General features: G+C 43.0%; 5 protein-coding genes across 5 annotated transcripts; 4 read left to right on the forward strand and 1 right to left on the reverse strand.

Annotated features, from left to right (window-relative positions):
* Positions 1-4,913: 4,913 nt before the first annotated feature.
* Positions 4,914-19,450, forward strand: LOC145467427 (uncharacterized). The gene is made up of 3 exons (XM_081450984.1): positions 4,914-5,312; positions 5,925-6,296; positions 16,277-19,450. Exons 1-3 carry the CDS (start codon positions 5,196-5,198, stop codon positions 16,628-16,630), a joined length of 843 nt encoding a protein of 280 aa, XP_081307110.1. The 5' UTR covers positions 4,914-5,195; the 3' UTR covers positions 16,631-19,450.
* Positions 19,451-40,496: 21,046 nt separating this feature from the next.
* Positions 40,497-45,240, forward strand: LOC145467613 (uncharacterized). The gene is made up of 3 exons (XM_081451190.1): positions 40,497-41,045; positions 42,057-42,425; positions 43,766-45,240. The coding sequence occupies exons 1-3, from the start codon at positions 40,929-40,931 to the stop codon at positions 44,117-44,119; spliced, it is 840 nt and encodes a 279-aa protein (XP_081307316.1). The 5' UTR covers positions 40,497-40,928; the 3' UTR covers positions 44,120-45,240.
* Positions 45,241-45,367: 127 nt separating this feature from the next.
* On the forward strand, positions 45,368-50,764 carry LOC145468045 (L-threonine dehydratase catabolic TdcB-like). Its single transcript, XM_081451704.1, has 6 exons — positions 45,368-45,982; positions 46,579-46,649; positions 46,741-46,786; positions 48,537-48,722; positions 50,181-50,236; positions 50,486-50,764. The coding sequence occupies exons 1-6, from the start codon at positions 45,905-45,907 to the stop codon at positions 50,700-50,702; spliced, it is 654 nt and encodes a 217-aa protein (XP_081307830.1). The 5' UTR covers positions 45,368-45,904; the 3' UTR covers positions 50,703-50,764.
* Positions 50,765-53,997: 3,233 nt separating this feature from the next.
* Positions 53,998-57,755, reverse strand: LOC145467449 (uncharacterized). Its single transcript, XM_081451003.1, has 2 exons — positions 57,612-57,755; positions 53,998-57,047 (listed from the first exon to the last, which is right to left on the reverse strand). The coding sequence occupies exons 1-2, from the start codon at positions 57,750-57,752 to the stop codon at positions 56,604-56,606; spliced, it is 585 nt and encodes a 194-aa protein (XP_081307129.1). The 5' UTR covers positions 57,753-57,755; the 3' UTR covers positions 53,998-56,603.
* Positions 57,756-58,025: 270 nt separating this feature from the next.
* Positions 58,026-62,142, forward strand: LOC145467363 (cell division cycle protein 20 homolog). Its single transcript, XM_081450913.1, has 7 exons — positions 58,026-58,467; positions 58,724-58,855; positions 59,804-60,000; positions 60,248-60,342; positions 60,741-60,975; positions 61,256-61,381; positions 61,852-62,142. The coding sequence occupies exons 1-7, from the start codon at positions 58,032-58,034 to the stop codon at positions 62,140-62,142; spliced, it is 1,512 nt and encodes a 503-aa protein (XP_081307039.1). The 5' UTR covers positions 58,026-58,031.
* Positions 62,143-62,434: the final 292 nt, after the last annotated feature.

The raw sequence follows: 62,434 nt of genomic DNA on the forward strand, positions 1-62,434 counted from the left end.
CGTTCTCCAAAGACAATGAAAAGTCTCAGCCTCAACCACAGGAGAAAGAAAGACCTTCCATCATTGATTCAGGCGACGAGAATTGAACTTTTATACCTGAAAGCAGACTATTTTCGTTCTGACTTCAAAACCGCTTGCTTCTTTGTCATGCGCGGATGAGTTTTCGTCACATGACATCATTTTGCATACTAAATGAGACGTAAAGGCGTTTCCGGTTCCCCTTTTTTTTTTAACAAACCGGCTACTGGAACAATACACCAAAAGTCTAAAAATTAAGGCGATAAAATTGTGCGATTTCAAAATGGATCTAATAAAGTGGCAATTGAACTGAGTGGAGTGCAATTTTGGTCTGAAATCATACTTGTGATTTCAAATCGAACTCGCGCTACGCGCTCGTTCGATTTTGAAATCACGCGTATGATTTCAGACCAAATTGCACTCCACTCAGTTCAATTACCATTATAAAACGTAAATTCTTAAAACGAGTCAATGAACCGCAAACTATGATAAGTCAATTAAAATGTGTCAACCTTTGAGTTGAGCAGTAACAATTTTCGCGGCAACTGGTCTCATCCGCGGAGTCGTATTTCGCTTCTTTTGTTTACGTCTTGCAATTTCTCACAGAGAAATCTTCGCTTTTGTTGATTGTTTTCGTCTCTTAAGATAGAGTAGGCGCTTCGCATTCCCACATTTAAACGCAAGCGCAAATCGCAGGCGAATGTTTCGTCGATGCCCTGCTCTAGCTTCATCTGGCACAAAAGTTGATTGCCGCGGAATTACCGACGAATTTAATCGCTGATATCTGACAAGGCAGCTTCTCCAAACGCTCCTTTCCCCAGCTTTATAGAGTGTTTTTCCATATTCTACTAAAACAAACAGGCCGATGAATTGCGCGTTTAGTTTTTTTTCGTAAATATGTAAATATCCGCACTCGACTCGGCTCGCCGGGTAGGCCTGTTCAAGGCTATTCCGCTAGCATTCCTCTTTTTTTCCCTTTTCCTTCTTTACCATTTATCTACTGATTCGGTTTAGATGCTACATGTTTCACGGCAGACGATGTAAGATATGAAGATATACTGTAAATGTAAACATTGCATATTTATTCCCGGGAAGCCTTACTGTAGCCTGCTGGGAAGTTTAAAGCTGCGTTTCATTGGTTGGCGGCATGGCAAACCGTGAATTTCTTTTGAGGCCGAAAACTTAGGTTTATTTTTGCGTGAATTACCTCTATTCAAATGAATTAATAGGGCATGTAGATTTATCGGATTTCAACGAAACTTGGCCAAAATGTTCGTCAGATATTAGCGCACCAAAGAGTGCGAGGCTTTTGCGAAAATCAACATATTTTTCCTGTGACGTCCCATTGAGTAACAGCAGTTAGAAAATTTTCTATTGTCCAACTTTAAAAGAGATTTTCTAAGCAACCAATAGAAATATCGAAAAAGCCTCACACTCTTTGTTAGCCCATCAACTCCTGATTGATAATGCCCAGTCAGTTTAGATATCCGCAGTAACACAAAGGCTGGTAATTCAGTTTAGCAAGTACGGTCATTTTTGCGATTTTAGGTTTGTGCGTGCCTATTAAAACAAAAATAGCAAAATATTTGTTATTTTCGGATTCTACAGTTTATTAGCTTTACATTGATATATAGTTTGCCGTGGTTTTCTTTAAAGCAGCGCGTAAAGAAAGCATTTTCCGGAAGCTAAGGCACCCCTCAAGGTCTACAGTAACCTTAACTGAGTTCATCATTTCACCGGAAGAAGTGATGGGCTCCTAGTGTGAGTTAAGCCATTTTTTTCCTTACCGATGCGCGCTCATTTAGACTGGAACCGACTTACATCGTGGGAAAAGCAGTCTAAAAATAGAGCGGTCTGTAAAAATACCGTTACATAGGTTTAGTGTGGGAGTTGCACGCTCCTAGTGATGGGCTCCTGGTTACGTGTTCCACCGAAAATCGTATAGCCTTTGTAGCAAGGGTTTCTGTGAAAACGATTCGGGCACGAGGAGGCGCGCGGAGAACATTATGGGGAGTGGTGTAATGTTCTGACTAAACTAGTTTCCTGAGTTGTTTGGTTGAATAAGTGAGAACAATAAACTTCCGGTTTGCATTTTGGAGAATTTCCAGTAGCGAATAGAACTGCATTTTCTGGAATTTCAGGAAAAGAAGACAACCTTGCGAGGTATACCGAAATTTTCGGAAATTTTTCACTAGGAATTTCAAGAGTTTTCGGTTGAATAGAAAGCGCCCCTAGTTTACCCGAATGAACCGACCATTGAAAAGAAAGATGATCTGCTAATTGACAGACCTTTCTTGAGACGTTCTGTGCTTGCGTAGAGGTATATTGGGAATGCCTTCTTTCGACCATTGCTTGCGAGTACCTGGACTTTCACAGTGCGTGTCGCAAAAGGTGATTTTGCATTGATTATTTTAGTCTTCCATGTTATAATAATTGTGACCCCCTAAAAATTGATCTGAAAGCGAGTCAGTTATCATCCTTGTCATTACAGATATTTAAAGCTAAACGTCGAAGCAAAAGTAATGACGAGGAAGCAACGCGCAAATATCTCTTCATTATTCTTGTTTTTTAACCATGCAAGAGGGAGACCTGGCCTACCCATGTACGCATCATCGTAAACGTTTATTACAAGACGTAAAGCTATGGATCATTATACGAAGTGAAAAACATGTTGTTCACTTACCTCTGAAAACTCAGAGAAACTCGGGTTTCTGAGGCCAGTTTTGTATTTCCCTTGGTAAAATGACCCCCTCCAGCTAACATAAAGCAAAAGGCGATGTATAAAATAAATCAGCATCATTATCATTAATGTTCTCAACGGCTGCATTTACCAAGAAGGCGAATAATGTGTCTCGGATGCATAATGCGTCGAACATTATAAGTGGGTTTAGGTAAATATGGAACGCATTAAACTCCTGTGTTTTTTCACAGACAAAGTTCTTGCCAGAGAGACTGTTGGTCGCTTATTTACAGATTGAGCAGATTCTCAGTTCAGGGAAATGTGTAATATTTGTCTCGTATTTAACTCGAACAACTATACATCTGAGACGCTAAAAGCGTCCGTTTCGTAAAATTGTGAAGTTCGTCTGACGTTTAATGCGTCGGATTTCCCGTATTTACTAGATGGATAATACGTGTGAGACGTATTATTCGTGTTCCTAGGTAAATACGGCCAATACGCCTAATAATTTTTTTAAAATTTGATTTAATGGCTGTAGCCAACGCACCAGCAATAATTCAGGCCGTAAAGAAATTTAATACAATTGCGAACAACTCGAACTCTTAACGTAATTGCACATGAAGTGGTTTCTAGGATAAAGGTAACAAGCACAATACATTAAGAAGGAGCAACTAATTACAACAATGGAAATAACACAGGAAATACGAGACAAACGAAGAAAGAGGACATTACCCGACCATTTGGGAATAAGGCGATCGAAATAGTATAAAGAACGTAACGTTGTTATAGCTTGTGACCTCGAGCGAAATACTTTGCGATTTACATAACCCGCGCGAAGGTAGAACTATTTATGCATAGCTGTGCGGACTGGGACTAGGCGGGGGATTGGTTTCTACAATGGCATTTTTTCACGTGTTCCGTCGAAAATCGTATGGTCTTTGAAGCATTGGTCTCCTTGAAAACGATAGGGGAACGAGACGAAGAAGAAACTTTGTGGGGAGTTTGTAGGGGGCGACAGCGCTCTCTTCCTCCGGCCTCTCTAACCCATTCTTTTCCCCAGGTCCTCTCACTATAAGATTCTACGCGTCACCTTCGTCCTAAGAAAGCAAGCCACTGTTCCGCTGGCTAAAACTCAGACAAAACTAAACAATAAACCCTTACACAGGGAAGTACTTTGTTTGAGTTAAACGGAACGTGTCGTTGGATAGCATGTTCGTGTTTTAGTAAATTTTGGAATGCGTGTGTTCAACGATAGCTGTCACCTTTAACCCTCTCGTTCTATTTTCATCTCAACGTACGTGTTTTGGTATTTTTCCAGTTTTGTTGTTGCTTGAGATGACAGCCCTAAAATAGAACATCTGGCAATGCTTTTACTCCACGCCAGCGGAGCATTTACTAAATTAATTGATTTGTTCATTAAATTCAAGAAAAAGAATCCGTTCTTTACATTTCAATGCTGGAATTTATATCATATGTATGTTCACAAACAAACATAAACATTAGGGTTGAAACATCCATGGTGAATTAACTCGTTACGGTAATATCAAAGCGGTCTGCTGCTAGTTATCTTTCAACAAAGTTCTTTTCACTGCTGAAAACATTGCAAACTTTTTGTGTATTTCTCAGTTCTGTACCTTTTCTTTGAAATTCAGTTTAATACATAAAACGTGGTACTACTGTTTGAAAGCTATTGGAAATCACTGACTTCTGACAGCTATGCAGAAAAGAAATTTTAACCATAGTGAACAATTCAATCTCACCTGGTTTCTTTGAACTGACATTGTATCCCAGGACATCTTTTTTAAATTAGTTCGTATGACCCCTACTTAATATACTCTCTGTTTGACGTTTTGGCTGGTCTCCAATTCTCTCCGAGTCTTCTTAATCCTGTCGATCATATCAGCCAAGCTGGAAATTTAAGAAAATGGTTTACATGTTCGGCTGAATAGTGATACTCTTTTATCAAACAGAGTTGTTTAGCACAAAAAGCCACTGCATAAAAATTCCTGATTCTCAATATCATTTTACACACCCTCCATTTGAAGTACCCCATTCATGCCCAAATAAAGATCTACTACCCGCTTAAAACAATGATAAAACGATGCAACCTCGTTATGTAGAACAAACGGTAAAATCTAAACTTCTCTTCTTTTACTGAAACTCTTGAATTACGGAGTAATCAAAGTCCCTCCGAAAAAGGAGACAGGAGGTAACTCCGCATGCGTGTTGGCAGCAAATGTTAGCTAAAGACAAAGCCTGCTGGCGGTTATGTTATAAGAGGTCTCCTTATGTCTTACCTTGATATAGATTAAAATCTCTTTACCGGGTTATAACCTCTGTTTAGAAAAATAGCGTCTTATCTATGCTGACTGGCATTAGAAAAAGCGTCTTAAAGGCTGAGCACATGCCATCACGAAACCAGTTACGAAACGGGTTCATACCACACAGACGTGAAGTTCTACTGTTATAAAGTGTTGATCGCTTTAAGTCTTCAAGCATGGCACAGTTTGTGTATTTTGCTGCTTTCTTGGTGTTGTGTGGAACAGGGGACTCACTGGAAACCACTACCAGCCCTCAACAACAAAATACTGGCGATACCAAGGACTTATGTGAGGTAGAAAGTTGAATATTAATTGCCTTTTTTAACGAAAATCAATCAGTTGTATATGAGATGTAAAAATATTTTGCATGATTTACAGTGTTTCTTATTTGTGGCAGTTCAGTATCTGATTGAAAAATAAAAGGCATATGTTTCTGGTCCCAAATCGAGGCTGATATACTCAAATAAAAAGTTAGGCGAAGCGATATAAGAATGTTTACTTCCCAAGTCATAGTAAATTCTCGCAAGGAATGTTAATGATGGCCATGTTACTTCCAGTAACAATCGGCTTCACAAACGAAGAAAACATTGTTATGCAAGAATTAGAGGAACATATTTGACCTGATTAAATGTAGATATCAAGAACGTGACTATTGTCTAAAAATTGACAGGATTTTATCTTGTCAAAGCAGACCCGCAATGCCACAAGTCCACTAGCAGACACGCTGACACTAACAGTACTGTAAAAACAAGTAACTGCTATCGCTAAAGCAGTAAGAGACAAAAATGCAGATCGTTTTTCATGCCACAATATCTATCGACATAAGAAACATCTTGTTCTCGTGTTGTTTAAGTTTCACACTGTGTTTCTTAGTCCAGTGAATGCATTTGCTACTTTCTTCTTAGAAATCCATATCTACCCATGGATTTCCGGGTATTCCAGGATCCAATGGTATGCCGGGAATGCCTGGCATTCCGGGGCCACAAGGACCGCAGGGAAGAGATGGAGTTAAAGGACAGACTGGTGACAAGGGATCGCAAGGAATGCTGGGACAAAAGGGAGAGAAAGGAAATGAAGGGCCTCGTGGGAAGAGCGGACCGCCAGGAATGATGGGAATAAAAGGAGCGCGTGGAACTGTGGGCGATCAAGGAAAAAAAGGCGATAAGGGAGAGAAAGGAGAAAGCGTGGCAAGTCCTTCTAGTGCAGTGCCACAAAACAACTGGAAACAATGTGTGTGGAAAAATCTGAATGATGATCGAGATAGCGGTAAGATCAAGGTAAGAGTGAAATGTTCGGATCGCCAATAGTTATGGGCAAAATAACTTTTATCACCTAATGTAAGTTAAAATTCAGATTCAGAATTCGACAACGATTTATATGAGAGAGAATCATGCTGTTATTAACCGAAGTGTTTTTTCAGCTGGTTTCATATCACGGTGACGAAACTGATATTACATCTTTAAAGTGCTACTGGAACGAAATTTTCGTACACTCTTTTTTTAGCCCAATCTATAGTTTCAACCGTGCTTAAAATAGTATTGAACTTTATTTCTGTCAAATCCTACCGGAAAGTGCTTTTTTAGCTGCCGAAATCGACTTTTTGGAGCAAGACTGTGTCCGGGCTCTGGAACCAAGTTTAAGGACCTTGTGACGTCACGGGATGTATTCACGCAGGAAGCGCTATAGATTCTCTCTTGTTTTCACTTGATTTATTCAAGTTTATTCTTCATATTGTCGATACCTACTAGTTTTCTACCTTGTAATTTCTGTCCAGCCTTGACAGGAAATACACATCATAAACGCTGGAGGGCGCCAAAGAGTAGAGTAACCAAAATGAATGCTACAGATTAGAACAGCTCAGTATACTTTTCGAACATCTTGAGTACTCGATTGGAGACTTCGAAGACGAGTGTGGCAACTTTTATATCACGTCCTGAAACCTAAACACGATATATCGTCGTCAGTTTTCGTCCTGGTTCTGAAATTTGGACTGTCACGTATATCTTATGTCTATTGACAAGGTTATTGCATCAAAAACGGTAAGCGCATCAGCCATCCGCACAATCACGAAGTTATTCACGGTCTACAAGCTTTGAGTTGAGTACTTCTTTGTACACAGAGGGCATCATTTTATGATACTAATTAACAATTAGATTATGAGCTCGAGGTTTCTATGAGGTTATAGTTGATGGGGCCCAAGGCCTCATAGAAATCGAGAGCGAATAACCTAATTGTTTTAGTAGAATTCTAACTGAAATTTACTTCAAATAGCGGTTTCCAAGTACTTCTCGAAGTATTATTAAACTTTGCGCCTTTGAAAGATCGCTCGGATTGAATTGTCATTTGGAATTGAAGTTGTGTGCGCGCGCTCATCACTTTTTCAATAATTTCAAGATTTTTAATGTCAAGAAACCGTTAATATCTTTCTTTTAGTCTTCTCAGGAATTAATTTATCCATTTGCATCAAAATATTACTTCAGAACTTTGTTAAAACGAAGCCAACGTCGCCATTTCGTAGACGACCCCCGGCCACTGCACTCTAGTAGGTGATAGTATACGAGTAGCCCAGCCAATCAGATTGCAGCATTTGCATAAGTACACTAGTAGAATTCTACTAATAAGTGATAGTTGTTTTGGTAGACAAAGAGTATCTTTGAAAATTGTGATCCACAGCAGGCCTAGGGTTTGCTTTATCGCCGCATACGTATCAGTGTAAACAAAGCGGGAATTTCGCTTCTCTTTTACACGTATCTCCCAATTGCAATATTTCACGGCCGATGGATTACTTTGAGTTCTTTAGCGCATACTTATGTCCCTGATCTTCATGTAATAGTATCCAAGTTCAAAACAATTCGTTGAAACGTCACTAGTTTACACTCCTTTCGAAGGTTTATTAAACAGAATTTGAACTAATTCGCATATATGACCTTTCGCCGCCGACATTGTCACGCTCTCTGTGTCGTTTGCTGAACACATACCTGTAGGGTCATGGCGGCTTACCTTTATAGTTTTAAATTCGCTTCCCCGATATAAAAGAAGAGGGTTTCTTAAATTGTTGCTGTTGTGATAACGTAGGATTTGGCAGATACAACTGGACTAAAGGTCACTGTAGCACAATCTCGTCCGCGGTGAAACTCACAAAGCGAGCGGTTTCCTCGAAGTGAAGTTACTCGAAAACTCAAAGCGTTGTTGCTGCGATTCGTGTAGCAGCACTCCGGATAATATTTTCAATAGCCGCTTTCTCTTGTTTTCATGTCTTTTTTACTTTCTGAGTGTAGATATTGTTTAATTGAGTGCTGGCCATTTGACCAAACTCGCACTCGTTTGTTTGCCTACATAAAATATCCTGGAAATATCCAATTAAGTAGACTGAAAAGCCCTGTTGGTGTCCACATGTTGGGCTTCCTGCGTAATACAGGCGAAATCGATCGAGGTTGCAGTAGTCTTAGCAAATTCAGCCGCCCCGCTTGATTTTTGCAGGGGCATGTCACGGCCAGTAGACTGGTACCGTTTAAGGCGAAGACATGTGATAAGACATGTGGCGAACATGTGAGTACCGGTATGTGAGCGGGCCATGTGAGGTCGTCTTTTCGCTGGATCTTTCGTTGACTTCTTTTCATTTAGTCGCCGTACGCTTCGCTATTATGTGCTCTCAGCGTTAGATTTTGGTGAATTTAAACGCTTCTTCGGCAGCATTTACCGAACTCTGCGGGAATTGTCCTGGTTTATTAACACGACTTGGCCTCGGGGGGGGGGGGGTACTTTGGGAATTTCTGGGTGGGGATGTGTCGCTGGGACCCTGGAACCCTTAGCCTATACCAGAGCTAGTTCAGCTGAATTTTGCTAATCTATACTAGAGTAAACTTCCAAAATCCTCCCATCTATCGACACTGTCGACACTTGTTGCGTAAATTTAAACTTACCAATTTAATTGTTTTTATATTTTTGAGTGGCAATCCCTGGTTACCTTACTCTAGATAAAATCTTCAACCAACTAGTCAGTTTTGTGGAAAATGATACCCTATTCTAGACCCAAACGCTCTGATTTATATATCCTATCCTAGAGTAAACTGCTTGAAAACCATACCCTTCACAGCGGCACATACCTATATAGCCCATATATGGCAGTGCCCCCCCCCCCGGGGACTCGGCTTTGGGATGTTATCTGTGGGAACACCTACATTTTTGATTGCACATACTGATTAGTTCCAGTCGCGACAGATGGCACAGTCTTTATCCGGTCGAAATTTTACTGCTTGGAATCGGTGGAAAAGTACTCTGAAGGCAAGATCCAAAAGTCTGCTTTATTCATCAGGGGAAATACTCGAATCAGTCGCACGGAGTTTGTTAACGATAAACGAGCACGCGATTGCAAATGCTAGCTTAAATTTGTGCTTCCAGCTTAGAATAATGTACGTAATTTAATATTCTATGAAACTTGTGAGTCTACAGAAAGTGGCGGCGTCACGCAACGTATAAACAAATCGTGACCTCGTCACTAGCATGGACATTGACATTATGCATATCTGACTTTAAAACCTCGGTTGCTGCTGAAAAATGTTGATATTAGCAACAGACAAAGGTTGAAAGTCAGCTGGTGAAATCATTTGTTTAAGGTATACATATTAAAGTGAGGGCGTCGAACGCACTCTCATAATCTCTGATTACTATTAGTTATTAAATTTTATTGGCCCTTCTATTATTTAGTTGGGTGTGGACTGAGTACTAGGTATTATTAGACGGCGCTTGGCGTGTTTTTGTTGGAAGGAAGGAGAAGGAGATTTAATTTCACGGACGCTTGGTAAAGGTTTTGCATTGAACGGAGTTTGAAGAAACTATAGTGTTGGGGTGACTGAGATTTGTGTTTGGCCTAATTTTTTTTTTATTATTGCTAAACGCATAATTACTTACATTGCTTTACTCTACTTACAACACGACACACTACTTAACCTATTTACAATACACTGTATTATCATTATCATTATCACTATCACTATCACTATCACTATCACTATCACTATCACTATCACTATCACTATCACTATCATTACCATTATCATTATTATTATTATTATCACTATTTCTAACGCTTTTACTGTCTTACAAACGTCACTTACAATACATCAAAAAAATAAAAACCTATTTACAATACTTGGTATTACCTTACTTACTTACAATACGCGATAATTACTTATTATGACTTACACATTACGTTACTTAAGGAGTTACAATACAATGTAATTACTTAATTATAGGAAAAAAAAAAGAAACAACAAACAAACTAAAAAAAAAAAAGACCTCGCAAAAAATTACTAAGGGAAACGCCTTAAATGGTGAGAAAGAATTTCTACTTCTGTTGAAATTCCCTTTCATCATTCAACGTGGCAGCAATATATTTTATGATGTCGATTTTATCTTGCACTAATGAGATGAAGTCGCTGAAAACGAACATGTATTATTTAGAGCGTTGATATAAAGAAAGTATTTGCCTAGCATTATGAGGTGGTTGAGGGTCAAATGGTGAGTACAGGGACGAGTAATTCCAAATAATACATTTGGCACGGAGAGAAGTAAACTCGCGTAACTTACGGTAGAATACCAACTTTGGAACTTATACCAAAAGGAAGACGCTTGCGGGCAGCTAATAAACAAATGACGTATGTTTTGACTATCAGAGGGACAGAAAGGGCAGGATGGGGAGGCAACCTTGTTCATTTGTATAATATACTGTTCGTGGCTAAAATGTTGTGTATAATTTTGTGCTGAAACATTACCAATTTAACTTCTTTTGTGGCTTTGAACGGCAGAAGATAAATTTTATTTAGATTCTCTTTTGCGATTCCGTAAGATAAGAGTTTTTTTTCTGAAGTGGGAGGAAGAAGATTTTCTAAGGTTAACAGTTTGTCGTATAACATCTTGCACGTTATAGTACAGATTGGCGGCGGGGGTGTAGTAGAGTCGCCAGAATTAACGTGAAGGAGCTTCTTCCAACTTTGAGGGATCGCAGATAAAAGACTATGATATTGTAAAAAGTTGCAATTTAGCGTGTATTCATTGCGCAAGGAAAGGAAAGGCAGGAAGCAATTTTCATGCTCGTCGAAAAGGTCTGAAATTTGCTTTATACCTGCTCGGTGCCAATGAGGCAGATATACCATTTTTTTGGTAATCGTAATGAATTTGTTGTTCCAGATTGTCTGAGACAGTAGAGTCGGTTTTGCTGTAAGGTGTCGTAGACACGATTTCTTGCCAATGATGAATAATTTGTTTGTAAAATTCAGGAAGATGGCCATTAAGATCAAGAAAGTTGTAGTCATAATTACGTTGAAAGAGCTCAGTGCCCCCGAGAGTAGAGAGAAACGATTTTGGAATATACTTCAACGGTGCATCTGAGTCGGAGCACAGCCGTTTTACCCAAGTTAGCTTCAAAGCTTTATCGAAAAGAACAAAATCTTTCATGCCAAGACCGCCATCCGATTTCTTCTTAATGAGGGTTGTCTTTTTATTTTAGCGGGTTTTTGCTTCTAGATAAAATCGAACACTATTTTATTGACCTCTGTTGCAAATTTTTTGGGAGTCTCCATAACACTGGAGATGAATACAAGTTTGGAGAGGGTTAACGTTTTAACAATATTTATTCTACCGTATATAGATAAGTCTCTTCGGGACCAGATACTTAAGGTTTTCTTTAAGGATCCTAATTTTTCAAAGAAATTTTTCTTATGAGAGAATTCAATATTGTAAGTGTTTGGCCTGATTAACTTCGGGAACGGTGTTGAAGGTCCCTTTGGGAGAGATATCATGGCATTTGCTACCGTCTTTTTTCTTTTGGTATGAGATAATAAACACATGCAGATGGTAAAGGTACTATTTTTCGTTATCTCACGGAGGTGTCAAAACTATTGTCTGCTAAGCTTCTTCCTTTTAGATACATACAGGAGCCATAATCGGGGACGGAGACTGTAAGTCTTGGGATCCGCGTGCACCTATGATATCGAACAATTTTGCTACTTTTAGAACAAATTGCGCCATCCCGACGACATATATCCGCTCGGATCCACGCACATGTCAGGGGTTTTCGTCTGGATGTTGTCACGTTGCGTGATCAAATGGTGAGAGTTGCGAGATTCTCTAGCGGATTTTTCACGGTGATGGCGTTGAATAAGGCAGGGACTAAGAATCAGGGCGCTTATATGTAGTTTTATGCTCTGAGCTAATGGAAAAGGTAAGTTTTTCAAGATCGAAAAAAAGACTTCAATTTCGCGCTGTGAATGAATAATAAGATCTGCTCGCGCTAGATAACGCGCTTTTATTATTATTATTATTATTATTATTATCATTATTATTATTAACGCGAACGCTTTTGCGTTTGTTCTGGCATGGATAGTCTCTTTACTATCCATGGTTCTGGCTTACGAATATAGCAAGAAAACTCTCTCCTATTGTATCGAGTTAATTTGTGAGTTTCTCAAACAATGCTTAATCATAACCAAAACCTGTTTTTGATGGTTTCTTATTGTTTCTGCCTGTTTGACGAGTTTGCAAAAGTTTTTGAAAGGAAAGTCTGACGCGTACAAGTAGTCATTTGCATAGTGCAGCGCGTGCACTTTCAAGTCCGAGCACAGGCAGCCCAAGCTCTCTCTATGAACCACACAAGCAACACAATATGACATCGAATTATAAGGGTTTGTATGGGATTTTCTACATGATATCCGTGGAGGTAGTTAAAAGTGAAAATTCTCAACATAAATCACTTAACTTATTCCATACGTGTGCTGTTTGTTCCTGGTGTGGTTATTTTACCGATTTAACTTGATTTAACCGACTTTTTTGAATTCCGGTTTTCCCTTCATAAAGAGAGGACAAGGCGAAACACTTCAGTCGGGACAGCCTGCCGAACGAAGTCAAAAATCCTAGGCTAAAATGTACCCACGGCCACAAATCCACTGTAGAATTCAAGGGCAAAGGTTGATCGTCCATTTCAATTCTCTAGCCACACAATTGCAGCCCTGCGAGCGACGCCAGGCGGCTCTTCGTGTCCCCAGTGAAACGATAAAATGATAGAAGAGCTCCGTGTCCTTTTGATCCGCGACACAACGACCGTTGAAACCGGCTTGGTAACCCCGTCATGTTGCTCAAAACTTGCTCCAAAAAAGTCAAAAGTTGCCTTTTGCAACGAAAGTTGTTCAAAACTTGCTACAAAAAGCAAAAACTTTTTTTTTTGTCTCTCTTCTTTTATTTGGTCTGATGCAAAAATATTCAATCTTTACAACAAAAGTAAAATTTCTGAGCATTTTTGTGCAATTTTGCGTTGTAACCAGCGTCGCTGAATAAGTTTGTTCACAATACGTATGAGTAAATACTACGCATCAATATCAATATGACAATATTAATCTTGTAAAAGTTCTATTATGAGCCCATAAAATTGTCGTTGCTGTTCACAGTCAAGACCTCTAACCATTATCATTTTCGCTGGAGTACTCAGTCTTGCCCCTGCTTATGCGGCTACCCTCAAAGGATCTGAATGACCTTTGTAACCTGATACACTCGAATCAGTGGAGCGTGAATCTGCGTCCGCCATTTTGGATTTTCTTTATAAAACCGCTGACCTAACAGCCCGGCTGCATACATCTTTCGCCCATGATCTGCCCCAGCGGGGAGGAACTGCTCTTTTTTTCAGAGGAAATTCACAAATTGTCTACTGAAACATTGTAAAACTGGAAGCATGGCCAATTATAGCCCTAAAAGCTGCTCCGATAACTAGAAAACTAGAAATTGCTCGGAATGCAAAAGTTGTTCGAAACAAAAAAGTTGACAAAAAGTTGCCGAGCAACTTGTGGCAAGCCCTAAGAAAACTCCATACAAACCCTTATAATTCGATGCCATATTGTGTTGCTTGTGTGGTTCATAAAGAGAGCTTGGGCGACCTGTGTATCTACAGACGTAAACTTAGTGGGTCTTGATGAAACATCAAGGGTCGTTTGCAATTCAGGCGAAATTCAAACTTGCAATTTTGTTTTACTTTTCGGTCGCGATAGACTGGCAAAAAACTCACCCAGATTGACTCACTCCCCTAGATTTAAGGGTAGTTCCTTACACCACGTTAGCCTGCGAGCAGGCTCACCTTTGAGTCACGCGCGAGCGATGAGGAGTGAAGCAATCCGGCAGGGTATTGTCTGGTGAAGAGGCGTCAAGAAAGTGAGCCTGCCTGTATCGACATATTTTGCCTTCACTACACAACCGAACACACTCAAAGGTTGAGTCATGGGCGGGTTGGTCAGCCTGGCCCAAGACATGTTTTATTTGCGAGAATAAGCTTACAACAAAGTGGATAAGAGATACATCAAGTAACGTCCTACATGCGCCAAAGCCGGACACGTAAACCCCCAAAACCTCTTGTTAGGAAAAATAGGGACCGTGCACCCCCGACCAAATGCAGTGGCGCTACCTTTGGGGTTTTAAGGTTGACCTATAAACAACAGAATGAAAAAGCAAATCATATGACGCTTATTACACAATAAAAATAAACCTTATGGGAAAGTGCTAGTGGCAAGGCTGACCGTAGAATGTCACAAGTTTCTCAACCGTCTCTTGTTACAAACGTACTACCCATGAGCCTTCGCGTACTACTCTCCCACCCAGTTCTCTGTTCCGTGTCGACAAAATAGTAATTTATGTCAATACCGAGTATCACAAATTACATTTTGTTTGCCGATTTGCCCACCCCCCAACCACCCAGCAGGGGCAAACTACATCATGAGCGCATGCACGCAGTCGCGTATTCGCCGTATAGTTTGGAAGAAAGTGTGTATGATTTCTGCAAAGTTGGATGTATTTTGACCCGCTAGCCTTCGACAACTAGTAACTAAAGCTTGCGTCATCGGGAAAGAATGTTTTGTAGCTCGGCGACGGCGAATGGCCATGAGTTGTGGTAAGAAAACAAATCTTTCGTGTAGCTTGGCAACTGGCCATGATGATCCTCAGAACTGTGCTAGGAGATACATTTTCCGATTTGTAGCTCGGCAAATTCATTGGTTGTCAGAAAACAAACTTTCTGTGTTGTGTAACTCGATAAAACGCCGTGTTTTGTAGTCAGAATGGTTAATTCACCGACAAGATGTAAAATTCGAGCAACGTAAACGAATGCAAACAAAATTTAAAAAACATTTGGCGACACGCTGTCTTACAGGGTAACTGGTCAAAACTTTATTGTCTCAAGAAATATTTGTTACAAGTGTTGGCGATCTGAAATTGAGTTCTAAGTGTCGCCAACCATTCAAATGCCTTTCCTGGAAAATACTTTGTCCAGTACAATTTAATCTACCGCAGGCTATAATCTATTCATCGTTAGTTCAACTTCACTCGCAGATCGTTATCTGACATTCGATCAAACTTAGAGTGCGTTTCTTTAAGAAAATCCAAGATTGGATTATTAAATCCGAAAACGGATTTTGCGTTTCTTTTCTAAACAGATTAATCCAAGATCTCTTCGGATCATGGTGCGTCAAAGGAACCGAAGAATCCACTCTGGGCAAGGATTCTACCGTTCATTTCCTTGCCATGTCGGCTTTTCCTTCTGTGATTTTTTTTTTACCCAAAATAGGCGGAGGGGGGGGGGGGGAGGCGGGTGGGGAGGAGGGGGCTGTCCCCTAGATCAGCTAGATCCGCCCCTGAATTTCCAAACATTCTAGACACAATGTATGGCAAACGTTAAGCGGGCAACGAAACAACACGAAGGCGTTTGCCCGTTTATCAGCATCATCAAAGACCAGTCTGCCAAAGCAAAATCACTCGGAATCAAGTGAGTGTCCTTTCTAGACATAAACTTTCACGGTTTGTCTTCGGCAAAACTTTGTCAACGACAGATATTAGGCCTGCATGTTGTTATGAAAAAGATTTACAATTTTCCCGAGTAATCTGAGCTACCAAAGTTCATACTTCCGGTGAAAATTAGTTGGCTTATTCTTTTCTGCGGTTTCCGGGGTGAAAATGAAAAATTTGCAGAGATCATAGCAGGCTCACTTTCTCGTCTAGCGGCTTCGCCGCTCGCGCTTGTGTTCGAACGTGAGCCTGCTCGCAGGCTAACATACCAGCAGGCTAACACACCAACAGGCTAACACCAAGCTTGACACTTTCTCCCACGGAACCAACAACTGATGATTGGTGTTCAGTTAATCCCAGTTAACGATACAAATCAAGCCAAAATGTGATGAAATTTATTTATATGAGTTCTGACTTATTTTACTTTCGTTTGTTTCAGGACTGCTCGTTTAATAAGTCGCAGTCTGATACTGCGGTCAAAGTCTCATTCCAGGGAATTATGAGAGTCGATGGTTCTTCTAGTAAGTGTAACCGGTGTTTCTTCAAGTTTAATGGTAACGAATACAGTGGACCCATGACAATCGAAGCTGTTGTGTACAACAATTGGCCATCTGGGAGTCCCAGTTTGCTTCATCATCGATCATTTGAGGGATACTGTGAAAACATCCCACAGGGCACGGTTAGAGTGGAATTGTGGATAGGATCTTGTCCTAGTGGCAGTACTTGGGCTTACACTGGATGGTCATCAGTGTCCCGAATAATGATTGAGGAAGTGTCTAGGTCTCAGTCCTAACTAATCAGTTCTTATTATCGAGATTGTCGCTGCTTAAGGTCATTCCGCTGAAATAGAACCTGCACTGAGATTTTTGTGAAACTTTGCCTATCGATTGTTTATATTATTGGAACTTAAATTTTGAAATAAAAATGGGGGGTCCACATGTTTTTTTAGGAGCAAAAGCACCTTGTTTATACTGATATAAATTTTTATAATAGCACCATGATTGTAGTTACGATTGATTGCTAAATTCACGTTTCCGACGATTGCTTTTGGTTCTACACTGAGAATTGGTCCATATTTATTTTACACAGAGAAATTTATTACTCAATTCAAAACAACAGAAAAAAATGATAGGTACCCATACTCGTTTGCGAGAAAATGACGATTTACCTCTATGGCGAGGTCCAGCTGTAAAGAAAAAGCCGCCATTTTTTAATGCGCGCGCGCTAATCACGCGTGAAATTCTGCGCAATAGGGATGCGCAATGCAATACTGGTAAGGTAAGGTAAAGTCTGCATACGAGCCAGGTGGCCCATCAGGCCGGAGCTTATCCCGGTTTCTGTAGCATGAAGCGACTAGGAGTATTTCTACTCCCCCCTGGATGGGATGCTAGTCCATCGCAGGGTTACCCCCAGCATTAAGTTCGCCGGTACCCATTTATACACCTGGGTGGAGAGAGGCACTGTGAGAGTAAAGTGTCTTGCCCAAGAACACAACGCAATTTCCCCGGCCAGGGCTCGAACCCGGACCGCTCGATCCGGAGACGAGCGCACTAACCATGAGGCCACCGCGCCTCCCACATAGCAGTAGGGATGCGCAATGCAATACTGGGGAAAGACCTTAAGCTCATGCTTATTAAAAGTTATTGTAGTTAGAACTGAAACGTTTGTGTGTTTTTAGTGAAACTGTTTTAGCCATATGAATAGGTAAAAATAAGGCCATAAATGTGATTAGTGTAGCATAAACATTTTCTAAATTAGAAAATCACCAAAAATTTACGAAATGCATGTAATCTACTTTTCACGTGCACTTGACTTATTAATGATTGGAAACTAATTTTATTACATAGTACTTGCATGTAATACCATTAAAATAAAATCTAAGTTGAGGAAGTAAAATGCTTGTTCCAAAAGCTCGGTATGATGGCTACTCTACAGATTGTAGTGGCATTGTACTGATGACTAAACAGTGTTTTTTCTCAATGTTCCATGTTACCGTATAATTACTCAAAAACAAATTTCAATATGTCAAGTTAAGTTAAGCAAGAGATGCAAAAATATTTGAAGGATAATCAACACGATAACCTTCATTTGGCGTGAAAATATGCTCGGATATCTGTCCTTGGACATTATCCATACCTGAATGCTGTCAGTTTTCCTCGAGCTACGCTCTCGGAAAACTGTTCCCTTCTCGGAACAGACAATGTCCGCGGACAAATATCCGAGCATGTTTCCTCGCAAAATGGAGGCTACTGTTTATTTAGAGCGGTTTTCAATTGAGTGTCGTTAAACCAAAACCGAAGTAATCAAGCCAGCCAATTAACAAGGACACAGACAGTACATTGATTCAATCAAAACTCGAAGTTGTTATAACATATAGCTGACGCAAAGCGCGGGAAAACCTGTGCGAGTAAGTCATGTTTGGTTTTGGTTTTACTTCTGATTGGATGAAAAAGTGGCGCGAGTTTTCTAAGTCAATTATGCAGCATAGTAGTGCAAAACCAGTTACTTTACGACACCTAAATAAAAACCGCTCTGTGAAAGCTTTATATAATTTAATTGTAGTTTCTTCCACGGATGCATTCAGTTATTTGGCTTGTAGCGCGAAAATACGTTGGAGCGACGAAAGGAGAGATAGGCTAGGGGTCGCCCGCACCGCGCTTCTCCCCTATACTGTCGGTTGCGCCCAGATAACTAAACGCCTGAAAGAGGCTAATTTAATTGTGATTCTCCCATTGATTTCTATTCGCAGTTTACTAAACACAACTGACTTATTTTATGGAGACTCATTACAGTTTTTTTAGTTTCATTTTGTATGTTGCCATTTTAAAAATCAATTTCGAGTTGTAGCATTAACGAGGTAAATTTTAAAAGAAAATAAAGGTTAAAAGTTTACAAGGTGGTACTCGATGGCTTTACGGAGACGGTCGTGCAAACGAGGGTTTTAGATATGAAATTAACTGAGCTTTTGTTAGGGGCCAAGGTGGTGTTTGTGTCAACGGGCCGTAGTGATCAAAAAGGGATATTAAATTATATCGGCATCTCTTTTGTCATTCTATATACGTACTTTTCCTGCCATTACTTCACAGTCGCAGAGTTTAGAGATACAGTTTAGAGATACAGTTTTTAGAATGAAATAACGGTGAATTTAATCATTCAGTAATGTCTCTTCACTTCCCATCGGAGCTTCGAAAAAACGAGAACACATGGCCGTGACTGATAGCGTACGATAGCTCAGCCAATCAATAGAACACATGGCCGTGGTTGATAGCGTATGATAGCTCAGCCAATCAAGATAACGTATGGCCGTGACCGATAGCGTACGATAGCTCAAACAATCAGGAGAACACAAGGCTGTGGCTGATAGCGTACGATAGCTCAACCAATCAAGAGAAAACATGGCCGTGGTTGATAGCGTATGATAGCTCAGCCAATCAAGAGAACGCATGGCCGTGACTGATAACGTACGATAGCTCTGCCAATCAGGAGAACACAAGGCTGTGGCTGATAGCGTAGGATAGCTCAGCCAATCAAGAGAACACATGGCCGTGGCTGATAGCGTACGATAGCTCAGCCAATCAAGAGAACACATGGCCGTGGCTGACAGCGTATGATAGCTCAGCCAATCTAGAGAACACATGGCCGTGGCTGATAGCGTACGATAGCTCAGCCAATCAAGAGAACACATGGCCGTGGCTGATAGCGTACGATACCTCAGCCAATAAAGAGAACACATGGCCGTGGCCGATAGCGTACGATAGCTCAGCCAATCAAGAGAAGACATGGCCGTGGCTGATAGCGTACGATAGCTCAGCCAATCAAGAGAACACATGGCCGTGCCTAATACCGTACAATAGCTCAGCCAATCAAGAGAACACATGGCCGGGGCTGATAGCGTACGATAGCTCGGCCAATCAAGAGAACACATGGCCGTGGCTGATAGCGTACGATAGCTCAGCCAATAGAGAGAACACATGGCCGTGGCTGATAGCGTACGATAGCTCGGCCAATCAAGAGAACACATGGCCGTGGCTGATAGCGTACGAGAGGTCGGCCACTCAAGAGAACACATGGTCGTGGCTGATAGCGTACGATAGCTCAGCCAATAGAGAGAACACATGGCCGTGGGTGATAGCGTACGATAGCTCGGCCAATCAAGAAAACACATTGTCGTGGCTGATAGCGTACGATAGCTCAGTCAATCAAGAGAACACATGGCCGTGACTGATAGCGTACGATAGCTCAGCCAATCAAGAGAAGACACGGCCCTGGCTGATAGCGTACGATAGCTCCGCCAATCAAGAGAACACATGACCGTGGCTGATAGCGTACGATAGCTCAGCCAATCAAGAGAACACATGGCCGTGACTGATAGGGTACGCTAGCTCAGCCAATCAAGAGAAGACACGGCCCTGGCTAATAGCGTACGATAGCTCAGCCAATCAAGAGAACACATGACCGTGGCTGATAGCGTACGATAGCTCAGCCAATCAAGAGAACACATGGCCGTGACTGATAGGGTACGATAGCTCAGCCAATCAAGAGAACACATGGCCGTGACTGATAGCGTACGATAGCTCAGCCAATCAAGAGAAGACATGGCCGTGGCTGATAGCGTACGATAGCTCAGCCAATCAAGAGAATACATGGCCGGAACTGATAGCGTACGATAGCTCAGCGAATCAAGAGAACACGTGGCCGTGGCTGATAGCGTACGATAGCTTAGCCAATCAAGAGAACAAATGGCCGTGGCTGATAGCGTACGATAGCTCAGCCAATCAAGAGAACACATGGCCGTGGCTGATAGCGTAGGATAGCTCCGCCAATCAAGAGAACACATGGCCGAGGCTGCTAGCGTACGATAGCTCAGCCAATCAAGAGAAGACATAGCCGTGGCTGATAGCGTACGATAGCTCAGCCAATCAAGAGAAGACATGGACGTGGCTGATAGCGTAAGATAGCTCAGCCAATCAAGAGAAGACATGGCCGTGGCTGATAACGTACGATAGCTCGGCCAATCAAGAGAACACATGGCCGTGGCTGATAGCGTACGCCAGCTCGGCCAATCAAGAATACACATGGTCGTGGCTTATAGCGTACGATAGCTCAGGCAATCAAGAGAACATAAGGGCGTGGCTGATAGCCAACGACAGCGCAGCCAATCAAGAGAACACATGCCCGTGGCTGATAGCGTACGATAGCTCAGCCAATCAAGAGAACACATGGCCGTGTCTGATAGCGTACGATAGCTCGGCCAATCAAGAGAACACATGGCCGTGGCTGATAGCGTACGATAGCTCAGCCAAACAAGAGAAGACATGGCCGTGGCTGATAGCGTACGATAGCTCAGCCAATTAAGAGAACACATGGCCGTGGCTGATAGCGTACGATAGCTCAGCTAACCAAGAGAACACATGGCCGTGGCTGATAGCGTACGATAGCTCGGCCAATCAAGAGAACACATTGCCGTGGCTGATAGCGTACGATAGCTCGGCCAATCAAGAGAAAACATTGCCGTGGCTAATAGCGTACGATAGCTCAGCCAATCAAGAGAACACATGGCCGTGATTGATAGCGTACGATAGCTCAGCCAATAGAGAGAACACATGGCCGTGGCTGATAGCGTACGATAGCTGAGCCAATCAAGAGAACACATGGCCGTGGCTGATAGCGTACGATAGCTCAGCTAACCAAGAGAACACATGGCCGTGGCTGATAGCGTACGATAGCTCGGCCAATCAAGAGAACACATTGCCGTGGCTGATAGCGTACGATAGCTCGGCCAATGAAGAGAAAACATTGCCGTGGCTAATAGCGTACGATAGCTCAGCCAATCAAGAGAACACATGGCCGTGATTGATAGCGTACGATAGCTCAGCCAATAGAGAGAACACATGGCCGTGGCTGATAGCGTACGATAGCTCAGCCAATCAAGAGAACACATGGCCGTGGCTGATAGCGTACGATAGCTCAGCCACTAAAGAGAACACATGGCCTTGGTTGATAGCGCGCGATAGCTTAGCAAATCAAGAGAACACATGGCCGTGGCTGATAGCGTACGATAGCTTAGCCAATCAAGAGAACACATGGCCGTGGCTGATAGCGTACGATAGCTCAGCCAATCAAGAGAACACATGGGCGTGGCTAATAGCGTACGATAGCTCAGCAAATCAAGAAAAGACATTGCCGTGGCTGATAGCGTACGATAGCTTAGCCAATCAAGAAAACACATGGCCGTGGCTGATAGCGTACGATAGCTCAGCCAATCAAGAGAAGACATGGCCGTGGCTGATAGCGTACGATAACTCTGCCACTAAAGAGAACACATGGCCGTGGTTGATAGCGCACGATAGCTCAGCAAATCAAGAAAAGACATTGCCGTGGCTGATAGCGTACGATAGCTTAGCCAAACAAGAGAACACATGGCCGTGGCTGATAGCGTACGATAGCTAAGCCAATAAAGAGAAGACATGGCCGTGGCTGATAGCGTACGATAGCTCAGCCAATCAAGAGAACACATGGTCGTTGCTGATAGCCTACGATAGCTCCGCCAATCAAGAGAACACATGGTCGTGACTGATAGCGTACAATAGCTCGGCCAATCAAGAGAACACATGGCCGTGGCTGATAGCGTACGATAGCTCAGCCAATCAAGAGAACACATGGCCGTGGCTGATAGCGTACGATAGCTCAGCCAATCAAGAGAACACATGGCCGTTGCTGATAGCGTACGATAGCTCCGCCACTAAAAAGAACACATGGCCGTGGTTGATAGCGCACGATAGCTCAGCCAATCAAGAGAAGACATGGCCGTGGCTGATAGCGTACGATAGCTTAGCCAATCAAGAGAACACATGGCCGTGGCTGATAGCGTACGATAGCTCAGCCAATCAAGAGAAGACGTTGCCGTGGCTGATAGCGTACGATAGCTGAGCCAATAAAGATAAGACATGGCCGTGGCTGATAGCGTACGATAGCTCGGCCAATCAAGAGAACACATGGTCGTGACTGATAGCGTACGATAGCTTGACCAATCAAGAGAACACATGGCCGTGGCTGATAGCGTACGATAGCTCAGCCAATCAAGAGAACACATGGCCGTGGCTGATAGCGTACGATAGCTCAGCCAATCAAGAGAAGACATGGCCGTGGCTGATAGGGTACGATAGCTCAGCCAATCAAGAGAACACATGGCCGTGGCTGAAAGCGTACGATAGCTCGGCCAATCAAGAGAACACATTGCCGTGGCTGATAGCGTACGATAGCTTAGCCAAACAAGAGAACACATGGCCGTGGCTGATAGCGTACGATAGCTAAGCGAATAAAGAGAAGACATGGCCGTGGCTGATAGCGTACGATAGCTCAGCCAATCAAGAGAACACATGGTCGTTGCTGATAGCCTACGATAGCTCCGCCAATCAAGAGAACACATGGTCGTGACTGATAGCGTACAATAGCTCGGCCAATCAAGAGAACACATGGCCGTGGCTGATAGCGTACGATAGCTCAGCCAATCAAGAGAACACATGGCCGTGGCTGATAGCGTACGATAGCTCAGCCAATCAAGAGAACACATGGCCGTTGCTGATAGCGTACGATAGCTCCGCCACTAAAAAGAACACATGGCCGTGGTTGATAGCGCACGATAGCTCAGCCAATCAAGAGAAGACATGGCCGTGGCTGATAGCGTACGATAGCTTAGCCAATCAAGAGAACACATGGCCGTGGCTGATAGCGTACGATAGCTGAGCCAATAAAGATAAGACGTTGCCGTGGCTGATAGCGTACGATAGCTGAGCCAATAAAGATAAGACATGGCCGTGGCTGATAGCGTACGATAGCTCGGCCAATCAAGAGAACACATGGTCGTGACTGATAGCGTACGATAGCTCAGCCAATCAAGAGAAGACATGGCCGTGGCTGATAGGGTACGATAGCTCAGCCAATCAAGAGAACACATGGCCGTGGCTGAAAGCGTACGATAGCTCGGCCAATCAAGAGAACACATGGCCGTGGCTGATAGCGTACGATAGCTCAGCCAATCAAGAGAACACATGGCCGGCGCTGATAGCGTAGGATAGCTCGGCATATCAAGAGAACACATGGGCGTGGCTAATAGCGTACGATAGCTCAGCCAATCAAGAGAACACATGGCCGTGGCTGATAGCGTACGATAGCTCAGCCAATCAAGAGAACAGATGGCCGTGGCTAATAGCGTACGATAGCTCAGCCAATCAAGAGAACACATGGGCGTGGCTAATAGCGTACGATAGCTCAGCCAATCAAGAGAACACATGGCCGTTGCTGATAGCGTACGATAGTTCGGCCAATCAAGAGAACACATGGCCGTGGCTGATAGCGTACGATAGCTCGGCCAATCAAGAGAACACGTGGTCGTGGCTGATAGCGTATGATAGCTCAGCCAATCAAGAGAACACATGGCCGTGGCTGATAGCGTACGATAGTTCCGCCACTAAAGAGAACACATGGCCGTGGTTGATAGCGCACGATAGCTCAGCGAATCAAGAGAACACATGGCCGTGGCTGATAGCGTACGATAGCTTAGACAATCAAGAGAAGACATGGCCGTGGCTGATAGCTTACGATAGCTCAGCCAATCAAGAGAACACATGGCCGTTGCTGATAGCGTACGATAGCTCGGCCAATCAAGAGAAGACATGGCCGTGGCTGATAGCGTACGATAGGTCGGCCAATCAAGAGAAGACATGGCCGTGGCTGATAGCGTTCGATAGCTTAGCCAATCAAGAGAACACATGGCCGTGGCTGATAGCGTACGATAGCTGAGCCAATAAAGATAAGACGTGGCCGTGGCTGATAGCGTACGATAGCTGAGCCAATAAAGATAAGACATGGCCGTGGCTGATAGCGTACGATAGCTCGGCCAATCAAGAGAACACATGGTCGTGACTGATAGCGTACGATAGCTTGGCCAATCAAGAGAACACATGGTCGTGAGTGATAGCGTACGATAGCTTGGCCAATCACGAGAACACATGGTCGTGGCTGATAGCGTACTATAGCTCAGCCAATAGAGAGAACACATAGCCGTGGCTGATAGCGTACGATAGCTCAGCCAATCAAGAGAAGACATGGCCGTGGCTGATAGCGTACGATAGCTCAGCCAATCAAGAGAACACGTAACCGTGGCTGAGAGCGTACGATAGCTCAGGCAATGAAGAGAACACATGGCCGAGGCTGCTGGCGTACGATAGTTCCGCCAATCAAGAGAACACATGGCCGTGACTGATAGCGTACGATAGCTCACCCAATCAAGAGAAGACATGGCCGTGGCTGATAGCGTACGATAGCTCAGCCAATCAAGAGAAGACATGGCCATGGCTGATAGCGTATGATAGCTCCGCCAATCAAGAGAACACATGGCCGTGGCTGATAGCGTACGATAGCTCAGCCAATAGAGAGAAGACATGGCCGTGGCTGATAGCGTACGATAGCTCAGCCAATGAAGAGAATACATGGCCGTGACTGATAGCGTATGATTGCTCGGCCAATCGGCAGAACACATGGCCGTGGCTGATGGCGTACGACAGCTCGGCCAATCAAGAATACACATGGTCGTGGCTGATAGCGTACGATAGCTTACCCAATCAAGAGAACATATGGCCGTGGCTGATAGCGTACGATAGCTCAGCCAATCAAGAGAACAAATGGCCGTGGCTGATAGCGTACGATAGCTTCGCCTATCAAGAGAAGACATGGCCGTGGCTGATAGCGTAGGATAGCTCAGCCAATCAAGAGAAGACATGGCCGTGGCTGAGAGCGTACGATTGCTCGGCCAATCAAGAGAACACATGGCCGTGGCTGATAGCGTACGACAGCTCGCCCAATCAAGAATACACATGGTCGTGGCTGATAGCGTACGATAGCTTAGCCAATCAAGAGAACATATGGCCGTGGCTGATAGCGTACGATAGCTCAGCCAATCAAGAGAACAAACGGCCGTGGCTGCTAGCGTACGATAGCTCAGCCAATCAAGAGAACACATGGGCGTGATTGATAGCGTACGATAGCTCAGCCAACCAAGAGAACACATGGCCGTGGCTGATGGCGTACGATAGCTCAGCCAATCAAGAGAACACATGGGCGTGATTGATAGCGTACGATAGCTCAGCCAATCAAGAGAACACATGGCCGGGGCTGATAGCGTAGGATAGCTCGGCCAATCAAGAGAACGCATGGCCTTGGCTAATAGCGCACGATTCCTCAGCCAATTAAGAGAAGAGATGGCCGTGCCTGATAGCGTACGATAGCTCAGCCAATCAAGAGAAGACATGGCGGTGGCTGATAGCGTACGATAGCTCCGCCAGTCAAGAGAACACATGGCCGTGGGTGATAGCGCACGATAGCTCAGCCAATCAAGAGAACACATGGCCGTGGCTGATAGCGTACGATAGCTCACCCAATCAAGAGAACACATGGCCGTGGCTGATAGCGTACGATAGCTCAGCCAATAAAGAAAAGACATGGCCGTGGCTGATAGCGTACGATAGCTCAGCCAATCAAGAAAACACATGGTCGTGACTGATAGCGCACGATAGCTCAGCCATTCAAGAGAAGACATGGCCGTGGCTGATAGCGTACGATAGCTCAGCCAATCAAGAAAACACATGGTCGTGACTGATAGCGCACGATAGCTCAGCCAATCAAGAGAAGACATGGCCGTTGCTGATAGCGTACGATAGCTCGGCAAATCAAGAGAACACATCGCCGTAACTGATAGCGTACGATAGCTCAGCCAATTAGGAGAACACATGGCCGTGGCTGATAGCGTACCATAGCTCGGCCAATCAAGAGAAGACATGGCCGTGGCTGATAGCGTACGATAGGTCGGCCAATCAAGAGAAGACATGGCCGTGGCTGATAGCGTACGATAGCTCAGCCAATCAAGAGAAGACATGGCCGTGGCTGATACCGTACGATAGCTCGGCCAATCAAGAGAACACATGGCCGTGGCTGATAGCGTACGATAGCTCAGCCAATAAAGAGAAGACATGGCCGTGGCTGATAGCGTACGATAGCTCAGCCAATCAAGAAAACACATGGTCGTGACTGATAGCGCACGATAGCTCAGCCAATCAAGAGAAGACATGGCCGTGGCTGATAGCGTACGATAGCTCAGCCAATCAAGAAAACACATGGTCGTGACTGATAGCGCACGATAGCTCAGCCAATCCAGAGAACACATGACCGTGGCTGATAGCGTACGATAGCTCAGCCAATGAAGAGAACACATGGCCGTGGCTGATAGCGTACGATAGCTCAGCCAATCAAGAGAACACATGGCCGTGGTTGAAAGCGTACGATAGCTCCGCCAATAAAGAGAACACATGGCCAAGGCTGATTGCGTACGATAGCTCAGCCAATCAAGAGAAGACATGGCCGTGGCCGATAGCGTACGATAGCTCAGCCAATCAAGAGAACACATGGCCGTGGCTAATAGCGTACGATAGCTCAGCCAATTAAGACAACACATGGGCATGGCTGATAGCGTACGACAGCTTAGCCAATCAAGAGAACACATGGCCGTTGCTGATAGCGTACGATAGCTCGGCCATTCAAGAGAACACATGGTGGTGGATGATAGCGTACGATAGCTCCGCCAATCAAGAGAACACATGGCCGTGGCTGATAGCGTACGATAGCTCCGTCAATGAAGAGAACACATGGTCGTGGCTGATAGTGTACGATGGCACAGCCAATCAAGAGAACACATGGCCGTGGCTGATAGCGTAGGATAGCTCGGCCAATCAAGAGAACATATGGCCGTGGCTTATAGCGTACGATAGCTCAGCCAATAAAGAGAACACATGGCCGTAGCTGGTACCGTACAATAGCTCCGCCAATCAAGAGAAGACATGGCCGTGGCTGATAGCGTACGATAGCGGAGCGAATCAAGAGAACACATGGTCGTGGCTGATAGCGTACGATACCTCAGCCAATCAAGAGAACACATGGCCGTGGCTGATAGCGTACGATAGCTCAGCCAATCAAGAGAACACATCACCGTGGCTAATAGCGTACGATAGCTCCGCTAATCAAGAGAACAGGTGGTCGTGGCTGATAGCCTACGATAGCTCAGCCAATCAAGAGAAGATATGGCCGTGGCTGATAGCGTACGATAGCTCAGCCAATCAAGAGAACACATGGCCGTGGCTGATAGCGTACGAGAGCTCAGCCAATCAAGAGAACACATGGCCGTGGCTGATAGCGTACGATAGCTCAGCCAATCAAGAGAACACATGGTCGTGGCTGATAGCGTACGATAGCTCAGCCAATCAAGAGAACACGTGGCCGTGGCTGATAGCCTACGATAGCTCGGCCAATCAAGAGAAGACATGGCCGTGGCTGATAGCGTACGACAGCTTGGCAGGGGAAGAATACACATGATCCTGGCTAATAGCGTACGATAGCTCAGCCAATCAAGAGAAGATATGGCCGTGGCTGATAGCGTACGATAGCTCAGCCAATCAAGAGAACACATGGCCGTGGCTGATAGCGTACGATAGCTCAGCCAATCAAGAGAACACATGGCCGTGGCTGATAGCGTACGATAGCTCAGCCAATCAAGAGAACACATGGCCGTGACTGATAGCGTACGATAGCTCGGCCAATGAAGAGAACATATGGCCGTGGCTGATAGCGTACGACAGCTCAGCCAATCAAGAGAACACATGGCCGTGGCTGATAGCGTACGATAGCTCAGCCAATGAAGAGAACACATGGCCGTGGCTGATAGCGTACGATAGCTCAGCCAATCAAGAGAACACATGGCCGTGGCTGATTGCGTACAATAGCTCGGCCAATCAAGAGAACACATTGCCGTGGCTGATAGCGTACGATAGCTCAGCCAATCAAGAGAACACATGGCCGTGATTAATAGCGTATGATAGCTCGGCCAATCAAGAGAAGACATGGCTGTTGCTGATAGCGTACGATAGCTCAGCTAATCAAGAAAACACATGGCCGTGGCTGATAGCGTACGATAGCTCAGCCAATCAAGAGAACACGTGGCCGTGGCTGATAGCGTACGATAGCTCGGCCAATGAAGAGCACACATGACCGTGGCTAATAGCGTATGATAGCTCAGCCAATCAAGAGAACACATGGCCGTGGCTGATAGCGTACGATAGCTCAGCCAATCAAGAGAACACGTGGCCGTGGCTGATAGCGTACGATAGCTCAGCCAATCAAGAGAACACATGGCCGTGGCTTATAGCGTACGATAGCTCAGCCAATAAAGAGAACACATGGCCTTGGCTGATACCGTACAATAGCTCCGCGAATCAAGAGAAGACATGGCCGTGCTTGATAGCGTACGATAGCGGAGCAAATCAAGAGAACACATGGTCGTGGCTGATAGCTACAAGAGCTCGGCCAATCAAGAGAACACATGTCCGTGGCTGATAGCGTACGATACCTCAGCCAATCAAGAGAACACATGGCCGTGGCTGATAGCGTACGATAGCTCCGCCAATCAAGAGAACACATGGCCGTGGCTTATAGCGTACGATAGCTCCGCCAATCAAGAGAACAGGCGGCCGTGGCTGATAGCCTACGATAGCTCAGCCAATCAAGAGAACATATGGCCGTGGCTGATAGCGTACGATAGCTCAGCCAATCAAGAGAACACATGGCCGTGGCTGATAGCGTACGATAGCTCAGCCAATCAAGAGAACACATGGCCGTGGCTGATAGCGTACGATAGCTCAGCCAATCAAGAGAACACATGGCCGTGGCTGATAGCGTACGATAGCTCAGCCAATCAAGAGAAGACATGGCCGTGGCTGATAGCGTACGATAGCTCGGCCAATCAAGAGAAGACATGGCCGTGGCTGATAGCGTACGACAGCTTGGCAGGGGAAGAATACACATGATCCTGGCTGATAGCGTACGATAGCTCAGCCAATGAAGAGAACACATGGCCGTGGCTGATAGCGTACGATAGCTCAGCCAATCAAGAGAAGATATGGCCGTGGCTGATAGCGTACGATAGTTCAGCCAATCAAGAGAACACATGGCCGTGGCTGATAGCGTACGATACCTCAGCCAATCAAGAGAACACATGGCCGTGGCTGATAGCGTACGATAGCTCTGCCAATCAAGAGAACACATGGCCGTGGCTTATAGCGTACGATAGCTCCGCCAATCAAGAGAACAGGCGGCCGTGGCTGATAGCCTACGATAGCTCAGCCAATCAAGAGAACATATGGCCGTGGCTGATAGCGTACGATGGCTCAGCCAATCAAGAAAACACATGGCCGTGGCTGATAGCGTACGATAGCTCAGCCAATCAAGAGAACACATGGCCGTGGCTGATAGCGTACGATAGCTCAGCCAATCAAGAGAACACATGGCCGTGGCTGATAGCGTACGATAGCTCAGCCAATCAAGAGAAGACGTGGCCGTGGCTGATAGCGTACGATAGCTCGGCCAATCAAGACAAGACATGGCCGTGGCTGATAGCGTACGACAGCTTGGCAGGGGAAGAATACACATGATCCTGGCTGATAGCGTACGATAGCTCAGCCAATGAAGAGAACACATGGCCGTGGCTGATAGCGTACGATAGCTCAGCCAATCAAGAGAAGATATGGCCGTGGCTGATAGCGTACGATAGCTCAGCCAATCAAGAGAACACATGGCCGTGGCTGATAGCGTACGACAGCTGGGCAGGGGAAGAATACACATGCTGGTGGCTGATAGCGTGCGAGAGCTCAGGGAATCAAGAGAACACATGGCCGTGGCTGATAGCGTACGACAGCTTGGCAGGGGAAGAATACACATGCTGGTGGCTGATAGCGTGCGAGAGCTCAGGGAATCAAGAGAACACATGGCCGTGGCTGATAGCGTACGATAGCTCAGCCAATCAAGAGAAGATATGGCCGTGGCTGATAGCGTACGATAGCTCAGCCAATCAAGAGAACACATGGCCGTGGCTGATAGCGTACGACAGCTTGGCAGGGGAAGAATACACATGCTGGTGGCTGATAGCGTGCGAGAGCTCAGGGAATCAAGAGAACACATGGCCGTTGCTGATAGCGTACGATTGCTTAGCCAATCAAGAAAAGATATGGCCGTGGCTGATAGCCCACGATAGCTCAGCCAATCAAGAGAACACATGGCCGTTGTTGATAGCGTACGATAGCTCGGCCAATCAAGAGAACACATGGCCGTGGCTGATAGCGTACGATAGGTCGGCCAATCAAGAGAACACATGGTCGTGGCTGATAGCGTACGATAGCTCAGCCAATAGAAAGAACACATGGCCGTGGCTGATAGCGTACGATAGCTCAGCCACTCAAGAGAACACATTGCTGTGATTGAGAGCCCACGATAGCTCAGCCAATCAAGAGAACACATGGCCGTGGCTGATAGCGTACGATAGCTCGGCCAATCAAGAGAACACATGGCCGTGGCTGATAGCGTACGATAGCTGTGCCAATCAAGAGAACACATGGCCGTGACTGAGAGCGTACGATAGCTCCGCCAATCAAGAGAACACATGGCCGTTGCTGATAGCGTACGATAGCTCAGCGAATCAAGAGAACACATGGTCGTGGCTGACAGCGTACGATAGCTCGGCCAATCCAGAGAACACATCGCCGTGGCTGATAGCGTACGATAGCTCAGCCAATCAAGAGAACACATGGCCGTGATTCATAGCGTACGATAGCTCAGCCAATCAAGAGAACACATTGCCGTGACTGATAGCGTACGATAGCTCGGCCAATGAAGAGAACATATGGCCGTGGCTGATAGCGTACGACAGCTCACCCAATCAAGAGAACACATGGCCGTGGCTGATAGCGTACGATAGCTCAGCCAATGAAGAGAACACATGGCCGTGGCTGATAGCGTACGATAGCTCAGCCAATCAAGAGAACACATGGCCGTGGCTGATTGCGTACGATAGCTCAGCCAATCAACAGAACACATGGCCGTGATTGATAGCGTATGATAGCTTGGCCAATCAAGAGAAGACATGGCTGTGGCTGATAGCGTACGATAGCTCAGCTAATCAAGAGAACACATGGCCGTGGCTGATAGCGTACGATAGCTCAGCCAATCAAGAGAACACATGGCCGTGGCTGATAGCGTACGATAGCTCGGCCAATGAAGAGAACACATGACCGTGGCTAATAGCGTATGATAGCTGAGCCAATCAAGAGAACACATCGCCGTGGCTGATAGCGTACGATAGCTCAACCAATCAAGAGAACACGTGGCCGTGGCTGATAGCGTACGATAGCTCAGCCACTCAAGAGAACACATTGCCCTGGTTGATAGCGCACGATAGCTTAGCTAATCAAGGGAACACATGGCCGTGGCTGATAGGGTACGATAGCTTAGCCAATCAAGAGAACACATGGCCGTGGCTGATAACGTACGATAGCTCAGCTAATCAAGAGAAGACATGGCCATGGCTGATAGCGTACGATAGCTCAGCCAATCAAGAGAAGACATGGCCGTGGCTGATAGCGTACGATAGCTCAGCCAATCAAGAGAACACATCGTCGTGGCTGATAGCGTAAGATAGCTCAGCCAGTCAAGAGAACACATGGCCGTTGTTGATAGCGCAGGATAGCTAAGCCAATCAAGAGAACACATGGCCGTGGCTGATAGCGTACGATAGCTGTGCCAATCAAGAGAACACATGGCCGTTGCTGATAGCGTACGATAGCTCAGCGAATCAAGAGAACACATGGTCGTGGCTGACAGCGTACGATAGCTCGGCCAATCCAGAGAACACATCGCCGTGGCTGATAGCGTACGATAGCTCAGCCAATCAAGAGAACACATGGCCGTGATTCATAGCGTACGATAGCTCAGCAATCAAGAGAACACATTGCCGTGACTGATAGCGTACGATAGCTCGGCCAATGAAGAGAACATATGGCCGTGGCTGATAGCGTACGACAGCTCACCCAATCAAGAGAACACATGGCCGTGGCTGATAGCGTACGATAGCTCAGCCAATCAAGAGAACACATGGCCGTGGCTGATTGCGTACGATAACTCAGCCAATCAACAGAACACATGGCCGTGATTGATAGCGTATGATAGCTCGGCCAATCAAGAGAAGACATGGCTGTGGCTGATAGCGTACGATAGCTCAGCTAATCAAGAGAACACATGGCCGTGGCTGATAGCGTACGATAGCTCAGCCAATCAAGAGAACACATGGCCGTGGCTGATAGCGTACGATAGCTCGGCCAATGAAGAGAACACATGACCGTGGCTAATAGCGTATGATAGCTGAGCCAATCAAGAGAACACATCGCCGTGGCTGATAGCGTACGATAGCTCAGCCAATCAAGAGAACACGTGGCCGTGGCTGATAGCGTACGATAGCTCAGCCACTCAAGAGAACACATTGCCCTGGTTGATAGCGCACGATAGCTTAGCTAATCAAGGGAACACATGGCCGTGGCGGATAGCGTACGATAGCTTAGCCAATCAAGAGAACACATGGCCGTGGCTGATAGCGTACGATAGCTCAGCTAATCAAGAGAAGACATGGCCATGGCTGATAGCGTACGATAGCTCAGCCAATCAAGAGAAGATATGGCCATGGCTGATAGCGTACGATAGCTCAGCCAATCAAGAGAACACATCGTCGTGGCTGATAGCGTAAGATAGCTCAGCCAGTCAAGAGAACACATGGCCGTGGTTGATAGCGCAGGATAGCTAAGCCAATCAAGAGAACACATGGCCGTGGCTGATAGCGTACGATAGCTTAGCCAATCAAGAGAACACATGGCCGTTGCTGCTAGCGTACGATAGCTCGGCCAATCAAGAGAACACATGGTCGTGGCTGATAGCGTACGATAGCTCAGCCAATAGAGAGAACACATGGCGGTGGCTGATAGCGTACGATAGCTCAGCCAATAGAGAAAACACATGGCCGTGGCTGATAGCGTACGATAGCTCAGCCAATCAAGAGAACACATGGCCGTGGCTGATAGCGTACGATAGCTCAGCTAATCAAGAGAACACATGGCCGTGGCTGATAGCGTACGATAGCTCAGCCAATCAAGAGAAGACATGGACGTGGCTGATAGCGTACGATAGCTCAGCCAATCAAGAGAACACATGGTCGTGGCTGATAGCGTAAGATAGCTCAGCCAGTCAAGAGAACACATGGCCGTGGCTGATAGCGTACGATAGCTCGGCCAATCAAGAGAACACATGGCCGTGGCTGATAGCGTAGGACAGCTCGGATAATCAAGAATACACATGGTCGTGGCTTATAGCCTACGATAGCTCAGGCAATCAAGAGAACATAAGGCCGTGGCTGATAGCGTACGAGAGCTCAGCCAATCAAGAGAACACATGGCCGTGATTCATAGCGTACGATAGCTCAGCCAATCAAGAGAACACATAGGCGTGGCTAATAGCGTACGATAGCTCAGCCAATCAAGAGAACACACGGCCGTGACTGATAGCGTACGATAAGTCGGCCAATCAAGAGAACACATGGCCGTGGCTGATAGCGTACGATAGCTCAGCCAAACAAGAGAACACATGGCCGTGGCTGATAGCGTACCATAGCTCAGCCAATCAAGAGAACACGTGGCCGTGGCTGATAGCGCACGATAGCTCAGCCAATCAAGAGAACACCTGGCCGTGGCTGATAGCGTACGATAGCTCAGCCAATCAAGAGAACACATGGCCGTGGCTGATAGCGTACGATAGCTCAGCCAATCAAGAGAACACATGGCCGTGGCTGATAGCGCACGATAGCTCAGCCAATCAAGAGAACACATGGCGGTGGCTGATAGCGTACGATAGCTCAGGCAATCAAGAGAACACATGGCCGAGGCTGATACCGTACGATAGCTCCGTCAATCAAGAGAACACATGGCAGTTCCTGATAGCGTACGATAGCTCAGCCAATCAAGAGAACACATGGCCGTGGCTGATAGCGTACGATAGCTCCGCCAATCAAGAGAAGACATAGCCGTGGCTGATAGCGTACGACAGCTCAGCCAATCAAGAGAAGACATGGCCGTGGCTGATAGCGTACGATAGCTCAGCCAATCAAGAGAATACATGGCCATGGCTGATAGCGTACGATAGCTCAGCCAATCAAGAGAACACATGGCCGTGATTGATAGCGTAGGATAGCTCGGCCAATCAAGAGAACTCATGGCCGTGGCTGATAGCGTACGATAGCTCAGCCAATCAAGAGAAGACATGGCCGTGGCTGATAGCGTACGATAGCTCAGCCAATGAAGAGAACACATGGCCGGGGCTGATAGCGTAGGATACCTCGGCCAATCAAGAGAACACATAGCCCTGGCTAATAGCGTACGATAGCTCAGCCAATCAAGAGAACACATAGCCGTGGCTGATAGCGTACGATAGCTCAGCCAATGCAGAGAACACATGGCCGTGGCTGATAGCGTACGATAGCTCAGCCAATCAAGAGAACACATGGCCGTGGCTGATAGCGTACGATAGCTCCGCCAATCAAGAGAACACATGGCCGTGGCTGATAGCGTACGATAGCTCCGCCAATCAAGAGAACACATGGCCGTGGCTGATAGCGTACGATAGCTCAGCCAATCAAGAGAAGACATGGCCGTGGCTGATAACGTACGATAGCTCAGCCAATCAAGAGAACACATGGCCGTGATTGATAGCGTACGATAGCTCGGCCAATCAAGAGAACACATGGCTGTGGCTGATAGGGTAGGATAGCTCGGCCAACCAAGAGAACACATGGCCGTGGCTGATAGCGTACGATAGCTCAGCCGATCAAGAGAACACATGGCCGGGGCTGATAACGTAGGATAGCTCGGCCAATCAAAAGAACGCATGGCTGTGGCTAATAGCGTACGATAGCTCAGCCAATTAAGAGAAGAGATGGCCGCGCCTGATAGCGTACGATAGCTCAGCCAATCAAGAGAAGACATGGCGGTGGCTGATAGCGTACGATAGCTCCGCCAGTCAAGAGAACACATGGCCGTGGTTGATCGCGCACGATAGCTCCGCCAATCAAGAGAACACATGGCCGTGGCTGATAGCGTACGATAGCTCAGCCAATAAAGAGAAGACATGGCCGTGGCTGATAGCGTACGATAGCTCAGCCAATCAAGAAAACACATGGTCGTGAGTGATAGCGCACGATAGCTCAGCCAATCAAGAGAACACATGGCCGTTGCTGATAGCGTACGATAGCTCAGCCAATCAAGAGAACACATCGCCGTGACTGATAGCGTACGATAGCTCAGCCAATTAAGAGAACACATGGCCGTGGCTGATAGCGTACGATAGCTCGGCCAATGAAGAGAAGACATGGCCGTGGCTGATAGCGTACGATAGGTCGGCCAATCAAGAGAAGACATGGCCGTGGCTGATAGCGTACGATAGCTCAGCCAATCAAGAGAAGACATGGCCGTGGCTGATAGCGTACGATAGCTCGGCCAATCAAGAGAACACATGGCTGTGGCTGATAGCGTACGATAGCTCGGCCAATCAAGAGAACACATGGCCGGGGCTGATAGCGTACGATAGCTCGGCCAATCAAGAGAACGCATGGCCGTGGCTAATAGCGTACGATAGCTCAGCCAATTAAGAGAAGAGATGGCCGTGGCTGATAGCGTACGATAGCTCAGCCAATCAAGAGAATACATGGCGGTGGCTGATAGCGTACGATAGCTCCGCCAGTCAAGAGAACACATGGCCGTGGCTGATAGCGTACGATAGGTCGGCCAATCAAGAGAACACATGGCCGTGGCTGATAGCGTACGATAGCTTAGCCAATCAAGAGAACACATGGCCGTGGCTGATAGCGTACGATAGCTCAGCCAATAAAGAGAAGACATGGCCGTGGCTGATAGCGTACGATAGCTCAGCCAATCAAGAAAACACATGGTCGTGACTGATAGCGCACGATAGCTCAGCCAATCAAGAGAACACATGGCCGTTGCTGATAGCGTACGATAGCTCGGCCAATCAAGAGAACACATCGTCGTGACTGATAGCGTACGATTGCTCAGCCAATCAAGAGAACACATGGCCGTGGCTGATAGCGTACGATAGCTCGGCCAATCAAGAGAACACATCGCCGTGACTGATAGCGTACGATAGCTCGGCCAATCAAGAGAACACATGGCCGTGTCTGATAGCGTACGATAGCTCAGCCAATCAAGAGAACACATGGCCGTGGCTGATAGCGTACGATAGGTCGGCCAATTAAGAGAACACATGGCTGTGGCTGATAGCGTACGATAGCTCGGCCAATCAAGAGAACACAAGGCCGTGGCTAAAAGCGTACGATAGCTCGGCTAATCAAGAGAACACATGGCCGTGGCTGATAGAGTACGATAGGTCGGCCAAGCAAGAGAAGACATGGCCGTGGCTGATAGCGTACGATAGCTCAGCCAATCAAGAGAACACATTGTCGTGGCTGATAGCGTACGATAGCTCGGCCAATGAAGAGAACACATGGCCGTGGCTGATAGCGTACGATAGCTCGGCCAATCAAGAGAACACCTGGCCGTGGCTGATAGCGTACGATAGCTCAGCCAATGAAGAGAACACATGGCCGTGACTGATAGCGTACGATAGCTCAGCCAATCAAGAGAAGACATGGCCGTGGCTGATAGCGTACGATAGTTCCGCCAATCAGATTACTTGGAATACTTGGATGAGTATAGGAGTAGAAATCATTTAATCAAATTTATCGCAAGATGGTAATTTTATTGCATAGAAATTCTAGGAAAAACTTTCGAGTAAATTGAATTAGTATCAGTGGGTCAAATGCTTTAAAGTTGCATCAGAACTGGCCTCACTTGGTAACATTACCAAACAGCTTGTCGTTTGCATTGCTCTAAGAATTTAAAATTCCATTTGTTTTTATATTATTTTTTTTAGAATTTAATTTTTAATTGGGTTAATTTATAATTAGCCGTGGTGACACCACATGATTTTTATAGCATGCGTCGAAATTTGTGTAATGACGAGGGATTATAGCGCAAATATCTTTCCGCCATTCTTGTTTATTAATCTTCCGAGAGACTTACTCAGGTATGCATCATAAACTTTTCAATTAAAACTACAGTAATAAAAGCCCTTGATGATCATACGAAGTGAATACCCGTATGGCTTTTAAACCTCGGTTAACTTTCCGGCGATAAAATAGGTTACTCGTCAAAAATAAGTTTTCCGAGGCAGATTTTGAATTTCTTCAGGTAAATTGACCTCTTCTAACCACGGCTATTAATGTAGAGTGTCCTTGGTTCCTTGGTAAAAGGGGATGTATAAAATAAATCATCATCGTTACCGTTAATCAGAATGACGAAGAGTCCTTTTTGCTCCTTACGGCCTCATTTACTTAAGAAGACGAATAATGTGTCTAAGACGCATAATTCGTCGAACATTAAGTGCGTCTAGATAAATACGAGACGCATTAAGTTTGTGCGTTTTTTTAAAAAATAAAGTTCATGTGAGAGCTGAGATTGTTGGTCGCTTAATTACAGATTGAATAGATTTTCAATTCAGTTGAGTTGGTTTGTTTTATTTTTCTCGTATTTAACAAGGAGAGTTATTCTTCTGAGAAGTATAAGTGTCTTTTTCTTGGGTTTTCCAGACTTATGACATTGTTGAGTTCACCTGACGTTTAATGCGTCCTATTTTCGTATTAACTAAACGCATTATTCGTCTAAAACCGTCTAAAACGCTTTATTCCCGGTCTCCTTAGGTAAATACGGCTAACATGCCTACCATTTTTTAAAAATGGTCAATTTAATCGCATGCATCACGTGTATCACGTGGGAGACAACAGCGGCAAATCGATCCGCTGAGCTGGCGACAGTCCATTTCCACCGGGACTGCCATGTTTCAAGCGGAATGGAGACGCAAAGCCGTAGAGAAACGAGAAGAACAAAAACGTCGCCTTGCAGCCCCTCGTCTACCGCCCACCTTCCCTTGCCCTCACTGCCCTCGCAAATTCTATGCAAGGATTGGCCTGCTAGGCCATCAAAGAAGAAGAGACAGTACTGTTAGGCGAAACTGATGCTAAGACACGAGCCAACGTCGAAGACGACGACCACGACTACGTATTTCTTGAAAATCGTATAGCCTTCGTAACAGTGGTTTCCTTTTCGAGAGCACAAGCAACTTGTAAACGAATAGGGCACGAAGCAAACAAGACAAAAAATTGGGGGGAGTGGGGTCTCGGGTTTAAATCTTCCTCCCTGCCGCTAGATGGACTTGTGTTCGGTGGTCCTGAAGTCAGCTTCTCCACGTCTTGTAATTAGCCAACTGTTATGGTCAGCCTCCAGCCAGATAGGATGTTAAACAAGTTTCAGTTCTATTTAAAATATTTGTTTCTTCAGGTATAGTATTCAATTAGCACAGCAGTGCTAAATACCATGGAACTGAGACAAAGTGATTCTATTCTTATCATGTGTTTCTTGAAAATCGTATAGCCTTCGTAACAGTGGTTTCCTTTTCGAGAGCACAAGCAGCTTGCGAACGATTGGGACACGAGGCGGAGAGAAAAAGTTATGAGGAATGAGTTAAGGGACAAAAGCACTCTATTCTGCCTCATCTTGTACTTTTTGTTCCGTTCTTTCACTCCTTCTTGTTGGTAGGGTCTCTCAGTCTCAGATTCCACGCGCCTCTTTCGTTCCAAGAGAGCAAGCGATTGCCTCGCTGACTTAACCTAACACAAAGTTATAAACATTAAACCCTTACACAGGGAAGTCCTTTATTTGAGTTAAACAGGACGTGCTGTTGGATAGCATGTTCGTGTTTTAGTAAATTCTGGAATGCGTGTGTTCAACGAAAACTGTCACCTTTAACCCTCTCGTTCCAGTTTAATCTCAACGTATGTGTCTTGGTATTTTTCCAATTTGTTTTTTTCTCAGACATAACAGCCCCAAAATAGAACATCTGGCAATGCTTTCACTCTACGCCAGCGGTGCATTTACCAAACTGCTTAAGCTGTGTTCATTATACTTATGAACAATGAATCCCTTCTTTACATTTCAATGCTGGAATATATATCTGATACATGTTAAGAAACAAACATTGACATTAGGGTTGAAAACATCCATAATCAATTAAGTCTTTACGGTAATATCAAAGCGTTTCGCTGCTAGTTATCTTTTAACAAAGTTCTTATCTCTGCTGAAAACACCGAAAAGCTAATTAGTGCATTTCTCGGTTCTGTACTTTATCTTTGAAATTCAGTTCAAAACACAAACGTGGTAATACTGTTTGAGAACTATTGTGAGAGATCATTGATTTCTGACAGAAGAGAAATTTTAACCATAGTGAACAATTCAGTCTTACCTGGTTTCTTTGAACTGACATTGTGTCCCAAACATCTTTTTTAAATTAGTTCTTATGACCATTACTTAATATACTCGCTGTTTGACGCTCTGGATGTTCTGCAATTCTCTCTAAGTCTTCTTGCTGACGCTGTCGCAGAAAATAGTAAAAGTGATCATATCAACCAGGTTAGAAATTTAAGTAATTGGTTCAAAATGTTCCGCTGAATAGTATTACTCCTTCATTAAACACAGTTAGTTAACGCATAAAAATTCCTGATTCTCAATATCATTTTTACACACCTTCCATTTGAAATAAGTACTCCATTCATGGCCAAATAAAAATAATTGTAAAATGCAACCTCGTTATGTAGAACAAACGATAAAATCTAAACTTCTCTTCTTTTACTTAACTCTCTAATTACGGAGTAGTCAAAGTCCCTCTGAAAGAAGGAGACAGGAGGTAACTCCGCATGCGTGTTGACAGCTAATGTTAGCGCAAGACTAAGCCTGCTGGTGGTTACGGTATTAGAGGCCTCTTTATGTCCTACCATGGCTTAAAATCTTCTTACCGGGTTATAACCTCTGTTTTAAGAAGTTGCGTCTTATCTACACTGACTGGCATTAACTTACATTCCATGACATTAGAAGACGCGTCTTAAAGGCTGAGCACATACCATCACGGAACCAGTTACGAAACGAGTTCATACCCCACAGACGTAAAGTTCTACTGTTCAGTTATAAAGTGTTGATATTTTTATCGCTTGAAGCATGGCACAGTTTGTGTATTTTGCTGCTTTGTTGGTGGTTTGTGGAACAGGGGACTCACTGGAAACCACTACCAGTCCTCAACAACAAAATACTGGCAATACTAAGGACTTATGCGAGGTACAAAGTTGAATATCAATTGCCTCTTGTAAGGAAAATCAATCTGTTGAATATGAGATGTAAAGATATTTTGCATGATTTCGACTATCTCTGATTTGAGGCAGCTCGGTTTCTGATTGAAAAATAAAAGGCGTATGTCTCTGGTTCCAAATCGAGGCTGATTACCGAAATAAGAAGTTAGACAAAGCGATATAAGAATGTTTGCTTTCTAAGTCATAGTAAATTCTCCCAAGGAATGTTAATGATGTCCGTGTTGCTCTCATTGAGAGTCGGCTTCACAAACAAACAAACCTTGTTATGCAAGAATTAGAGGAACATATTTGACCTGATTAAGAGAGGTGCAGGGTGACACTCAAGAATGTGACCGCTGTCTCTAAATTGAGGGGATTTGTTCTTGTCAAAGCAAATCTACAAGGTCACAATTCAAATGACAGACACGCTGACACTGAAATAACAAGTGAATGGTACCGCTGAAGCAGTAAGAGACAAAACTGCAGATTGGGTTTCATGCTGAAATTTATATGGACATATGTCAGGGACGGAAGAGTCTTCAGGGGCCCGATGAGGATGAGTGAGTGAGTGGGTGATATAAGGAACAATTTGCTCTCGTGTTGTTTAAGTTAAGAATTGTGCATGTTTTGCTTTCTTCTTAGAAATAACTCATATAAATTTCTTCAAAGATATATCTGTGTCGCTCCCAATAAGAGTCTGCTTCACAAACGAACAAACATCATTGTTATGTAAGAATTAGAGGAACATATTTGACCGATTAAGAAATAGATATCAAGTGACTATTGTCTCAAAATTGACAGGAGTTTTTCTCGTCAAAGCAGACCCACAAGGCCAAAAGTCTAATAACAGACACGAATGATATCGCGAAAGCAGTAAGAAACAAAAATGCAGATTGTTTTTCATGCCACGATATCTATCACATAAAAAACATTTTGTTCTCGTATTGTTTAAGTTTCACACTGTGTTTCTTAGTCCAATGAGTGCATTTTGTCTTCTTAGAAATACATATCTACCCATGGATTTCCGGGTATTCCAGGAGCCAACGGAATGCCGGGAATGCCTGGCATTCCAGGGCCGCAAGGACCGCAGGGAAGAGATGGAGTAAAAGGACAGACTGGCGACAAGGGATCACAAGGAATGCTGGGACAAAAGGGAGAGAAAGGAAATGAAGGGCCTCGTGGAAAAAGTGGACCGCCAGGAATAATGGGAATGGAAGGGGCGCGTGGAATGGTGGGAGATCAAGGAATAAAAGGCGATAAGGGAGAGAAAGGAGAACGCGTGACAAGTCCTTCTAGTGTAGTGCCACAAACCAACTGGAAACAATGTGTGTGGAAGGCTGATGATGATCAAGATAACGGTAAGATCAAGGTAAGAGAGAAATGTTCTGATTGGATTTGGTGTTTTGAGCAAAATTACTTTTATCGCCTAATGAAAGATAAAGGTCAGATTCAGAATTCCACTAGAAATTATTTGAATGGGAATCAAAATTATATTATCCCAAGCCTGAGTGTTTCGTAACGGATTGACGAAAGTGATATCAAATCTGTTAGATAATAAGAAATGAAGCTGTGATTTGCGTACTCGAGTACGGAGCATGTATTCTCATTTAGTTTTTTATTATTGCTTAGCAAGACCTAAGAAACTTGTAGCTCCACCTTACACGCCATTGGCTCCTTAGATCTGACATCTGGTTAAAGGGCATCGGGCCGAATCCCTTTGATGACTTAGAACTGAAGTATTTTTTCTCTGTAAATTCAGAGGGTCAAGGCTCTACATTATTCATATCGTCGGCGGCTTCTGTTATTTAGAGACTTCAATGGCATGGCGGTCGAATTAATGGGCATCACTTGTAGATGGTGTTTGCCTTGTTTTTGGTTTAGAGAGGAGAGGGACGAGAATTGATTGCATTCATTTGACACTTGGTAAGGACTCTGCGTTGATCTGAGTTTGAGGAAACTATAGCTATAGAGTGACAGAAATCTATTTTTTACCTTGACTTAGAAAGACGAATTTAAAATGAAGCTCCCTACTATTTCTCTACTTTGTATAAAACTTCACACTTTTGGAAAATCGCACGCGCGGACTGAATTTCGAGTTTCTTAAAGACCAGAAACCGTGAGTATTGTTCTTATACATAGTCCGGGTGACACGATAAAATGCTTAAACTAAACTCGGGGAAACGTATTGAATATCTCGGTTGGGGAGATTTCATGGTATTTATTTCGCGTAAGTCTTTAAGACTTTTTTATAGGCGCTATTTTACCGTGTTGCGATGATGGTGCCTGCACATGTCCAGCTGACGTCTGCTTAGTTTTGTCCTTCTCCTCCCCCCATGATTTATGCTCGAACATAGAAAATGATAACTGCAAAATAGTTTGAAAGAATTGTTACAATGGGTATTGTTCACCTATGAATCAGTGTAATAAATTAAACCAGAAATATGTGTTCCTGACAGTGAGCCGTGGGTAAAGCAGGAGCATGATCACTCTCTTCTAATCTAAACCTTGTATAAAATATAACCATAATGAATAAAGTAACGTTGGCCCTGCTGTTTAAGCTAACGAAATGCACTGCAGGGATTACTGACACTTTCACCCACGATACCAACAACTGATGATCTGTATTCATGATATAAATTATGTCATTGCACATGTGATATATTTGATTCAGTTATAAATATTAACCTGTTTTACTTTTCTTTGTTCCAGGACTGCTCGTTCAACAAGCTGCAGTCAGATACAGCGATCAAAGTCTCATTCCAGGGAAATATGAGAGTCTTTGGTTCTCAAAAGTGTAACCGGTGGTTCTTCAAGTTTAATGGTAATGAATGCAGCGGACCAATGACAATCGAAGCTGTTGTGTACAACTATTGGCCATCTGGGAATCCCAATCTGCTTCATCATCGATCATTTGAGGGATACTGTGAAAACATCCCACAGGGCACGGTTAGAGTGGAACTATGGGTAGGACAGTGTCCTGGCTATACTTTAGGTGACGCTAACACTGGATGGAAATCAGTGTCCCGGATAATGATTGAGGAAGTGTCTAGGTCCCATTCTTAATCAGTTCTCGCTGAGAAGATTATTTCAGTCAAACTGTTTTAGCGATAGTATTACCTAAAAGTAAGATCACAATTGACCGATACAAACAAAGTTCGTTCTTGGTCAACCCACCGATGCATTTGGCCTAAAGGAATTCGACTATTTCCATTTTTTTCTTACATAAACAGTGGGATAACAGATAGCCTGGTGAATATTATTCAATAAATCCAACTTTATTTGAAATCTTTGACGTTTGTGGATCAGTGGATTCCAGTAGTTGATTGCGTCTAATATCTCGTAGCATTAGACGAGCATTTGTTCATGTTTCAATCTCGTGGCTGGGGCGCAGCTATTTGCCTTTTCGCGGGACAACCACGGGGCTGCTAAGTTAGAGCGCCGCTAAGTAATACCTTCAAAGGACCCTCTAGTCAGCCACAACTCTATTTTTGTTCACATACTAGAGTTTGACTATTATAGTTTATTCGGAGCATGTCGAAACGACGGAAATTACTAAAGATAATTAAACATACTTTCAGAAACACAGCTTACAGTAGAACAATAAAATTTTGCTTCACCATGCAATGTCAATAATTTCGATGGCATCGAAACTGGCGGAGGCTGACTAGGGAATTTTCTTGACAGAAGGCACTAATTAACAACATCTTATTGCTTCTGCTTATGTTGCTTTTACTTACGCGTAAGTGAAAAACAGCTTTTAACCCATTCTTGTCCCAAGAGGCCGCGCTCCGTTTGGTCAACACCAAGAATCGCGACCTCTGGCCGAACCCGATTTTCTGAGCATGCACAGAAACAGCGGAAGTCCGCGTTTCACGAACTTCCCGTCAAATCTGGCAAATCTGATTCGCTAAGAATACGAAACAAATACTCTGTGCATGCTAAGAAAATCGGGTTTAACCAGAGGTCGCGATTCTTGGTGCTTACCAAACGGCTTGCCTTGAGCATGCGCAGGTAAAAGAACCTGGACTCCCTCTTCTCTCGCCTTGGTTCACCCTCCAGGGTGGGGAAAGGAGAGTTCCAGGACTGAACTAAGCAACAGTTGAAATAAGCAAACTAGTCATTCGGGAGTTTGGACTACATTGATACATCGATACATTGATACATTGATGCCATCATTGTATAGTTTTGTCACAAAGGAAATTGTTCTATCACTGACTCAAAATCAGTTTACTAAATTGGTATTTGCGCAGTGTACGATCATCATCAATAGTCTTTGAACGGTTTTAAAGTAGTTTGTGGGGCTAGTGAAATCGAGCAATAGCACCAACCACTTATAGAGGACTCGGAAATAAATTTGAATTTTGACCACTCGTAGAAATACATTGCCAGATTGCTTAGCTGAGCGGTGGCATGGCCGAAAGTTTTCTTAAGCGAATTTTTCCGATACTCCTTTCAGTTGTTTACGACTTAGTGTTTCAAAGGACCTAAAATGGGTACCTAGATTGATAGTTGAGTTAGAAAATTTAAAAATCGACAGATTTGGTATTCCAGAAAGAAACTGTTTTAATTTCAAAACGTACCGAGTAAGAGAGAGCAAACTGGGAACGAGCTTGCTCGTGCAAAATTATCCTCTGTGTTGCTTACGTCACAATAGCTTCGATATGCTTCACAACAGTGAAGAGCTGGTTCAAAATTTGTTTCTTTCCACCTTCTGCCGTCTGACAAAAAGGCCAACAAAGGCGCGTTTATTGAAGTTTGTCGACCTGCCTGCGAGCAGACCTGCTCAAGAGCCATTTTTTCGATCATTCTTTTTGTCAAGTTTCAGTTTAAACCAATATTTCTTTCGACATGGAGCAATTGACTTTATCTGATATATACATGGCCAAAATGAGAATTAAAAAGTTCTTTCAGACTACACCGTGTGAGGTAAGTTGTCTTCTGCTCTGCTTGCATCGGCAAATATTAGTTAACTAAACTTGACAATTTTGTGAATCAGCCAAGCCTAGAAAAAGTCTCTTTCGTTTATTTTGGGTTTTTTTTTTTTTGCACGAATTTTATGTGATAATTCCAAAAACCAGTTTCTTCTTCAATTTAGAAAGCTATCGTTATTTTCATTATTATGTCGTCTTTTCACTGGTGTATCGTCACTGCATCTGACCTAGGAGTTTAAAATAAATTCACCGTCATTTTTGAGGGATTCTCGGAAATCGCATCTGGACATTATGAAAAAAGCTAATAGGAAACGAAAATTTTTGTCGAAAACGCGAAATCGAAACAGGCGTGAGAGAGCATGCTCCTAATTGGTTAACAAACTGATTGTTTGGTCCGGACTGTTCGCTATTGGATGTTTGACTTTTTTAAACCAACAAGAATCCGCCCTGAAACGCTCCTCCACCCCACCCCCTTTCCCCATAACACTGAAACACAATTCAAGATTTTAACTACACTACCCCCTTACGTGTAAAGCAGGATTGTGTGACACTTCAGACATCTTCCATCACGTATCACCTTTGCTTTTACAGATAACTAGGTTTGGTGTTGATTATGGAATAGAAGTGTTTCTCAAGGAGGAGAATCGATCATCAACAGGGAGGTATTGTAGATCTGACTAACTTAAATTTTGAATTTCTTGACTGTGGTGCCAAGTATTTATCTTTATTAATTAACCTTCTTTCTATCCCCAGTTACTTTGACAGAGCAGTGCTAAACTCTCTTCTAACCTTACCCGAGGTAAGAGGTCTTCACCGATTTGCAGAGGCTGTGATTAATGGTTGATCTTAAATTGGTAGGAGGCTCAAAGCGTAGCAAGTACGTTTTTGTAAAATATCTTATCGCAGAAATTCTCGAAACATATTCAAATTTTCCGTTTTCAAAATATTGAAAACTATACTCAGAAAAATTGAATAGTTTAAGAAATCCGGCAAGACGGACTAAAAATGGATTCTGATTTCGCTTTTACACAAGGCACATATGACTTAATGATGGAACTTCATGTTTCATCTAACGCGTGAAAGGTCCCCCATTATCAAGTCGAACCGAGTCAGCTCCTGCAGCAATAAAGGTATTGCATGTGATAGTTGGATTTATCTGCAGTTTTGATTCTGTGGGCGTTCTGATTGGATGATTAAAAAGCCATGTTTTCTAAAGATGCTAAAACATAGAAAACCGTGTTTTATTGAATTGCACATGTGTTTCGCACATGCGGTTAATTTATCTCATATTATACAGCTTATACTACCATGAAACATTCCGGTTGTTTGACAACGCTTCAGAAATGTTGAAGTTATTCGTACATTCGCCGACATTCGCCTTAATCACAGTCCGCCATGTTGGATGCAACGTCACCATTTTTCGCATGAAAGCGAGGCCACGCAAGTTAAAACATCATGGCTGAGTCAGCGAGTGCTTCGATTTCTTCAGAGTTTTGGCTCCGCAATCTGGTGGACATACCATCGTTCACAAACGCCTTTATCGAAATTTAAAGAAATACCGACAACAATATTTACTTGTGACAGTGACAGTGTATATGGGCTCGGTGCAGTCTATAACAACAGGAGACGATGACAGTTCCGGTTGGACCTCCATAGAACTTTCCTCACCAGAAGCTTGGCCGAAAGTTGATGCTATAGATTAAAATGAAAAAGAGAAAAATACCTCTGACTGCTTTACGATTTTAACCAAGGAATGTTTAAAGAAATACTGGCAACAATATTTACCTGTGACAGTGACAGGGGACAATGGCATGCTTACATCAAAAAATCGCACTCGTGCACGCGGTGGTTCTCGCTTTTTCGGAGATTTTCTTTTCCTGGGTGATCTTGACCAGCAAAAAATACTCGGAACTGCATGCTTCTCCAGAACATGCTTCCCTGTTAAAGTTGTCTTAAAATCCGCTTCCTTAAAGTGTACAGAACATACTCTTGTGCTGTTTGTTATCTGTAGATGGACCAGATCATTATAACTAATGTAATTACATGTGCGCAACAATGACATCGATAACCTAACCAACTTACCTGGACACTTTTGCCCACGTCTCGCCGTATTTTGACAACCCACTGCTTTCAATTTCAAAACTCGGAAATTGGTGAAAGGTACGATTTGGAATTTTTTTAGCGCGATTATTTTGACATTGCGGCACGCAACGGTGATCTCTGTTGGGCATGATTGCAGATGATCGCCTTGTCTCCTCGATCGCCGGAAGTTGACCTTTTTTACGCGTGGCCTCGCATTGGTGTCAAAAGTACAGATAAAGGAGAATGGCTTTTTTTTCTGAATTTCCCACATAGTACATGCTCTCAAATTGCGACAGAATAATACGCGGCATTGCCTTCTGAACTTTTCACTTTTCCTCTCTTTTGTGAGCGGTGAGCCGTTCAGAAGGCCTCGACATCAAGGCGAGATTACTGTGCTCTGTCACCTCACGGCTGCTAAAGAAATAAAAATTTTTTTGAGCCTACGAGAACTTTTTTTATGCTCACAGGATCAGCGGCGGCGTGGTGTCATCACAGCTTCAGAATGCAGGACCTTCATACGAGCCCTTTTCTGTTATGGCCCTAAACTGGGCGTACCAGTGACCCTTGTAGTTCCATATGGAAGTGCAATTCACAGGCAAATGTGGAGTCAACCTGGTAAAATCATTGTGAGCTGTGGAAAAGATATCAATGAGGTAATTGAAGTCAAACCTATCAACGAAATTGAAATAAACCTATTCAATCAGTTTAGACTGTAACTGAAGAGAAGATGGGGTTAAGGAGTTAATCCCCTGTGTTGGCCTTATTCGTGAGGTAATACCTATCGGCTCTCGACTTAAGAAATCACAGGGTGGCAGAGGGGGGTCTAGAAATAGCCAATCCTGTGACACGGATGTTACTCGCGTGGACAGCCAAAGAGGCGTTACACTCAGCAACAACAACAACAACAACTTTATTATGACTCGCATATTTACAATTTTACAGAAATATATACACATTAAGTTAAAAAAGCTTGACAATAGTAACAGCGCGAACCCGCAGATAGCCTGGGCTAATCTAGACGGGCCACATCTATATTTATATTAGACCATTAATACATAAATAAGATTGTTATGCAACTACTTATAGAAGGATTTACGAAACCGTTTTACACAAGTACATTTACATATTTTGATTGATACTAGGAGCTATGATTTACTAGAGATAAACTAAACTATGGGTTGAAATTAATCAGGAACTAAATTTAAGTTACTCAAATTAGTAACTTACTTAAATTGGTAACTTACTTTAAGTTACTAATTTAAGATACTCAATAAAGTATCATCCACGAAAACATTTACTCAACGCGCGTGGTAACTGGATACCAAAAGAATTAGCTTGGAAAAAGGCCTGTATGGCCTTTAAGTTTATGAAAAGTAGACTTAAAATATCTGAATTGTCCACTAAATAGATGTTGATTTCCCGTCTTAAACTGATTTTAAGGACAGTCACACGGTACACATTTTGTGCAATGTCTAAAATTGCATCGTGAGTCCATATCGTTGCATGCAACATTTCACACTATATTCTAAGTTATAGTGTAACCTGCTAGACAGCCTTACCTTAGTCAAACGCTCAAGAGGCGAGCTTCAATGAGCAGGAGAGATGAAAGCTAAGTACAGTGATGGAGTACATAGAGTCAGGGTTGGCTGTCTCAGCGGTCAAACGCATTGCACACGCACAGTTCTCGGTTAAACTGCGTCTCTTAAAACTCTCAAAGGTTTGAAATCTTCCGTTCTCAAATCAAAAGTTAAGACAGGCACTTAATATTTACAAAGAAAATCAGAATTCTTATCCGCCTTTATTACCTTCTTTCAATTTGGCTTACCACTCCCCTTTTTGAAACTTTTTCTTTGGAAAGTTTTCTACATTTTGCTTCACCCTCTTACAAACTTCGAGGCAACCGAGACCGGAAGTCGCGATGAATTTTTTGCTTTCAACCACCGTGAAGGCTTGGTCGTACGGGGCAATGTTTGATTAGTGTTGTGTAGCTTGCAAAACCGCAATAATAAGACTTATTATTATTATTATTTTAGGTGTAAAATAATCATGATATCGTAGATCAATAATTTTAAATAAATGTGATGCAAGGACAACTACCTTCTTTAATTCAGGCAAAAAGATGCGCTGAAGAATTTGCTAAAGCTGTGAGACTTGAATTTATAGACAGGTACGTGGTTAATGAACACCTGCATTTAAACATCAAAATAGTAATTCTCGTTACTACCTCCATTTATTTCTTTCGATGTTAGTTATGAGAATTTTGCGGTGCATCAATGTAGCATGATATAGCCAAAATCATGGCTTTCATTGTAACAAAGTTGAAAGGAAAATTTGATGTTGATTTGGTAGTTGATCTAGAGACACGATTAATCGCTAACTGGTAGATCATATTCATATTTCTGCTTGTTTATCGTAGTGACCACAGTCATACCATGCTGGCTGGCCTGGGTACCCTGGGGTTCGAAATCCTGGAGCAGTGCGATTGCCACTTAGACTCTGTTGTCGTGCCTGCTAGTGACAAAACTCTTCTGAAAGCCCTAAGATATTCTATAAAGAGTATTTTCCCTCATATCAAGATCATAGTAAGTGACGTTAATCGTGATTTCAGTAGACCTGGAGATTTTGTAGGTTAACTCTCATTGTCTTCTGACGTCGTTAATATTTTAACATAGGTTGCTCAAGTCACAGACAAAGAACTTACAAGAGGTTAGATATTGACAGTTTATCTCAGTCGGCTTTTCACGTAATATACCAAACACGAAATACCGTGTTTGACCATATTTCCAAACACCGAGACGAGAGTTGAAAATACGACGCGCAGCGGAGTATCTTTGACAAACTTTGGGTAGTTTAGAAATGTGGTCAAACACTGTCTTCACTGTTTGATATATCTTCTCAGTCGAAACTAAAACTAAGGAGAAAACGGAGAAATAAAATCGTAAAAAGTCAATGATTTTTAAACACCGTCACGTTCTTGATTTCCTGTGTTTAATCAATTATAGGGAAAACCATATCTTGAAGGCTGTAATGTTCAGCCGGCTTTAAAATAATAAGCCACAGCGTGGTTGATTGATGTAGAAATCGAACTCGAAACAAAACCTGTAGCAACCGAAAAGCGCGGGAAAAAAACGCGAGAGGTCTTGGGTTTGTACTAGCTTGAGAATGTGGCATTAACTTGGTGACCATATGAAAGAGCTCAGCAAATGCCGATAAGAGAGCAGAAAGAAAACAAGTTTCAGTTTCATTTGTGTCATCTTCTATTCTGTTTGAAAAGAACAGAAAGCGACACAACATATACGAAGTCAAAGCATTGTCTCCTAAATAAAAAGATTAGTAAGGAAACATGATCTTATTCTAAAGTTTGCAGTTTTGCGGACCTTAGTGACATATCAGATGGAGTGTTACAAGTCAGGTGAGTTTCACAGCCTCTTTATTCGTTGTCAAACTGATATAAGAATATCAAAGTTTCTCGTTAAACAAAAAGAATGACTAGTTCTAAGTACTTAACTAGTCATTGAGGCCAATGAAAAAAATTAGATGCATGGCAATGCAACTTTGGACTGCTATAATCTGTGTTCGCTTCCCCTCGAACGCGTATATCTGTAGGCACGACACGCGGAGAACCCGCGGAGTATCTTGACCTTCACATCCAGAAAGCCAGGTGATAAAATAGAGCTAAGATGTTTGTCTCTAACCAGGTTTATAAACTGGTATCAGTAATTAATTGGGTGACTTGACAAATTCTGAGAATTTATAGACAAGTATCCTAATCTTATGGCAGCAACAGCACCTTTTGACCCTTCAAGCTAATTATCCGGCGGCAATTCAGCCCTCTCGTCCAGTGTGCAGATTTGACCACACCCTTTCTTCGTGGTTTTAAACCGCTGCAGACGAAAGTCGACAAGTTTCAAATTTCCGCGCAATTTGTCTAAAGGCTATTTTTTTTCCGGACAGTTAACATTAAAAACCGGACTCTAATACTGTTTACTGTTTGTCAGTTACTCGGAATTCCACGCCGAGCTTTCATAATATTGTCAGAATTCTTTTCCTTCAACAGCAACGCCGACCTTTCACGAGCAGTTCTTCGAGTCATGGAAGAGAAAGGTATACTACTTAGCAAAATGGGTGTTTCAGGATTGGCGGCTATCATGACTGGCCATGGGAATCGTTCTCATCTAACAAACAAGAGGTAAGTAGCTGCTCAGCAAAAGAAGTTGAGATAAACTGATTTTTTGCACCTGCAAAGAATTACATGGACAGGTTAGGCTGTGTGTTTTTGAATACGATCGTAGCAGATTATACTTCCGTGTAATCGCAACTTCGTGCTTTCATCGATAGCGACATGTATTATATATCCCGAGAGCCTTTGCCTCATTTCGTTGACCAGTAGAAACGAAGGCTCTGGTAACACGATTACACCTCTTAATCATGCATAACGCCATAAGCTGACTTAAGAATCATTTGTAGGACGCCTCGATTACCGTAGTTTAAAAAAATAGAACCGTCTCGATAATTTTCACGATAATTTTCAAACGATGCCTTTTTTTAGTTAAACTTCATGTTACCTTCCTCTTTTGATTAATTTTGACTGTTTTATTTCTATTTTTACATTTACATTTTTCAACTTTTGCAGAGTGGTGGTGGTATCCACCGAGTGCCTTGTTCCCTGTCTACTTCAAATAGAACAGCTGATAAATCAAGGCTAGTTAACGCGTGTTTCGTGAGCCGACTTTGCGTCAAACCTCTCTTGTAGAAGCTGGGAGGAAAAATGTGTTTCTTTCCATTACAGGAGCAACCGGTACTCTAGTAGCGCATTACCGTCTTACAAAATATCTCCGTCCATCCGTTAAGAATATCTTGAATGGGGAAATAAAAGCCCTAGCTGGCTCCAAATTGGGCTGGATTCTGCTTGACAGCGGGCGAAGCGATAACATACGTACGCACCTGGGTACCTATAGAGATCTGAAAAAAAAAACCATGCAGTTTATATATTTATTGGCAAAAAGTGTCTTTAGTGATTAAATAAGTACGTTTGAGAAAGTTCTTATTACGTTACTGTGATTTTACAATGAAAACTTTGCGGATAAAAAACGCTATTCAACTGGCTGTCGTTCAAAACCCAACTGACTTATCGACTGCGTTTTACGCTGACAATAACAAAACGTTAATGAAAACAACAATATAAAGTAGTTCAAAATACACCAATCACAACTGACACAGCTGTTGCCTTTTTGAGACCTCGATCCCAGGCTGTCTCTCCTTTGCCCCCATCAGGGTCGACAAGGGAGGCAAAAGAGATAAAGCCTGGGACCGAGGTTGCTTGGAGTGTTTTTCTCGGGGAGATCCGCAAACGTATTTCACAAAACTCTCGATAACACCATCCCCAGCTCTATCTGGAATAGCAACCTCGATCCCAGGCCCTCTCTCCTTTGTCGAGGTTTCTGGAATACGCCTTACGTAGCCTGTGAGGAGATTTCCTCCTTGCAAATTCTTCATATACATAATCATGTGATGTAGACATTGACAATGTGGTTTCGGCATTTGCCCGTCTGAAGGGGTGACCGTAAACACCTTATAAACTTATCTTAAACCCATTATCAATTATTCCAAAGGTTGACATGGAAAGAGCATAAGATACTAAAATTCTCAATGAAACTGTCCTCTGAAAATCGTGGGAAATGGGATTTTCGAGCCCCTGAAATAAATTTCCCCCCTCCCCTAAACGACTTGCCCCTTTAGGCGTTCAAGTAATTTTCTCTTCGTTGCATCCTCCACGAAAAATGCACGCTACACCCTTACGGTTACTATGTGACTGTTTTGGTTTTCCGTTGAAAGAGCTCTGTACTTGTTCAGTAAAGGCCTTGTAACCGTTTTCCATTCATCAGTGCAAACATACAGTCTCTCCAGTCAATTTGCCAATTGAAAACTAAATGAATGCATAATGGATTTTTTTGAGCTTTTTTCTCGCCCTGTACCCTGCGGGACAGAGACTCCCTTCTTTCTCTGCTCGGTGAGAGACAAGAGGGAACCTCTGAACAGAGGTTTCGCTCGTCTATCACCGACCAGAAAGAGAAGGCAATCTCTGTCTCGCGGGTATTGTCCTTGGCGTTGGGTGTAAGTTCTCCCGTTCTTGAAACCCTTTTGATTCACGTTTTCAACGATATCCACGTGGACCACGTGCTTACATGTTTATGCTGTCAGTTCACCTGAGTCGGTTCACTGATTAAGGCAGCGTCCACAAAACGCCGGAGAAATTTAAAACGCAGCTTCATTGCTACGATTAGTCTACCGTCCACACTAATCCGTCACAAAAACGGAGCTATACGAAAACGATCTTAAAACCAGAGGAATTTGAAAACGCCGGCTTAAGTTTCGTTTTCGTGTGAACGTAAAACATTTTGAAAACGGAGCTTTTCGAAAACGATGGCGTCATGATAATCACGTGATTTCCCTGACCGAGTTTTCCTCAAACACAAATCCAAAATGACCGGTGATTGTTGCGTTTTTAAATTCCTCCGGCGTAGTGTGGATGGAAAACATTTGATGCATTTTCAGAGTGAAACCTCCGTTTTCAAATTCCTACGGCGTAGTGTGGACGGAAAACATTTGAGGCATTTTCAGAGTGAAACCTCAGTTTTCAAATTCCTCCGGCGTTGTGTGAACGGAAAACATTTGATGCATTTTCAGAGTGAAACCTCCGTTTTCAGATTCCTCCAGCATGGTGTGGACGAGGCCTGGGAAACTCTCTTACTTCTTTACAATTCAATTATAATACATAAAGCCCAACTAAGTAATGGTCTCTAGATCTTAAAAAAGAGAAATAAACATAAAGGACTGACAGTTACTGAGGCCTCAGTTTTACAAAATCTTCTTTCTGCTTGTTGAATTATTACTGCTTTTACAAATATGTCAACTTCTTTAAAATTCATAAAATGTTTCAAAATATTCCTTTCCTGAAACTAGTGCATATTGCAAAACGTTCATCGCATTTCTCTTTACTTTATACCTGCTATATTTGGTTTATGTCTATTTGCTTACTATCTATTATTCATTTATCTATTTAAATTATTCTTCTACTTTATGTTGAATAGCAACGGTTTCTGGTAATTTCAAAGTAAGAACAAATGGAAAAAATTATAGTTAATGACTAATTATGTCACATTTCTGATAGGTCACGGGAAAAAAAAGTCAAATTTATACAAAAAGTGATGAGATAAACAATTATAGTCAATGTTGCACTAATTATGATACTTGCAAAAAGTTTTGAACATTAAAATTTCAGACATTTTATTCCAGATGTTTAATTTTCAGAGACAATTTTTTATCTCATTTCAGACAAGTTTCAGACAAAAATTTTGGACACTGTGATGAAAAATAGCTACAGTAAATTTTTGCCTAGAAAACACGAATTAGACTGAAAATAGAAATCTGTGAAAATGATATTTTTACTGCACTCTCAAGGTTTTAGAGATACACCAAAGAAAATATATACAAATCCAACAATTTGTTGCAGACCTCAAGCAGTGTGCTAAATTTCTATACTGTACGGCAAATATTTTGGACACTTGAAAATTTTGGATCTGTATTTTTCTTTCTCAGACATCGTTTTTGTCCAACATTAAAATTGTCCAAATTTTTTTTTGGCAAGCACTGTAATATCAATTTTTTTTTCAGATGATAGCAAACCCAACATGGTCCTTTCACTACTAACACTACTGGATTTAGCATCTTGAGCAATTGTGCAGTAATTTTCTGATGATGTCAAATTCAAAGTTGGTTACTTAAACATAAATGATCCATTTTGTCTTCGCCAACTGACCTTCACATGACATGCAGAAACTAATAAGATCATATAGTGCAGACAAATGTACTACGTCCTCTCAGACTAGTAAGCACTCATGTTTGAGCTTGCTTGTGATTAATGTTTATCACAAAACAGTCTCAGATTAGCTGTGGTTTCCTTGGAAAGAGAGTAGAATTTTTGATTATTTGGCTTTCTCTGTGAGCAGGTAAGATGAACCAAATCCTACCTTCCTTAGCAGAATAGATTTGGCCATCTTGTCCTCTCAACATTTCTGCTACATCATAACAAATCCTTTTTTGACCAAGTTAGTTCAGTTAGATGACAAGATAATTGCCTCATTCTTCAAACTTGGTCAATTTACTTATTTTAATAAGTCACCCCATGAGGAGTAACAGGCCAACAATACCAGCATTTGATGAAGGACAATTCTAAATGTTCAAGCTCACACTTAACTTAACATTTTACTTAGTCTGTATCTTGAACGGGGACTCCCATGTGAAAAGGTTGGAGATGCTCATCAAAAAATTTGAATTAAACCCTAAGGAGACTGATCTGGGTGTGTTTGAGCTTTATTGGATCCCTAAAAGACCCTTTGTTGCAAAAAAAAAAAAATAGTCACCATGGTACACCCTAAGTTAGATAAAAATCTGCGATTTACACCCATAAGTGAGATGCTGAGCATCCCCAACCTTATCTAAGGGAGTTCCCCAGGATCTGTCTTCCTTTGTCATCACAGCTCCTTATAAACATTATAGACTTCGTAATCATCAACCATGGCCATATGTAAGTGCTTCTGAATAAACTTGACAAGGCTCAGTGGTGAATTTTGTTGATTCCAAAATTGAATCACTCTTCCAGCTCTGCTAACGAGGTACTTGCCAAAGTTCCACTGCGGCTCCATTCTCACGCTCTCATACAGGTACTTGTACACAGGGTGGGCATCTTCACCAACTACTTTGATTTTGGAAAAGACAGGGAAATTCACGTCGTATTTGTTTTTGACAAATCGTGCGATGCCACTGTTTCTCAAAGGCTCCTGTTTGCCAAACTGGTTGCAGGGGAATGCAAGGACACTGAAATCTTCGTCGTAGAATTTGGACTGCAGCTCAACCAGCTCTCTGTAATGCTGATCTGTGTAGCCGCACTCACTGGCAACGTTCACAATGAGCAAGACCTGGGAGATTGGGTATAAAATACAAAATACAGAAGTATGGTAAATATTTATCAGCTAGACTTCAACGGGTGGTAAATGGTCCTTCAAATAGCAATACTGTCTCACAGAATTTTAGTTAAATTTCTCGAGTCAACATGCAGGTCGTCTCATTTTGACTCTCTCGCACACCTGAGGCTTCGTGTCAGCTACATTTTACAGTGATCAAAGCCTGACTCAGTGGAAAGACATGCAGGCTACATCAGATAATATTTCCTTCCAAACAAAGGGGTTCTGTGCAGAAAGCTGTGCAACGTGGCACGAAACATCGCAATAGTTCCATGCGTGACTATGAATACAAACAACCATTGTAACGCAACTAACTCACGTTCGAGTGAACGCTTGAAGCTGCTTTTCGACTCTCTTCTCTCTCAGTTTTGAATGGTGATAAGGGAAATTAACAGCATACAACAGTGAAATACCCTACCAACTTAAATTTACTGCACTTTCTAGCTACAAAATTACGTGGTTGTCTGGAAACAGCGTGCATGACTAAATTGTCATTTCTTCGTAATACTGAACTCTCACCTTTCCTTTAAAGACACTCATTGGAACACTGTTTCCTTGCAAATCGTTAACAGTCAAAGAGTATAAATCCGTAGATTCGTTAAATTTCACCCCAAAGCCAAGGAACAGAATAAAAAATATACCGAAGTTACAGAGATCCATTTTGCTGGAATTTTCGTGAAACTGGGCAGTTTGGGAGGGAGGGTAGGCCCGAGTCAGCTGTTGCCACGACAACGGCAAAAGATCAGCTGTTTTTCAGTTGTCAAGACAATAGCCAATCATAAGAAGTGTTATTATAATTGTCCAATCAGAACTCGTTTTACAACATCGAGGCGAAATTAGCGCTTCTTTTCAAAATCTTTTTGAGTCTGCTTTACAGAAGCGATAATCGCACGAATTCTTTGATGAGAGGGAAATTTATTCCACGATTTTAAAGAGAATATGTCACAATTCAGCTTTCATACGGAAGTGAATGATCTCCTGAGACTCGATGCCCCGATCAACAAAGGACCAGCTCCTCGATGGCAAAGAAAATCAACAGAACGCCGTTCTTCCAGCGCTACTTCGTCCACGCCGCTTCGTAACTCTTCGAGACTAAACTCGAGCAAGACTCCATCGAAGACACCGAAATCTCTGAAGAAAACGCCTGGAAAGCCAAAGACACCATCTGAGGACAGATTTATTCCTAACCGAAGTGCCATGAATTTTGAAGCGAACTATCACAAAATGGTTTCAGCTGATCTCGAGAACGAAGAAAACGAGTGTGCTAGTCCCTCGAAAGCCGAGTTCAAGAAGAACATGGCAGAGAATCTTGTAGGAAATGAGGCAAATGCCAGGATTCTTGCGTTCAAGAACAAAGCGCCAGCACCAAGAGAAGGTATCTCGCTATCTGTAGAGTAAATTGTCATCCAGATTCGATACAAATGATCGATAGTTTATCCTGTGTGAAGTGTAAATGATGAGATCGTGATTCAGACGCGAAATTCTTTTCATTCCCGTTTGATTCACACCTCTTTTAAACTTTGGTCTTTCAAATTGACTATACTCGCCAGTTTTTCCTTCGTTTAGATATAAAATAAGAGATGTTCATCATAAAGCCCTGCTGGTTTTCCATCTGATCGTTGTTCTTGCAGGACACTTGAATGATCTACGCGTGCTGTACAGCCAAAATAAGACTCCGTCCACATCCACAAAGAAGAACGCGAGACATATTCCACAAGTTCCTGAGAGAATATTAGATGCACCTGATCTGATTGACGATTACTGTAAGTTTGCTAAAAATTCCTGTAATACAGTCTACATATAGCTTTAGTTTGGTGGTTTTGTAAACCAATGCCGTGTTGTAAGTCAAGGTCAAACTCGGTCTGACCAAGGCCAGGGTCACCAACATGTTGCTTGTGGCGTTCACGTTACCATGTGGTGCAAAATATTTGGAATAACCTTTATGTAGTGCTTTACATCCAAGATTTGTCAACCAAGTTTGATAAAGTCAATAAAGATTTTTTTTTTTAATCTTGTAAATCTTCGATCTCAATCTCATGTTTTGCTCGTATGCTTTTTGTTGGCTTTTCCAAGCCAATCAAGTGCCAATAACCTCACGTGGGATTTGGTACGTGAAAGCGTTGATTTCTCCCGTTCACTGGGACAAGCTTGGTTTCCAGTTGTCTCTACTGCGAAGAGGACAAAATTCGTCAACTTGAAAAAAATTATTGAGAGGAAAAATTTCTTTGAGTTTTTTCACCAACTAATGTAAAATTTTGAAAACATTATCAAACATGTGCTCTCAAACATGCGTTGTCTATTCCTATTTTGTTATAAAACAGAGTAAATTATTCAATTCCACTATATGCTTTCACAGCGTTGTAATGGGACATTCCATTTTTATCCGCACCGCCCCTATGGAAGGGCAGATTCCGACACCCTAGTTTTTTGTTGTCGGAACCTTTGAGGTTTGCATCCGAGGGGTTCAAAATTTTGTCGGCTTCTTTGAAAAAATATTCTGACAGGCCCTGTGTCAGAGGTTGCCTTCCATAGGGGGTGTGCGGATGAAAAATGGAATGTTCCAATATTATTTTCATCAGACAATGCTTTTCCTTTAAACCAAACCCACATCCAGGTTTTTCTCAATTCAGTGACGATCAGCGAAAGTGTTTGACACTTCACTGGTCGAGTTGCTTGTTAATTATGTTAAGGGTCATGTTTTACTTTTTTAGATCTAAATCTCTTAGACTGGAGCTGTAACAATCATTTGGCAGTAGCCCTAGGTGGCTTTGTGTACCTTTGGAATGCAGCCTCAGGTGATATTGTACAGCTCTGTCAAACTGTGACACCTGACTGTTATGTTGGAGCTGTGTCTTGGATCAAGGAAGGAAATTTTCTTGCCTTAGGAGACAGTAATGGAGTTGTACAGGTAAATATTATCCTTTTGATTGTTGCAGGAATTTGAACTTCCATGAATTTGCACCACCTGAGGAGTTTTCAACTTCCTGCCTTGTCAGGACAAACATACACACACTGATTACTTAAAAGGGAGTGTGGGTTTTAATTTTCAACTTTAATGCAAACTGTTGTCGCTTTGGATCCAAGGCTCTTTCACTAGGATGTTCTTTAAGGCACAGCCTTGGAGAAAAACCAGATTGTATTAACTTACTTTACAGTTGTGGGATGTAGAGGCACAGAAGCGTGTACGAAGCATGTCAGGTCATTCAGCTAGGGTTGGATGCCTGTCGTGGAACTCATACATACTCTCAAGGTGAGAAACAGTATTTTCTTTTCTTAGTTAGTTTCCTAAATTATTGTTATATGTAAGGTTCTTAGAATTTGGTTCATGAGGTTCACCAGATAGGTGGTATCTTGTATAGCCCTGCCCCTAACTCTTTTCTAGGTGGGTTATGATCACCAATGTGGAAGAGAACATAGTACTGTGTATTGCAAAGCTGTTGATTTGTTGTTTCATTATTCCACACAAAATATTATTGAAACAAATTTGTGGTCTACAAATTTTATGACTGCACATATCCATGCCGGACATGTGATAACACATTTCTTAGCTAATCATATGCACAAATAAGATGCTAATCAGGTTAATGTAACATAACAACAGTACTGTCTGATGGCTAACATGTCTTTTATTCCTCGCTTTGTTACCAGCGGGAGTAGAAGTGGTGCCATTCACCATCATGATGTCCGTGTGGCAAACCACCATGTTGCAACTCTGGCCAGACACACCCAAGAGGTGTGTGGATTGAAGTGGTCTCCTGATGGCAAATATCTTGCCAGTGGGGGAAATGATAACCTGCTGATGATCTGGGACGCTGGTGTGAACACGGCCAATAACACCAATACCCCTGTCTTCACCTTCAATCAACACCAGGCAGCTGTCAAGGTGTGTAATAATTTCTTTACCGCCTGACTTTTTTGCTTCCATAACCAAGACACCTTCACTTAGTTGATTTACTAGGTAGGTACATGTACATATAAGTCAATCTCCACTAGTGTTGTGGCCTTAAAACCTGCTAGCCTGTTTTTTTTCTAGACATGCAGATCTATGTCTCAGTAGTAATGAGCACTTCTCCTACAGTTGCCCCCCTCCCACTCTAGAATTCAGTCCGGTGCCTTGGCAAAGTTTTCATTTGATGTTAAGTTGTGCCATCTTTAATTCTCAGGCACTGGATTGGTGTCCTTTTCAACGCAACATACTTGCTAGTGGTGGAGGAACAGCTGATCGCCACATTAGATTTTGGAATGTTGGCTCTGGAAATTGTTTAAGTAGCATTGACACTCATTCACAGGTAAATTATTAATAAAATAACTGAAATACCATTATTTGCATCTAAGCCTGAGTATGTACTAATCAAACTGTAGGGGGCTTTTGTTTCCAATGTAGACCAAGGGTGACAGTTTTTTTCAGTGAGGTGTGAAAATGTTTTCTAGACATGATACTATAAGAATAGACCAAAATCTAAATCAAACGTTTCTCAAAGAAGTTCTTGTTTGAAGGTTCTCCTGCATATAAAGTGTATTAAAAACAAGCCTGCTTACAATAAATCAAACAATACCTTACAACTAAGCAACAAAGTTCCGTTGAAATCCTTGTCATGACATTTAGTAATTTTAAACTACAATGCTACACTAATATGTGACCACATAAGCATAAATAATTGAATAAATAACAGTAATGTTGCATATTACCTAGACATGAATTATTTCTAATTTATTGTTTTACTGAGGGACTGACATTCCTTTGTAATGAAACCTTCAGGTGTGCTCTATTTTGTGGTCAAAAGAATACAAAGAACTTGTGTCCAGTCATGGTTACGCACAAAACCAACTAACAGTGTGGAAGTATCCATCAATGGTTAAAGTGACAGAACTGACTGGTCACTCTTGCCGTGTCCTTCATATGGCCATGAGTCCAGATGGACAGACAGTTGTCTCTGCTGCAGCAGATGAGACTCTTAGAATATGGAAGTGTTTTGCTACCGATCCTGCAAAGAAAAAATCCAAACCAAATGCCCCAAGCAGTTCATTAGTGCGTCTAGGTATACGTTAATTTTTAGGTAAACAGGGGAATAAAAAGTAATTATATAAATTTTAGTGGCAATCTACACATAGGCCACTTGGTTTTTCTACAAAAAATTGAGTTTTAACTGACATGGAACGTTACTAGTAAGGTTATTACATATTATAAAAGTTCTGTCAGTGTGATATAAACACCTAAATCATGGGCATCCACTGTTTAGCTGGAAGAAAAACATTGATAGTCACTCATACATTGAGTGATCAAGTCAAATTTATTCTAGCAAGGGTATCAAAATCTTGTAGAGTAAAAGAGAGCAGTGAAT

The sequence above is a fragment of the Orbicella franksi genome, chromosome 14 (assembly GCF_964199315.1).
Source record: "Orbicella franksi chromosome 14, jaOrbFran1.1, whole genome shotgun sequence".
NCBI lineage: Eukaryota > Metazoa > Cnidaria > Anthozoa > Scleractinia > Merulinidae > Orbicella > Orbicella franksi.

Coding starts and splice junctions, on each gene's coding strand:
- LOC145467613 (XM_081451190.1), top strand. CDS start 40,929: ATGGCACAGTTTGTGTATTTTGCTGCTTTGTTGGTGGTTTGTGGAACA. Junction 41,046..42,056: donor ATACTAAGGACTTATGCGAG/GTACAAAGTTGA, acceptor TTGTCTTCTTAG/AAATACATATCTACCCATGG. Junction 42,426..43,765: donor AAGATAACGGTAAGATCAAG/GTAAGAGAGAAA, acceptor TCTTTGTTCCAG/GACTGCTCGTTCAACAAGCT.
- LOC145467363 (XM_081450913.1), top strand. CDS start 58,032: ATGTCACAATTCAGCTTTCATACGGAAGTGAATGATCTCCTGAGACTC. Junction 60,343..60,740: donor AACTCATACATACTCTCAAG/GTGAGAAACAGT, acceptor CTTTGTTACCAG/CGGGAGTAGAAGTGGTGCCA. Junction 61,382..61,851: donor GCATTGACACTCATTCACAG/GTAAATTATTAA, acceptor TGAAACCTTCAG/GTGTGCTCTATTTTGTGGTC.
- LOC145468045 (XM_081451704.1), top strand. CDS start 45,905: ATGGAGCAATTGACTTTATCTGATATATACATGGCCAAAATGAGAATT. Junction 46,650..46,740: donor AATCGATCATCAACAGGGAG/GTATTGTAGATC, acceptor TTCTATCCCCAG/TTACTTTGACAGAGCAGTGC. Junction 48,723..50,180: donor GTGGAAAAGATATCAATGAG/GTAATTGAAGTC, acceptor TCTTTAATTCAG/GCAAAAAGATGCGCTGAAGA.
- LOC145467427 (XM_081450984.1), top strand. CDS start 5,196: ATGGCACAGTTTGTGTATTTTGCTGCTTTCTTGGTGTTGTGTGGAACA. Junction 5,313..5,924: donor ATACCAAGGACTTATGTGAG/GTAGAAAGTTGA, acceptor CTTTCTTCTTAG/AAATCCATATCTACCCATGG. Junction 6,297..16,276: donor GAGATAGCGGTAAGATCAAG/GTAAGAGTGAAA, acceptor CGTTTGTTTCAG/GACTGCTCGTTTAATAAGTC.
- LOC145467449 (XM_081451003.1), bottom strand. CDS start 57,752: ATGGATCTCTGTAACTTCGGTATATTTTTTATTCTGTTCCTTGGCTTT. Junction 57,048..57,611: donor TGAGTGTCTTTAAAGGAAAG/GTGAGAGTTCAG, acceptor CCAATCTCCCAG/GTCTTGCTCATTGTGAACGT.